Source organism: Spermophilus citellus (genome assembly GCF_964194105.1).
Source record: "Spermophilus citellus genome assembly, chromosome: 5".
Taxonomy (NCBI): Eukaryota; Metazoa; Chordata; class Mammalia; order Rodentia; family Sciuridae; genus Spermophilus; species Spermophilus citellus.
In genome coordinates this window covers 42,523,785-42,595,873 of record NC_138186.1, presented here as the reverse complement: position 1 = coordinate 42,595,873, position 72,089 = coordinate 42,523,785, and the positions used below count along the sequence as shown (strand labels likewise).

General features: G+C 34.7%; 1 protein-coding gene and 2 pseudogenes across 3 annotated transcripts; all 3 read right to left on the bottom strand.

Moving 5' to 3' along the window:
* Positions 1-15,628: 15,628 nt before the first annotated feature.
* Positions 15,629-16,567, bottom strand: LOC308649849 (olfactory receptor 2B11-like; the record flags this gene model as incomplete). Its single annotated transcript, XM_081295699.1, has 1 exon — positions 15,629-16,567. The coding sequence occupies one exon, from the start codon at positions 16,565-16,567 to the stop codon at positions 15,629-15,631; it is 939 nt and encodes a 312-aa protein (XP_081151825.1).
* Positions 16,568-31,296: 14,729 nt separating this feature from the next.
* LOC308649342 (olfactory receptor 2J3-like) lies at positions 31,297-32,015 on the bottom strand (annotated as a pseudogene). Its single transcript has one exon. The product of its transcript is annotated as an olfactory receptor 2J3-like (transcript).
* A 14,943-nt stretch (positions 32,016-46,958) lies between these two features.
* Positions 46,959-60,929, bottom strand: LOC308649341 (olfactory receptor 2B11-like; annotated as a pseudogene). Its single transcript has 2 exons — positions 60,185-60,929; positions 46,959-47,127 (listed from the first exon to the last, which is right to left on the bottom strand). The product of its transcript is annotated as an olfactory receptor 2B11-like (transcript).
* Positions 60,930-72,089: the final 11,160 nt, after the last annotated feature.

The window sequence follows — 72,089 nt, the reverse complement described above, 5'->3', positions numbered from 1 at the left end:
GGGTGGGAATACACAGAGATGTTATTGTGTCCTCATCTGCCTTCTATTAGAGGTATATGGTATTCATTTATTCCACTAGTGATACTAACTCCAATTTCTTTAAAATGTGTCTACTTTTTTACTATAAAGTTAACTTGTTTACCTTGGTATTTCATGAGTATCATGTGGCAAAATATGTTGATATGAGGTGGAGTTATTTTTCGGAGTAACCTCTAGCCACAAGTCTATTAACAAACATTCTTTATAATCATTCCCAGAAACAATGATTTCTGTGGTGGTTGCCAGATGGGAATTTATAAAATTATATCCATATTTATTTCTTGATGTGGTCAGATGAAAAATGTCCTCTGCTTTCTCCAAATATTCACATTCTGATCACTGAAACATTTAATTACATATAGACTTACATTACAAAGGGGTTAAATAAAGAATCTTGAAATGGAAATACTGCCCTAGATTCTTATGAGGGAAAGATGGAGAATGTAGAAAGAACAGGAGATACTATGTTGCTGACAGATAGAGGCAGAGGCCAGGAGGCAGGAACAAAGTGTCTTCTGGAAGTAGAAAAGTGAGGAAATAGATTCTGTCCTGAAGGTGGCAGAAAGAATTCAGTGCTGCAGTCTTAATTTAGTCTCTTCTAGAAATACAACATGATAAACTTTTATGTTTTAAATAATAAATTTTTGGCAATTTGGGAAAGCAGCAATAGAATACTAATATAGTTTTCATTATTTTCCTTTTTGAAATTTTCCCCCTTTTCCTGTGTGTATATGTGTGTGTAGGTTTATTTGTGTTCGTGTGTGCATAGGTTTATGTGTGTGTATATTGTATCATCTATTATCTAGCTATCTATGTTACATCATATTTTAATATAAACTTTGGATTTGTATTGTATCCTAAATTTGATCCTGGAATAATCACTGATTAGTCAATGAGAAAATTTTCTAGCTGGCTCATATATTTTTTGTTATGTCCCTGGGTTTCTTAGAACATTTCCTTATCTTATGGTAAAGTCAAATGATCTTGACCAAGTTGACTTTGGTTTTTGAGAGAGAATTGCTTTCTGTCTTAAGTCACTTTTCCTCTGAGCTGAGAAGTGGGGCTTCTCTCATGAACAATTTACCAGAAATACCTAGTTAGACAAAACCAAAAGATGGTAATATTGTTGATAAATATTTAATAGTTATAATATTACACTCCTTTGTCTCATCCAGAAAATAAATTATTTTGTATTGTGCTTGAAAATGATACAGAATTGTAGAACAATTACTGGCTGTTGGTTTGGGAGCTACCACTTGAGCCACATCCCCAGCCCAGAAAGTGTTGTTTTAATAGGAAAATTTAAGACTACAGAAAAAAAGTAATTGTGAATAAACACTGTACTCTAGCAAACTGTCTTTTCTTTTCTCATGATAAAACATGAGAAATATGAAAACATATGAAATTATTTTCCCCAAGTACTATAACCAAACAAAAAAGTTGAGGATAATGGATAGTAAGATACAGGTTTCTCACTGTTGATAAGGAAAAGTACAGATAAGCAAGAAAGGACAGCTGAAGTGATCTGTGACTTACAGAGTTAGAGTCAGATAATAGTGTGACCTCAGGTTTACACACACACACACACACACACACACACAGAGAGAGAGAGAGAGAGAGAGAGAGAGAGAGAGAGAGAGAGAGAAAGAGAGAAATAGAAATAATCACATACATATGTGTATACATGAGTGGGTGCATATAAATAGATTATATAGCTCTGTCTGCTGAAATAGCAAGGAATCAATGTCACTCCATACAATATGCATATAAAAATTGACCATCAATTTCTTTCTTTTTTCTTTTTTTGGCCTGGCCACAGTTTTTATTGGTTCTTTTTAGTTGTAAATAACAATAGATCATAGTACTGGCATAATATAAGAACATGAAATAGGATTTATTCTAATTTTATATTTATCACAAATTTAAAGTGTGACATACTAAACTGAAAGGAATGGAATATAAATAATACTGACCTAAATAATTTTAAAAAGTCTTGTTTTGATCAGAAAATTTAAGACTACAGACAAAAGTAATTTTGTGCATAGTATTTCTCTTTCCTGTCCCCACATTCTACCCTCTTACTTTCCCCTTATTTTATTAATCTTTCTGCTATTTACTTACACTTTTTAAAAAGTAATGTCTTGTGAATGCCCATGATGGTGAGATTCACTGTGGTACATTCATATATGTATATAGGAAAGATAGGTCAGATTCATTTCACAGACTTCCCCTATCCCATTCTTTCTCCTTCCTTTCATTTCTCTTTGTTTAATCCTGCGGTCTTACTTCTATTCTTTTTTAAAAATCCCTTGCTGTTTATTTGGCATTAGTTATGCATACTGAAGAAAACATTCAACCTTAGATTTGGGGGGACTGGCTTATTCATCCAGCATTATTTACCAGCAAATACTACAAAGTCATAGTTATTTATAGTTATAGTCATAGTTATTTATTACTAATACTCCATTGTGTATATATACCACATTTTCTATATCCATTTGTCTGTTCAGGAACACCTAGTTTATCTCCTTAGCTTAGACTTTGTGAATTGAGCTGTTATAAACATTGATATGACTGTGTCAATGTAATATGCTCATTTTAGATCTTTTGGATGTATACCAAGGACTGGGCTGCTGGGTCAAATGGTGGTTTCATTCCTAGTTTTTTGAGGAATCTCCATACTTCTTTCCAGAGTGGTTGCACTAATTTGCAGTCCTACCAGCCGTGTATGAGTGTACCCTTTCCACTACATTCTCACTAACATTTATTGTTATTTGTATTCTTTATAATTTCCATTCTGAATAAAGTGAGATGGAATCTCAATGTAGTTTTAATTTGCATTTCTTTAATTGCAATGGTGTTGAACATTTTTCATATATTTGTTGACCATTTGTATTTCTTCTTCTGTGAATTGCCTGTTCAGTTCATTTATAGATTGTACTACTGGGTTTATTTATTTATTTATTTATTTTTAATTTTACTTTTTACATGTTAAGAATCTTATTGAGGAAGGCAATTCCTGAGCTCATAGTTTGATACCATCCCATTCATTTGTTCTTGATTTTTGTTTTTGTGCTTTAAGAGTCTTGTTGAGGAAGTTGGTTCCTAGCTGACATGATGAAGAGTTAAACCTACATTTTCTTGTACTAGGCACACACAGAGTTTTTGGTCCAATGCCTTGGTCCTTTATCCACTTCTAGTGTGAGTTTTGTGCAGGATGAGACAAGGGTCCAATTTCATTCTCCTACATATGGATTTCCAGTTTTCCCAGAAACATTTGTTGAAGAGGCTCTTTTCTCCACTTTATGGTGACTTTAGTATGTGATACCTGTATTTATGTGGGTTTGTCTCTGTGTCTTTTATTCTTTTCCATTGATCTTCATATCTGTTTTTAGGCCAATATCATGCCATTTTCATGGATATCTAGATGATGATATTTTAATTCAACATGTGACCTCTGTTGATTCCAATATCACCTCCACTTTAAGAGATACAGCTGAGCCCTATTTACTATAATCACTTCATGTCGGAACCACCCTCCGACAGAGGTGGTGAAGCGGACTAGACCACCTAGTGTCTCCAGGGCTAAGTGAGATGATGAGTGTCACCACCCAGCCTGCCACCCAGCCTGGCCAAGAATCACACCAAATGGGGAGTTGAGTCAACCATAGAGGCGCAGCAATCTCAACTTTATTGTGTCAGGGACAAAGTTATATAGTGATAAGAGGGGGTAAGAAGAGACAGTAGCGAGAACCAGCTACGTCACTATCACTAAGGGGCCTAGGCAGATTTCAGATTAAACCATTAGCCTGGGCTAAAGTCAAAAAGGTCCGCACGTGCCAATCCAGCCGGTTCACATATACGGAAATGCTCTGGAAGAACCCATGAGGCCACTTCAGCCAACACCCAATAATGGCCTCGGTCCCAAAGGAGGTAAAAGGTTTCAACAACTTCTGTGCCAAGTCTCATGCTATTCAACCTTGTAAGGATAAAAATCCATTGCAATTGTTTTTTTTTTTTCAGTTCCTCAAATTCAAGCATAAACATAATAAAGTTCTGAAATACTTCAAAAATTAGTGGTTAAATTTAGTAAACTTACTGTAATCTTAAGGAGTGCTAAAAGAAGGGAGGAAGAAAGTTTGTGCAAATTGGGGAGAGGAACAAGGGAAAGAAAGAAAGCTATAAACAGGTAAAGTACACCAAGGTGGAAAGGCAGAAAAGATGAATTGGTGTTGTTTGAGATAATAGCAGGCAGTGCAAAAGAATGAGTTGGGTTTAAGAGAAGCTGGTATAAACTAGAGCCAGGAAAATAAAGATAGGAAGATAGATTTCAATTAATGCTGTTATTGGATTAACAATTATTAGTCAAGCTGAGAAGTTATTTATATTTTTAAAATTGACATCAGAGTTGTTTATAGTCTTGGAGGGTACTGTGTTGTGAGCTGGCTGATTATAATGTGGCAGAAGTTCAGGATACAGGCTCTGATATGCCCCCGTGTTTGCTGTGGGTCACTGGTGTACCTGTTCCCCTGTGCTAAAATTCCTTTTGTGGTAGTGAAGTTTCTGGTAGCTGTCTGTGTGAGCCAGCACACTGGTTGTGGGTTTTCTGAAGTTGTTCTGTGATGCAGTAGTTTTCCTCTTGGTGTCTGCACTCTCTGAAGTGCTGTACTGAAGGATTTCTGGCAATTCGCCTGGACTTTAGTTTCCACTGCTCCGGGTTATGAATAATGGGCATTGATTCTGCCTGCTTAAAAAGTCTGGCACAAGGTTCTGCAAGTATGGAAACATGCCCTATCACTTATTGGTTGCTATTGTAGTTCAGGCTGTGGTACACCTAGGCTGGTGTTCAGCCCTTTTTGCTTCTTAGCCTCTGGCAATTTCCTGCTAGGTCTACTTGTCATTGGATTCAGGCAGCTTCCTTCTCATATGGTACTGCCACTCTGGGCTTCCCATGGTGCTTTCCACAGTGTGAGAGGTCAGAGTCTGGTAAATCAAATTTCCTTTGGAAATAAAGCTGTTTCATTGTAGCCTCTGGGTCAAGTAAGCCTGCACAGAGGTTTTCACCCTTGCCTGGGTTGTAGAGGCTGCACAGGGTTAGACGTATACCTCTCTTGGCCTTCCGGCCTGCTATGTTCTCCTTGTTAGCAGTGAGGGTGGAGGGTTTCCAAGATGTGTGTTAGGAATGGTCCTTCTAGAATTTCTTTCTTGGCAGATTCTTAAGAGGGGCCATGGAAAGGGGGCTTAACTCTGGTTTAATTTGCAGCTGTCCTGCATGGGAAGTCACTGTGCTGATTTAAGAGGGTGACTGATGGGTTGCAGACTCCACAAGATGGTTGCAGGGACCTCCCTACTCAGCTTCCTTTTCATGATTTGGTTTTCAGCAGTCTGTGATATTGTAAGAAACATTTGTGTTTTATATTTTGTCTGTTTTTTAAACAGTTTTCAAACAGTTTTTAATTTGATGAGCTGGAAAAATGTCCACAACCATGCTCACTTTCTTTCTCTGATGCCCCTTCCACCTCATCCACGGGTTTTCCCTTAGGGCACTGAGTTTTGTTTTTTACTCTGGTAACCTATCTTCCAGTTTTTCTGGGTCTCAGACTATGTAATGTGAAGTCATAAAGCATATATTTTGCCACCTGCTTCTCAATTCTGCTTCTGTTTGCTGCTTCCTTACTGTGGTTTAAGGAGATAGGAACGAACCCCTTGCTTATTTAGCTTCTGCCATCTTCCCCTTTTGCCTCCACAGCTATCACTTCATAACATCATTATACAGTTTAAACAACAAAGGATCCTTGGAGAAATGCCTGATTCTGAGCCTGGGAAAAGAATATATAAAATAAGCCTAGAGAAGCAGTACCAGAAATTAAGAAGATACCGAAAATTAACAAAGAATAACAACAACAACAACAATAAAATGAAGACATGTCCTAGGGATAAAGCAGCCAACCCGAAATAGCTCCAGAGGGCAAAGCTGGGACAATTTGAGCAACAAAATCAGTAGCACACATTTAATTATAACCCAAATTATAACACAAATATCCCTAAGTACATTCTTATGTAAATAAATGATTGGATCAATAAATAAATGAAGTGAAGACCTTACTTACAGATAAAGTCTCCCATTCTGAGAATTAGAAGTTAATATCTCTTATTCTGTCTTAAGTGGAGCCCAGGGTCAAAAATCTTTGTTTCAAGTGAGATATATGTGAAAGTACAAAGGTATACACTACACAAAAATGACTACCCAGATGTCAGTCAACCTGCTGACAGCAGACCTCATGAAGCTAGACTCTACCCCCAGAAACCTGACTCCTTGCCTCATTTGAATAGCTTCTCCTCAATAAAAGGTGTCAGCATTCAGCAACTGTGGTCGGTCTCTCTCTCTCTCTCTCTCTCTCTCTCTCTCTCTCTCTCTCTCTCCTCTCCCCCCCCCCCACTTAAGGTCAGAGGAGCTGTCACAGCACCCCCAAAGAAAAAGGTATTTCTGACTCTTGTGTGGTTATTTCACGTGGCCCAGTCAGACCAGCTCCCCTGGAGTGACCCCTAAGTGTTTTAGTGGAGAGCAAAACCTGGCAATTGGCATCCCTGAGTTTGCAAAAAGGTCTAAGTGCTTAAGCCCCTGGGACAAAAGCTGCATATGTTACTTTGAACAAATCTGACTTTTGGCAATTCTCACAGTCCATAGCCTCAAAGATATGAAGCCAATACAAACTACTTAAATTTAAGGTCACAAAATGTAAGAAACTAGGCACATATGAGAAATACAATTTGAATAAATGACATCAATTGATTCCTTCAGACTTCTAATAAAATGAGTGCATGAGATGAATGTGAATTAGAGTAGAGAATATACAAATACAATGTATAATGGAGGCTCAATTGGTGTTCATCAGAGCAGTGATTTGAATTATGGTCCTTGAACTGTCCAGTGATAGAAGTGATGCCTCTTCTGGGAACTCTTGGGGCAAGGCACCAGTTGAGATTGACCAGTTGTTCTGGTGATGCCCTGTTCAAAGGGAGGTTCCCTTCCAGCCATGGAACTATCAGTTCTTGACCTGAAGTTCAGATGCCAGCTGCCCAGGGTTATAGAATTATGGGTACAAGCTGATAATTATAATTAGGCCATTAGGCTCCAAACTTGGTTCTATTTGCTTTGAAGAAATTTTCTCACACAAAATCTGTTTGATGTTAAAACCTATATAATAAACATGTTGTGCTGGCTGTTGATCATTATACCTCCACCAGAGTGAAATGCTCACCAGGGATGAGCTACCCACTTGGCATCAGTTACCCAGTTTTGTGAGTCTGCTTGTCTTTTATAATCCCCCATTACCCCTTGTCCGGTTTCTGAATTAACCACAGTGCAGCTCATGCAGGTGTTGACTTCAAGAAATTGCTGTACAGTTTTGCTTGATATGATTTCATTTCCCATTATTTTATTCTCATAAGCTTTCAGAAAAACTTTACATTCTAAGGGTAAAAACACAACCTAATGATGCAAACTACAATGTTACTACTGAGGTTTTTATAGGACAGGGTACATGAGTAAAATGCTACAAGCTGTTCATTCTCATCTTGTAAATATAAATGTCAGATATAATGCTAACAATAACAGAGTGAACTGAAAGGTTATATCAAAAATTTCCATCTTATGCCTAGGTATTGCCTATTGGTTCACATCGGGACAAGTTCCAGTAGATCAGGGTATCAAATTATGTATTTAAAATGAACATTAACATGATCTTGGTTCTTTTCTCTACATGTAAAATACAGAATGTTAATGACCCATAAGGAGGTATCATTTGGGTTTCATATTTATGAAAAAGTAAAAATTCCAATTTTACAATTATAAAAAGAAAATATATAAAATATTGATTTTTATTTTCCTAGAAGATATTCAGGTTTTGAAAGCATATTTTATATAACTGACAAAATGAAAGGAAGGCAAGTCCAATTTCTCATATGTCACAATCATTTAATAATATATGATGAAACTCCAAGTTAAAGTTTTGCTATCCTCATGGTTATCCCCATTTGGAGTTTTTAATTTTGTCCTTTTCGCAGACACACATCTTCTTTCCAAAGTTAAAGAAAGATTATAGGGAATGTAAAAGAACAGGAACATAGCTTTAAAAAGCTTCATTCTGGCAAATTCTATGAATATCCCTTGCTAGAAATGATTATTTTTGTGATTTTACTCACATTTTACTTGTTCTCTCTCCTCAGAAACATGAATATTTTCTTGCTTCCAGCTTAGATTTCCGGTTTCTTTTTCATAGGCAGTGATTGATTTTATTATTAGATTTGAGATTCACCACAGGCTCCCTCTTTTCAGTATTGTATGATTTTATCTGATACCCAGCTATGTTTGCCATCAGCACTTACCTGGCATGGGAAAGGGTAATGTGTATCATCCTAGATGTCAAGATATATTGTGTGGGCTCTTTCTCCTCCAGCGAGGAGATCCACACAACAGGGTAGAGAAGAGTGTGGCTGCAGAGTTGCTAATCAAAACCACTGGAAACCAAGCAGGAAGCAGGTCTGATTTTATTGTGCAGTTACCATGTATATATACTCAGGCAGTTCCTAAGCAGATTACAGGCAGCCACCAAATACAATTTCTGACCAACTGTTCTAGCAGTGACCAATAAAGAAGTGGGCCACGGAATAAGTACAGGGACTACAGCATGTGGCCTCAAGCCCAGGGCTGTGCCTACAAGATAAGTGGTTTGCTGCTCAAATGCCTAGCATGGGGGAGTGGTTTGCCCTTAATGTATGACATGTATGCAGTACTCCATGCACTTGTCCCCACAATATATGACAAATGTGTTGTACTCTGTAAAAGATGCCCTATAGTTGGCATCAGTTACCCATATATTTAGCAATGCTCCCATTTTGGTACTATAGATATAAATGCTGCTGAACTATGTGGGTACTAAGCCCAGTAAGGCCTTTGTCTTCATCACCCTTATTATTCCTGTAACCTTTAGTCTCATCCTATCTCTTACACATTCATTGGAAGTAGTGACTTGATCTTCTTCTACATAATCACCTGCTGGAGGAAAAAAATGTTCAATAGTTGTATTTCTCTGCCATGAGTTTCTACTATGCTATCACAAGATTGATTATGAATAGCTAATGGAGATAGAAAGAAAAATTAAACATAAATAGAAAGTAAAATAAATAAATGTAAATGTTTAAAGATACAGATATTAATTAGAGATATAATTAAGGAAACATGTATCTATCTAAAAAACAAAACATTTTGCCCTAATCAAGGTAAGTTGCTTACTCTCTTCATTATAAGTTACCAGACTTAGTATGTTAAAGACATGTTTAGGATGTGACAGATAAAAGATGCCCTTAATGGGACAGTTAATGAGGTGGTTTTCCATTACAAGAAAGTGAAGTTTTACTAAGTTGATTTCCCACATACCCATCTCCACTGATTCGACATCACTCATTGAACCAAGGGGACTCCAATTGAGGAGACTAGAATGACCTACATTTGTGAAACACTTGTCTTTTTTTGTAGACCCTAGATTTAGACACCAACTCTGGTCTGAAACCACATTTTTAAAACTTATGTGAGTTATATAGAGGAGATAGAAGTGATCTGATTATAACAATCAAATATTTTTATATCTACATGATGATATCAGCTCCACTGGAACCGTATACTTTCCACGTTTTTTTTTTTTTAGCCACTCTTATGCCTACTGTACTCTTTCATCAGTGAGGATATCACAAAGCAAATTGTAAAACATTGAATATTAGAAAAACAAAATGAAAATTTAAAAAGTCAAAATGTGTGAGATGAAGTAGAATTTGTACTTAGTGAGAAATATAAACATTTTAATATTTGTGGTAAAATGAAGAACTGATTTAAGTTTTCACCATATAAGTCTACAAATAAAGATAAAATTGAACTTAAAGTTAGGAGAAAAAATAGACAAAAAACACAAGAACCAAAATCTGTGAAACACAAAACAAAATAATTAAAAAATAATATATGAAAAAGTAACTTCATTCCTTGGAAATATCTTAAAACAGATAAACATCTCCCTGGTTTGATAAATAAAGTGGAGATAAATACAAACTAAAGTAGGGATCAGGTTGTAATTATAGCAGTATTGTTAATGATAATAGTATATTATGTATGTTATGAACAAATTGGAAAACAGGCGAAAATGATGAGTTCCTTGGAAAATATCAATACCTAAAATAGACTTAAAAAGAAATAGAAAATCCAAATGCCTCTATGCCAATGAAAATAATTAAACATTTATTTTAAAATTTCCCTTAAAGAGAACTACATATACATATGTCAATGTTGGTAAATTCTTTTGTACATTTAAGAAGAAATGGTACCACACCTAACCAGACTATCTGAAAATAGGGGATGGGAGCACTTCCTAAATCATTTAGTAAAACTAGCATCATATAGGCACACAAAGTATTAAGAGACATCACAAGAAAAACAAATACTTTTTACAAGCACCCATAATTTAAGACTCAATCATTCTTAACAAAACATTAACAAATCACATTGAGCAATAAAATATTCTGAAACAAGATCAAGTTGAGTATTTTTCTATATGAGGAAGTACAGTTTAATGTCTAAAAATCAGTCATTGCAACTCATTATGTTAACAGAATAAAGGAAGAAAGTCATAAGATCCTCCCAAGAGAGGCATTAAAAGCTTTGGACAAAATTGTAAAACTTTTTTTTTTTTTTTAAACTCAGCAAACCAAGAACAGAAAGGATCTTTTAAAACCAGGAGAAGCTGCAGTGCTATAGACATCCTGAGATCTGCATAGCATAATACCAGCAAGCAAGAAATGAACAGTACTCTAACAGGGATGGTGGAAACAAATACATGTCTGCCTGCCTGTCTGCCTGCTTCTCTCTCTCTCTCTCTCTCTCTCTCTCTCTCTCTCTCTCTCTCTGTCTCCCTCCCTCCCTGCCTCCCTCCTGTCCTTGTTTTGGATTAGCTTCTACATATCAGAGAAAACATTAGAACTTTGCATCTGAGTCTAACTTATTTCACTTAGCACGATAGCTTCCAGCACCATATATTTACCAGCAAATGCCATCTTCATTCTTCTTTATTATTGAGTAATATTCCATATACATATATGTGTGTGTGTATATGTATATATATATATATATATATATATATATAGAGAGAGAGAGAGAGAGAGAGAGAGAGAAAGAGAGAGAGAGAGAGAATGTGTGTGTATATATATGAGAGAGGGAGAGAGAGAGAGAGAGAGAGAGAGAGAGAGAGACAGAGAGAGAGAGAGACAGAGAGAGAGAGAACATTTTTTTAACCCATTCCTCTGTTGAAGGGTACTTACGTTGGTTCCATAGATTGACTATTGGCTATTGCAAATTATGCTGCTGAAAATATTGGTGTGGCTGTACTCCTATAGAATGTTGATTTTAGATCTATTAAATATACACCAAAGAGTGGAACATGTATTGATTCATCCCTAGTTCTTAGCAGAGTCTCCATACTGTTTTCCAGAACAGTTCCATGAATTTGCAGTCCAACCAACAATGCATAAGTGAATCTTTTCCTCAACATCTTTGCCAGTACTTACTATTTATATTCTTGATAATTGCCATTTCTACTGGAGTGAGATGAAATCTCAATGTAGTTTTAATTTGCATTTCCCTGAATGCTAGAAATGTTGAACATTTTTCCACATATTAGTGGCCATTTGTATGTCTTCTTTTGAGAAGTGTCTATTTAGTTCTTTTGCCCATATATTAATTGGGTTACTTGTGTTATTTTGGTGTTAATTTTTTTAAGTTCTTTATATATTTGGAATATTAATGCCCTGAATCTCACTGTCATGTATATTCACAAGACACTAAAACGAACAAACAAAATAACAAACCAAACAAACAAACAAACAAAAAACACCTCTAAGTAAATAGAGTAAAGGAAAGGGAATAGTGTAGGGGGAAGGAGAAACAGAGTGAAAGGGAAGTACTTGGGATTGAATTAGAGCAAAGTATATTCCATGTTTTAATAATTATTTTAGAATAAGTTCTAATGCTATGCAGAACTAAAATGAACCAATTCAAAATTTTAAAATGTAAGAGGCAATGATAAATAAGAATGTATATTTCCTTTGGTGATGAGAATGTAAAGGATTTTAATTTCTGAAATTTTATGAGACCCTTAATTTATGATTATATTTGAAATAATTAAAAGTAGTTTAGTTTATGAAACACTGGAAATTAAATGAGGCCCTTGTCTAAGATAAGAGTGCTAAAAATGTAAAAGATAGAAAACGTATGAAAGACTCATCAGGAGGTCAAAGAAATTGTATTAAATTTGGTCCTCTGTGAATGAGATGAGTCAAAGACAATGACGGTGTCTTAAGTAAAGAGAAATGAAGAAAAGGTAGGAGTTTTGTTAGGGAGTTTATTATGACGAGAATCAGTTTTAGAAGAAGAAGTTGAAAAAATTCTAATATGAATAGGGGGTATTATTTTACGTATTATTTCCAATATATTTCTTTTAACTCCTAGAAATACCCTTCTTTGATTAACAAATAACATGGTAATGTGCCTTAAAAGATCCAAGGCACATGAAGTATTTGTGAAAAAGAATAATTTTATTCAAAGCCTGTGGCAATCCCTAATGGCAGAATTACAGCTCACACTGACAGTAATTCACTACTTAAAAGAAACTTCTAGGTTGTTATTGGCCAGTAGTCAGACTGGAAGGTTGACCATGGGCCATTAAGTAAAAATCTGAGCTGCCTACAGTGAAATGAGTTATTAGTTCCACCAAAACTAGAAAGCTAAGCATGTAACAGAACATTCTATTGTTAAATATAAATGTCATACCTAAGGCCAGGCCTGAACAGAAAATGAGAAACCATGTAAATCATTGGGGTATGATGTTTCAACCAATTATTAGACACAGATAAATCAATGTACCACAAATTCATGTTCATATGGTATCTACTTTTAGGATTAATCACCTCTCACTAAAGTCAAACATAGAGCACATGGAGAGTTCTCTATGAAAAATTAACCCAAGAGGAAAAAGTTCAAATTTTTCTTAAGTTATACTGCTCAGAAGTGGACAGTTACTGAATCTGTGGTTTGGTTTTGCCATCATTTTATAAACGATAATGAAATACTTAATATTAACATTTATTATTAATTAATAATATTAATAATGTTATTGTTAAATAATTAACATATTAACTAATATAAAACCCACTCACAGCTTAGTAAATAAAGTGAAATCTTATCATGCAACACAACTCGTGTTTACTTCTTCCCAATAACATTCCCTTTTCACCAAGGTAATCATTATAGTAAATTTTGTTTTCTCTTTAATATCTTTACATTGTATTTAATACTAATATATATCTACATAACATAAAATAACAGTTTGAAAGTATTTAGACTTGAAGCAAATGGCATTATATGTATTCTTCTGTAGCTTGTCTTTTCAAAGCCCTGTAAAGCAGAATTATTATACATAAAGATCATTGTGTTTGTTAATAATTTATCAAATATATGAAAACAAAATGTCTCTTTTAACTCCCATATCTTTTAGAAGCTCCTACCAAATTCTACTGTTTATCATTCTGAAGAGGTTGAATGATAATACTGGTGCTACTGGAACAATTTGAGGATTGGAGTTGATATCAACATTGGGGTGCTGACCCAATGCTACATTGTAACTATAAGTGGTATCCACAAGGAAAGAGTTCATGGAGTAAGATATCTGCTCGCTTCAGCCTTTGATAATAAATAGTTACTAGTTGTTTTTTTCTCTTCACAAAGAGATAACCTAGAGATTAATTCGCTCTGTGAACTAAGAGGAAACATCAGGCATTTTTAAATAGCTGTAATTAAATATCCCCACTAGAGCAGGATGCACCTCTTGCTTGCTGGTGTTATAATATGCAGACCTGAAGACCACTGTAGTGTGGAGAAACCTCCTTGAATTCTCCCATAAACATTTTCAAAAATGAATCTTAGTGTATTTACAAAAAAGGTTAAAATATTTGGCTGTTTTTCATTTGTTCTGAAGGAAATTCTTGCTTGAGAAAATGAGAAAAATTTTAGGTCATCTTTATTAAAAAGGCAATATCAGGATTGTACATGTTCTATAAAGGCTAGGGCACATTTTCAGTTTCAAATATAGCATGTGTCTTTCCTTCAACTGATTTCTCAAAAGTTAGCTACCATGATTGTTATGCTAGAATGTACAGAACATATGAACCCTAGAATGTGAAACTGTTTAATACAAATAAATCATGTCTGCATGCTTTCCCATCACTTTCTCAATATATTTTATCCTGAGATTTTGTATACAGTTTTTACTAGTCGTCATTTATCACAGAATCTGAATGCCACACATGCTTCTGAAATGAATAGTCTCTATAGGCCTAAAAGATCATATAACACATTAACTATCCCAGGAAGGAAGACAATTGAAGAAATCACTCAGAAAAAATGTAACTAGTCTCTGTGGCTGTGCCTGAGGCACAGATATTACAGGGTTTTGATCCAGACCAAAATTAACTAAATTTCTCAATACATAATAAGTTAGACAAAGAATACTTCACCTAATAAATGTTGTTAAAGCTATCATATAACATTGTTAAATTCTGTGTGTGTGTGTGTGTGTGTGTGTGTGTGTATAAAATAATATTTTCTGGCAATTAGTCAGAAACCTATGAGTTTTTAAAGTTCTTTAGAATTTTTTAAAAAAATACATCAAAGACTTATTAATTAGTTTTAAGAACTGCATAAAAATTTTATGCTGTTATTTTTCAGAGTGTATTTGAGATTCAATCTACTCCTGTATGGAATAATATAAGTTGCTCTTCCAACTTATGCATAGACATATTTGCAGGTTATACTTTATTACTTATATCACTTCCTTTGTTCTTTTTCTGATTCAAAAGACTCTAACTTATGATATTTCTGAAGAATGGTGAGAGATTTATCCACATTTTTTCTTCCTTTATTTTACTCATTTCACTATTTTATTATACATTATTTAACCATACAAAATCATGAAAACATATTTCCTAAACAAAAGTAACAAGGAATTTTTTAAGACACAAAAGCATCTACATGAATGGAAGTGGATATAATTTTTTAAATAATGAATATTTGACAGTGTAGAGTGCTTTACACCAAATGCAGTGAAGCCAGGCTGCACACACAAACCTGGGGCAACTTGCAGTGATGACATAATATTTCTCAAGTGAAACTGATAGGAAGCCCATTGATGAATGATTGACAAGATTTTCATGGTAATTTGCTTGAACTAATGTAATTATAATTTCTATTATTAATATTTTTACTCCTTAACAAAGTTACTATCTCAGTATATACCAACCCAAACAGAATTCTTTTCAGAAAGAGTTCCCATACTGATCAGCCAAGTATAATCCTTGTCTACTTTATTACATGGAACATAAGAAATAAAATGGGTTATAAGAATATATATCACAAGATTTCATGACATGAATAAATGAATTATAAGAGAAAACTTTATAATCCTAGATCTAATTGCTAAATAATTTCAACTTTTTATTTGAAACTCAAAATACTTCTCACCAAGTTGCCTAATGCCCCCTTTACATCCTTATTCCTCAGGGTGTAGATGAAGGGGTTGACTGTAGGAGTCACCACCCCATAGAAGAGGGCCATGAACTTGGGCTGGTCCCTTGTGATAGAAGAAGGGGGCTGGAGGTACATACTAATGCCTGGGCCATAAAATAAGAAAACTACAATTAGATGAGAAGAACATGTCCCAAAGGCTTTTTTCCTTCCTTCAGAAGACTTCATCATCAGTACAGCATGTCCAATACTAGCATATGAGGCAAGAATTAGACACAGAGGAACAGCTAATAAAAAAATACATACTACAGAAAGTGTGAGCTCATTAACTTCCTTTTCACCACAAGCAGTCTTTATCAGAACTGGAATCTCACATATCAAGTGATCCAGTTTATTGACACCACACAGTGGCAATTGTAGTGTTACAGTGGCCTCTGAGACAGCATAAGTGATTCCACCCAGCCATACAATGGACACTAACAAGATACAGATGCGCTGATTCATGATAAGTGTGTAGTGCAGAGGTCTGCAAATGGCCACATAGCGATCAAAAGACATGATAGCTAAGAGAAGACATTCTGTGCCCCCCATTGTGTGGAAGAAATAGAGCTGAACTGCACACCCCATATAGCTGATGGTCTTCTTAGGGCTTCCCAGGTTAAACAGCATTTGAGGCACAATGCTTGTGGTGTAACACATGTCCAAAAAGGAGAGGTTGGTGAGAAAGAAATACATGGGACTGTGGAGATGGGGGTCTAACTTGGATACTAGAATGATGACAATGTTTCCCATCATGGCCATGGGGTATGTTATCAGAAGAATAATGAATATAGGAAGCTCTAGCCAAGGACGGTCAGCAAAGCCTAGTAGAATGAACTCTTCAGGGTGGCTTTGATTAATTAGTGTCATTGTCTTCAGTGTGTTTCACCTAGAGTGGGGAAGGTGCCAAGGAAGTTAGCATGATGAGGAATGACCAGACATGATGATCAATTGGTTGTGTACTCATAAAAGACAGAATACAGTAACTTGAAATAAAGAACTTGACACCAGGTTATCTAATTTCCATTTATGACATCAAAAATTATTGGCAATTATTGTTGAACAATTTCTTCTCCTGTATAATAAAACAGACAATAGTTATTTCCTTGTTTTCTGGTGAGCTACACTGTTTTGGAAAATCTGAAATAATGTTTTTCAAACTTATACTGCCTTAAAAATCAGCTAAATAAATTCTTAATGAGAAGTTCATTGCTTCCTATCTTCAGGTATTTGACAAAGTAAATGATTCTGGGGCTGAGGTTGTGGCTCAGTGGTAGGGTGCTTGCCTAGCATGTGAGAGGAACAAGGTTCAATTCTCAGCACCACATATAAATAAGGAAAGATCCATTGACAAGTAAAAAAATATATTTTTTTTTGTAAAGCAAATGATGCTTGATACTAAGTGATTGGACTGTTAATCTTAAGGATCACTGCTGCAAGGCATTACAGAAGTGAAAAGAATCATAAGTATTCAGTAGCAATAGTAGAAAAATGAGGAAGAGAATCTTGGAGGTACAATTATCATCAAGATGCAATAGTACAACCAGGCTGGTGTCATACTCCTGTAATACCAGCAGCTCAGATGCTGAGGCAGGAGGATTGCAAGTTCAAAGCCAGCCTCAGCAAAAGCAAAGACACTATCTCTAAATAAAATACAAAGTAGGGCTGGGGATGTGACTCACTGGTTGAGTGCCCCTAAGTTCAATCCCTGGTACTTCCCTATTACCCATCCTCCGAAAAAAAAATAATAATACCATAGTTCACGGCTAGGGATGTAGCTCAGTTGTAGAGAACTTGACTAGCATGTGCTTGGCCCTGGGTATGATCCACAGCAACAAGAACAGAAAGTATGGTCTCACCCCAGTTCCATCTATTAGTTGATTAATCATGTCTCGTCTGTGAGGTGTGTGAAGAATTTGGATTTAAACAAATCTATCTTAGGTATTTGAAATTGAGGCAAAATGATAAACACTTTTAACTTCAATGTTCTCTTTTTAGTATAGTTAACAGTGATCCAATTACTTCCTAAATTTGAAAAGCTAAACTGTGACAACAGAGGTTTATTTATGCTTTGGAATTTGTTTTCATATTTATGTGTTTTTTTTTTTGCATAGCTATTTAGTTCAGGATTTAGCCATTTAATATTTCATGCTAAATTTTACTTAATTTATGTTTTGTAGGAATTTTTCTTTATCAAATAAGCCTGTTTTTCTTTTTTAACATAAGAATTTGAACAGTGTTCAGTTACCCATTTGCCATATATAACTACATTTTACATATATAAACAGTTTTAAACTCTGCGTAAATTCTGTCAGAATATTTTTCAACTTAGGCAAAGAAACATTAAAATTTTAATGAAGTATTTCATTATTTTTCAGCTAAAAGGCACAATGAAAGAACAAAATCTGTAACTTGAATGAAATACTATTTTGAGAAAGAAATATTAATCATTTTTTAGTGATGAAGGATTTATATTTATGAAAACTATAATATTTTGTATGATAAGAAATATCCAGATGTGAGATTAAGGCAGCATCTCATTGAAAAACTTCTGAGTTACTATTCTAGCCGATTAATAGTTTCATGGTACCTGATTATATTCTTAGAATTACAATTTTTACGTTTTCATTTTATTGAATTTCAAGGTCACCTGTAGAGGTGCCTCACAAAGTCACTCAAAGCTAAGATATTAACATTGCTCTTTGACTATATGTGATCTATATGTATGTAATAACAGTAACAATAATAATTTTAAATGTTATGTAGTAATTAAAATTTCAACAAATTTTTAATGAGCCCTGTGTGCCAAATACAACAATAAGCTTTTTCCATGCATTAAATCATTTAATAACTCCCCAAACTCTATTGACCTAGGGCATTTTATATTCATATTCTGTGATATTTTTGATTACTTATTTTCATAGTCTACTTATAACTAGAGATAATCTAAAGATCAAAAAGTTATCAATGTCTAAATGAGGTAGTGAAATATTGGACCAAAATTCCAAAGAAAACATCCTTACTAAGGATGTCATCTGAATGAGTGCCCCCATGCATGCTTTGATCTGGAATTTATTCAAGATTTAAATGAGAACAGCAAATTTAGGACCATATCTTGCTCTAAATTCTTTTTCAAGGGAAATTCTATGTGGTAGATGATATATAAAGTAAAAGCATGGTATTAATTGATTCTATTGCAAAATAAATGTTCTAAAAATTCTACTCTACCCACAATGAATAATTGCATGAGAGGCCTACTATCTACTTATTTAAAACTATTATATTCACATTTTATAATTTTCTACCATGAATCACACCATCAATTTTTTCAAAAGAGTAATTTTAGATTTGAACCTCTGTGACTTATTTCACAATTAATTTTATTAAATTCTAATAACAATATTTACTCTAGTATCATTTTGGCAACTTTGTTAAATTTGTATTATAGGACTTTTTTCATATTATTCACTCGATTAAGTATGCTTTTCTTTGTAAGCAGTTATTACCCATGAGCCCTTTTATTTCTCTGGGCATTTCCCTAAAGATCATTGTGATTGACTAAGATCTTACAGTATATTAAAGCTTTATAACTCTATGTGAACATTTCTCTTGTTTTTCATGTTATTCTCATGATATTTCATTACTTTTACATATTAGATGCCTTGACTCTTGGATCTTCTACTTCCAGTGATTTTTCTATCCTTATTTCACTATCCTTGATCTCCATGAATATTTAAAATCACATTAATAAGTTGCCAGGCTATGTTTGTGTCTTTGTATCTCTGCTCACATTTTCATTCTAGCATACCTTTTTTTTCTATTTTTTATTGATTTTCTAGCATATCTTATCCACACTTTATCTTCATCTATCACACAGCATTGTATTTGTAATTATAATAATTTAGCTCTATAGAGAGTAAAAGATCATTTGAAAAAAAATTAAACCATATTATCTGAGACCAGGGTATTTGGATGAAATGTACAGGCAGTCCATCAAATTCTGACCATATATGTAGAAATTTCACAGAACTATTAAAGACTTCATACTTCATTCATTTAATATCTGTTTATTGAGGTTTATATGCCTTTAAGTTAGATCTAAGATAGAGACTAAGGCAGAGATTATTTACAAAGAAAATGTTAATTGTTTCTAGAGCCACTGCAGTAGGTGTTTCCAAACTTTAAAAAGGCTCTCTGAAATAAAATTCACTCTGCCTCTCATGTGTGTACTAGGCACTATGGCATACCTACACACAGTCCAAACATCCCTAAAATGCATGGCCTTTAAAAAATAAATATCTTTTTACTCACGTTATTTTGATAACTATCCTTCTTAAAAAAAAAAAGAATCTTCAAGGAGTGCACTTGAATGTTTTTCAAGCTTTCAGGAAAAGATGGAGAAACTGTACTACACAGATATATGACAATTAGGTTCAGAACATATATTTTCACCTAAGATACTGTATCAAAGAGAAAATAACCTAGGTTAAGAAGGCATCAGTAAAAAATAATCAACCATGCATTATGGGAGGGTATTTATATGCTATTCCTGGGACCTCCTGGGCATTGTTAGTCACAGGCTAGCCACGTATCCTCCTCTCAGGTGAATTAGGGAAAAAAGTGCCTTGAGACAGAACTCTTTATGGAAATGCTTCTCAGGAACAATTAATTTCTTACTGAACTGAGTTTGATAGCAACTTTCTTCTCTTGCTAGATATTTTGAAATAAACTAATTCAGTTTTCAACATACACCAGTTTAAGATAGTATACAATTGGAAATGAGCTTGTTTGAATAAATAGTCCCGAGGAATTTAAATTATAATTTCTTGAATATGTCACTAAGGATATCTCATAAGATTCAGTTTTTTAGTCACAACAATGAAGGAACATAAAAATAAGTTGGATAGAGAAGAAATAAAATATATTTTTCTTTAAAAAGGAATAGAGTAATAATAAAATAATTCCATATATTTAATATTTTATAAGAAAAATGAAATTATATTCTCTCTCTACACATACCCATGCACACACATACACATACACACTACATATTATTAGATACGTAGATAGTAAGATTTTAAATACCATACTTTATCACAAGTGCAATATTCCCAAAATAAATTCAAATACATTGAATAACAATTATGAATGAAAAGGTTTCCAATTTGACAAGTTTTTCCTATGATCCATAATCTTTTTCCTTTCTCTAAAGTTAACTAGTATCATGAATATGTATCTTTCTTCATTATACAGGCACAAATTATAAGTCTACTTTCCTTCTCTGCTCCAGATCTACTCCCTATCCCACAATATATATTTCTACTATGTGCTGTGCTTCTAGAAGCTGAATGAAGAGAAATCCTCTTCTGGGTTCTGGTTCATCTTGTTGATGAGAATAGTCAACTGAGGATTGCACTGACTGCACAGCTCATTTGGGACATGTTCCCCCAAGTTGGAATACATGTGGCTGCTGGAAATGCTCACAACATTTGGAAGTGACAATGTACATAAAAGATTCTATTTGATCTCCTATACAACTTCCTTTTGCTATTTCATGTCTTGGGTTGGTAACAGGATTTTCAATATTGCTAACTTCAGGTGGTTCACATGGAATAACTCACAGAAATCCCTTGTTGGCATTTTTTAAATCCTTTCCCTCTGTGTCCCAAATGAAGTGTGCCATGTATTTTTCATAAACATTGCCAACATAACTCTCCAGTACAAACAGACCAAAGTCATTTCCCATTTCAAGACTTTGGAATTAGCTTCTCTCCTCCTAAAATGCTCTTCTTATTTTATCATAGCTGGTTCCTGGTTGCCTTTCAGGTTTGAGCTTAATTGTCACCCGAGAAGGATATATAGAAATATACACTATCCAGTTTCTCAGTTTTCTCTGTGTTGACCTTTACTAACTGCAGAAGCACATCAAAATTAACTAAGAATAACTTTTCAACCTTATTTTGGACATGATTTCTCAAAATTCTAATTCAGGAACTCTGCAGTGGGTTCAAGTTTGTGATTTTTTAAAATCTCTGTTAGATTGTCAGATTTGCCTACCCCTGGAAAACATTTTAATATTCATTTCAGAAATGTCTTTCATTAGGTTTATGAAGAAGCAACTTAAACCAAAATTGAATGTTAATATTTTTATAAATCTCATCTAAAATTATGCATAGTCTATATTATTAATTACAAAATGTAACAAAGAATTATACTTTAGAAAAAATTATATTCAGTAAGAGATGCACAATATTCTCTTTATTTTAATGTTTAAAGTACAATAATGAAGTTGTCATATAACTGCTATCCTATTTATACTGTTAAAATGAAATAATTAGTCTAATGAATATTGATCTTGAAATGGCAAATGTAACAACTGACTACAAAAATTATATCTTAAAGTAATAAATGCTGTTGATATTTTAGATAGCTGGAAATGTATACTGACACTACTATAAACAGCTTTCTCTCAATATCCTATGATATTTTCATCGTAGTCTCTTCATACTTTCAACACAAAAGTGAATTTTTTTCCCACTTCTTTCAGTTCATCCATTTTCTCTCTTCAAATTTCAGGACTCAGTCTCCCCCAGTAAACTATTTTCCAAACTGTGCTGTTACTTCCTCCGATAAAGAAGCAATAAAATCAGGGGAAAATTGTTTGGTATGTGTTGTATTAAACATATTTTAATAGTTTACTCCAAAATTCTAAATCCTACATTATATTCACTATTCTTCTACAATTCCAAAAATAATATATGGATTTCCCCAAAATTTACATAAATATGCTTTATTTTATTTAGATAGCACTCATAATATATACCAGAGCATTATCTGGAGATAGTGTAAAAACACTTCCTTAAAGAAATCACTTCTTTTGGGGCTGGGATTGTGGCTCAGTGGTAGAGCATTTGCCTAGCATGTGTGAGGCACTGAGTTTGATTCTCAGCACTGTGTATAAATAAATGAATAAAATAGAGTCCATCAACATCTAAAAATATTTTTTAAAAAGATCTCCCTTCTTTTGTTAAACTCATTTTAGGTACATAACACAGATTTGCAAGAGCCTATGATACAGGTTTTTACAGTTGGTAATGAAGACAGTAGGAAAGACTTATCATTCAACCATTTATTTTAAAAAATTATTAAAAGGGTAGTATAAATCACACAAGCTATCAAAAGAGAAAAAAAAGAACTCCTGGTCATTTTTGTAGAGAGAAGTCATCATATATAGGAATGTGCAGTTTCTAGCATCATCCATACTAAAAAGTAGAAGTACTTGGTAAAACCAGATGACCGAGTTGTCATCAGAAGTGACTGCACCAGGGAATGAACTTGCTTCCAAAGGAGCAATGTTTCATTGTCTCTAACAGGAGCAAAACTGTAATATTCCTTCTTTAAAGGCTACAAAGGGAAGCTTATTATACTATATAAAGCAGAAATTAAAGAATTGAAATATCATAATTATTGATTAGAATCAATATACCTCTGTCAAAGTATTGCATGCTGTAAATCAATATATTTTGTTATTTGGAAGTTGATACTGAAGACAAACCAAGGATATGAAGACTTCATACTTACCAGGAGGAAGTCAACAAAATTATCTTTGATGTCAAGATCTGATTTTTTATTTACATTTATCTCAAAAAGTTATTTTGAGATTCTGCTATGGCTAAGATATAGGAATCCTAGTTCTACATAGAGATGGAAGAGGCAGTCCCCTCCTAATATGTTTAAGAAAACAAAAGGCTCTTGTCTTTGGTTTTATTTTTCCCACAGAAGCCTCACAGAGTATTGACTATTTACCTAACCTAATATTGATGATATTAAAGTTCCTCATTGACTTGAACAATAAACACCTTGTGTCATTCATATACATTAATATTTATTTTACTCATGTTTCATTTAGTAATGTTTCATTAACTCTTCAGTAAATATTATAGAATCCCTACTATGTGTCAAACACTCATCTAGATGCTTCAAACAAACATTGAGAATCAACATCCAAAAACTTGCTGTAATTAAATTATACTCTAATACAGGAAGAATAAATTTGTGTTTATTGTTGGTGTCTTGATGAATTTAGCTCCAAATTAGATTCAATTACTAAACAAATCACAATGGCACAAGCTGATAATATGGCACAAATAAGTTTTGCACCAATAGATTTTTGACAAAAAGACTAAAAATTAAAATATGAATCTAAAGTATTTCTAAACCTGAATTTCTTATTTAAGCAATTTTTTTTCTCTCAGGCCTCAACAGTAGTTAACAGTCTAGAATCCTTCTATAAAATTTTACATCAGTCTTCTGAGATTGTTCTCTTTGTTCATATTTATGCTCTTGTCATTCTCTGCATTATAGAATTTTATCACCTTCTAATTATTTTTAAAACTTATTTATTAGAGCTCTCTTTACTTCCTTGTTGCCATATCTTGACCTGCTTTCCTCCTCTACATCCTTGCACCATGATATTCTGCCTCACCCCAGGTCCAGAACAATGGAGTCAACCATTTATGGACAAAGTCCCCTTAAATTGGAAAGTAAAGTAATACTTTATATCTTGTCTGTAAAACAGAAGGTATGAGTGATAATCACTAACCTGATGCAATTTCCACTATTTTACTGATAAAGAAAAAATATTAGGACAAACTAAAGAGACAATAAAACACAATCCTATGGCTGTGAGTTCTACTGAGCCCTTTGGTGACATATCAGTGCAGGTGCAATAATAGACCAGCAAATACAGGTCAATAGAAGTTGGATAAGAGGCAAAGGATTTCAAAGTTGAATAATCACAAAATGTTGTCAAATAACAGACAACTCGGCTGGAAACACAACAGCACCTACTCGAACTGGCTTAGAAAATGCAAGCCAGATGGCTGCTCTAAGTGACATAAGCTAATCCCAAAAAGCTGAAGGATGAATGTTCTCCCTAAAATGTGGATGCTAACACACAACAAGGAGGGAGGGGAGAATAGAAGTTCAGTAGATTAGACAAAGGGGAATAAAGGGAAAGGAGAAGGAGCAGCAATAGGAAAGACAGTGGAATGAATCTGATTTAGCTTTCCTATGGACACATATGAATTCACAATTGTGAATTGCCACTTCATGTACAACAACAAGAAATTAGAATAAGATGTACACCATGTTTGTACAAATATGTCAAAATACACTCTAGTGTCTTGTATAACTAAAAAGAAAAAATGAACAAAACATAAAAGTAAAAGTCTTAGGGAAAAAAAGCTACCTTCATCTATTTCATAAATGGGAAATTGAATCTTCAGGCTTAACTGGCTCACATCTTACATTTTCCTGTTTTGTTTTGTTTTTTTTTTTTTGAACAATGCCTCCAGTTCAAGCTCAACATCATTTAAGAATCATCTCAACATCTCAGCATCATTTGAGAATCATTAGTAAATCATTAGTAAATACTGGAATAAATTCTCCAATCCACACAGTTGGGTGTACTGCAGGTGGGTCTAGGAAATAAGTCTAAGTTTCCCCAGAAAATAAAGCCAGCATAGCCACAAATATGATGGCTGGAGTTCCTCCTAACTGTTTGACTATCTGCTCAGCCTGATGTGTCAAGTTCTTCAGTTGTCCCCACATTAGCGTTTTGCATTCTGGGTTTACAGACTCTTCTTCACCTTCCACTTCATCCTTCTCAGCTTCTTGTTTCTGGTGGAGATCAGGATCAATGCCTCTGCTTCAAGCCTCAGATCCTCCTTGATGGTGATGAACGGCACGCTCAGATACTCAGATAGGATAAACTGCACTTTTGAATGACACAGACATGGCCTCTATGCCACATTATCCCTGGATCTTGTCCATTCCATGGTCCCATTTGTAAGTCTCTCCACCAAACTGGGCCTGACAGGCCCATTGCAGTGGTAGTTGGCTCAATAGCAGTGCGAACTTCAGCATCACAACTTATGAAATATAAAACAAAGAGAACATGAATTCAAACAATTTTGTGGGGTTCTATCTCCCCCTTTGTTTTTTGTAATGGTAATTTAAGGGACAAGCGAGATTTCTCTACAGTAACATGGCCTTGAGGATTATAATGAATACCTGTTCAGTGATCAATAAAACTGTTGAAAAGAACTAGATAAGTAGGAGCATTATCAGTTTTAATTTATAGAGAATGGCCCAGCACTCCAAAAGGAGCTAAATGGTAAGAAATGTTTGATGAGAAGTTTTCTTCTGTATGAGAAATGTCAAAAATGAAATGAGAACAAGTGTCAATAATAACATGAACATAACACTGACTGCCAATTGAGAGTGGTGGTTTGGCTGAAAACCACAGGGATTAACACTAATAGGTAAGACTGAAGTATGTATTACATTGATGAACAGTTGATGAAAAATTTGTTGAGTAAGCTGGAAACATTCTGATAATGAAAAATTTGAGAGGCTTGAGTACAGTCATAAGAACACAACTTCTGACAAGCTGCAAAAAGACAATCATCTATAGCATTACCTGTTGGTAAAGGAATTTCAGAGAAAGCTCTGATGTGTCCAGTAAAACAAGGATACTCATGCACTCAAATTGTGTTTTGTAAAGTATGAAATAACTCTTCTGAATGTGTATGTCCAATGGTAGCTGTTTCAATGTGCATAGCTACTCCAACTGTGTAGGCACTGTCACCAAAGATATTAACTGGCTTATTAGCAAAATGAAGCAAGGCACAAATGAGAGCTTGATGATCTGCTCATTGTGCGAGATGTAGGAGTCTGCGCCACTTTAGTGTGAGCAAGGCTATGGTAACCAGCCTCGCCTGGACTGGACCCATGTGTATACACTGTGACTGCCTCAGCTTTCTGCTAAGTGTGTACAATTAGGGGGAAAATAAACAAGGTTAAAGTAGCAAATTGAATAAGACTATCATGGGGATAATTATTTTATACTTGACAGGAAAATTAGCAAAAGCTACTTGCCAAGCACTTGAAGATTGACAAAGCCAATTTTGCTTTTGAACTGAAAAAGCCACCACAATAGAAGAAGGCTCAGCTCCCACAAATTCTATGACTGGATTTCTGCCTTTAATAACAAACTGAGCAACAAAATCATGAAAATGGAGTAAAAGATTTTGGAGGAGACTGAGCAAAATGAAGCCATTTGATAACTCCTGAAGACTGCTATATAGCCCCTATAGAGGCATGAGAAATATAAAATTTCGACACATGTATAGGCTCCTGTAAATTATTTATAGTAAGCTGTGCAGTCTTGAGAGCAGCTTCCAGCTTTACTAATGCAGCCTTTGCTTCTGCTGTGAGTTGTCAAAGAGAGGCCAGAGAGGAATCATCATATAAACATCAAATAAAGGACTTAAATCTGCACTGATGAGTGTAAACTATATTACAACCAATTAATATCTCCCAACAATATTTGAAAATTAAGAGTACGCAAAACATCATTTCTCATTTGTAAGTTCTGTGGATGAATAATGCATCTGTCAGTTATGCTGTCTGGATACTGAAAGCGAGAGCAGGTGCTATGCTCAAACCCACTGAGGTAAGTGAGGTTTACAAGTGAACAAAATTTTAAAAACATATCTGAATTAGAATGTGTCATAAGTATGTCATTCATGTAATGAATAATATATGCATCAGGATTGCTCTTGCATGGGAGCAATTGCTTGAGCTAGAAAAGTCTGACATAGGTAGGACTATTACCCATTACCTGTGGCAAAAGCTTCCAACAATACCTCTTAAACTGGTTTCTTAAAGTTAATAACTGGAACATTGAATGCAAAATGCTTAAAATCAGCTGGATATAAAGGTATAGTCAAAAAAGAGCTTTGTAATGTTGTGAACAACCAATAAAAAAAAGAAAAAAAATCAGTAATATAATTGTGAATGGCAAAAAAATCTTTTAAGTCTATTAGTTTTAAATGATAATCAATAGAAATAGCTATAGAAGAATGAAGTCCACTAACTCCCTTCCAAAGGATCCATTAACTCCATAGTCCAATTAATTGCTTAGAGATCTTGTAATAATCTCCTATTACAAGATTTTTCTTTATTACAAAAATAGGAGCATTCCATGAGATAAAAGTAGGTTCAATATGATCAGCTTATACATGTTCTTGGACAAACATATGAGCCACTTGAAGTTTCTCTCTTGTAAAGGGTGATTGTTTAACCCAGACAGGATTATCAAATACCCAGTTCATTTGTTCTGCTCTTCTTTGGGCTGGAGAAGAGATCAAGGCCCCTACTGAAAAGGCTGATTAAGTAAATATTCCAATCCATGCCATCCTTCTTGAGAAGATTGTGCCAAAGGTGAACACTTTCCTTGTTTTTTTCCCAACACCCTCCTGGGGATAAATTCTTGTTTAAAAATTTGGTATGTAACCACCATGCCAGGACTCATCATTAAAACTCCTCTGCTATTTAGAATATCAGGGCCCCACAAATTTACTGAAAAACTCTCAAGGACATAAGGCTTGAAAAGTTCCTTATTATCTTCAGAATCTTTCCATCAAAGATATCGAGCATTCTTCACAGGCTGAGAAATCTGAACTATATTTTCCACATTAGCAGAGGCCCTGTGTAAGGACCATCCTTTAGGCCAGTGAATTGTAGTTATAACAGACATATTTGTCCCAGTGCTTATGACACCTTTAAAAATTCTTACCATTTATTTTTAGATCTAGATGGGGTCAGTCTTGCTTGACTATCTGAGCCAAGTATGCCCCAAGAGATGACCTTTATCACCTCTGGGTTCTTTGACAAAATATTTTCCTCTTGAATGGTACGGTAAAAGAAGAATTTGAGCTATGATATTTTCTTTAACAATGAAAGCACCTTAACAATGGAAATATTGGCAAGCTATAACTTTTATTTCCCTAGTAAACTATCTGCCCTGGTAACACTGGAAACCCTTTCATAGCTAAAATACTTCATGCTAATGTAAGTCCCACTATGCCAGAGGGCAAAGGGCCATAAATACCTGTAGGTATGGCCTGGGGTCACATCTCTGGAGTTAATACATATTTGGCAGTGGGATGGAGGTCCAGTCCTACACTTCCTTCCATGGCCCTGTAAGGTCCCATTGGAGGGTCATAGGTTTGTCTGGAATGTATGGCTGCTCTGGAATGAGCAAAGGTGCCCCCAGTGTTTGGCAGTGTAGGGGCAGGCTTGCCTCCTGTTTTCCAACTGCAGGGTTAATTGCCTATCTGCATCTGTTCATTATTTACACTCATTAACCCAATATTTACTGTGAGTACAATGTGGACATAGCCCTGTTTTATTTTTTAGGCAAGCAGCTGCCAATAGTCTCTGGATAAATGTGTAGAAATAAACTAGAGCCAGGAAAATAAAGATACGAAGATAGATTTCAATTAATGCTGTTGTTGGATTAACAGTTATTAGTCAAGCTGAGAAGTTAATTATATTTTCAAAATTGACATCAGAGTTATAGTCTAGGAGGGTGCTGTGTTGTGAGCTGGCTGATTATAATGTGGCAGAAGTTCAGGATACAGGCTCTGATATGTCCCCGTGTTTGCTGTGGGTCACTGCTGTTACCTCTTCCCCTGTGTTAAGATTCCTTTTGTGGTAGTGAAGTTTCTGGTACCTGTCTGTGTGAGCCAGCACACTGGTTGTGGGTTTTCTGCAGTTATTCTGTGATGAAGTATTTTTCCTCTTGGTGTCTGCACTCTCTGAAGTGCTGTACTGAAGGATTTCTGGCAATTCGCCTGGACTCTAGTTTCCACTGCTCCGGGTTATGAATAATGGGCATTGATTCTGCCTACTTAATAAGTCTGGCACAAAGTTCTGCAAGTATGGAAACATGCCCTATCACTTATTGGTTGCTATTGGAGTTCAGGATGTGGTACACCTAGGCTGGTGTTCAGCCCTTTTTTGCTTCTTAGCCTCTGGCAATTTCCTGCTAGGTCTACTTGTCTTTGGATTTAGGCAGCTTCCTTCTCATATGGTACTGCCACTCTGGGCTTCCCATGGTGCTTTCCACAGTGTGAGAGGTCAGAGTCTGGTAAATCAAATTTCCTTTGGAAATAAAGCTGTTTCATTGTAGCCTCTGTGTCAAGTAAGCCTGCACAGAGGTTTTCTTCCTTGCCTGGGTTGTTGGAGAGGCTGCACAAGGTTAGACCTATACCTTGGTTGGCCCAGGTCCCCTCTGGCCTGCTATGTTCTCCTTGTTAGCTGTGAGGGTGGAGGGTTTCCAAGATGTGTTTTAGTAATGGTCCTTCTAGAATGTCTTTCTTGGCAGATTCTTAAGAGGGGCCATGGAAAGGGGGCTTAGCTCTGGTTTAATTTGCAGCTGTCATGGATGGGAATTCACTGTGCTGATTTAAGAGGGTGACTGATGGGTTGCAGACTCCACAAGATGGTTGCAAGGGCCTCCCTACTCAGGTTGTTTTTCATGATTTGGTTTTCAGCAGTCTGTGCTATTGTAAGAAACCTTTTGTGTTTTATGTTTTGTCTGTTTTTTTTAACAGTTTTCAAAGAGTTTTTAATTTGGTGAATTTAAAGAATGTCCACAACCACCCTCTCTTTAATTCTCTGATGCCCCTTCTACCTCATCCACGGGTTTTCCCTTAGGGCACTGTGTTTTGTTTTTTACTCTGGTAACCTATCTTCTAGTTTTTCTGGGTCTCATACTACATAATGTCAAGTCATAAAGCATATATTTTGTCACCTGATTCTCAATTCTGCTTTTGTTTGCTGCTTCCTTACTGTGGTTTAAGGAGATAGGGACCCCTTGCTTGTTTAGCTTCTGCCATCTTCCCCTTCTGCCTCCACAGCCATCAGTTCATAATATCATTATACAGTTTAAACAACAAAGGATCCTTAGAGAAATGCCTGATGCTGAACCTGGGAAAAGAATATATAAAATAAACCTAGAGAAGCAGTATCAGATGTACCAGAAATAAAGGAGATACCAAAAATTAAAAAAGAATAACAACAACAACAACAAAATGAAGACATGTCCTAGGAACATAGCAGCCAACCCAAAATTGCTTCAGAGGACAAAGCTGGGACAACTTGAGCAAAAAAATCAGTAGCACACATTTAATTATAACCCAAATTATAACATAAATATCCCTGAGTTCATTCTTATATAAGTAAATGATTGAATCAATAAATAAATGAAGATCATACTTACATATAAAGTCTCCCGTTCTGGGATTTAGAAGTTAATATCTCTTATTCTGCCTTTAATGGAGCCCAGGGTCAAAAATCTTTGTTTCAAGTGAGATATATGTGAAAGTTCAAAGGTATACACTACACAAAAATGTAGCGTGAGTTATTTAAAAATTTAATTGTTCTTTTCTGATACTTCTATCAACTAAATACATTACCAAATTACTGCAAATAATAAATTCTAAAATATAATCCTTTTAATAGTAAATGTTCATTTTAAAAATTATCCTTATGAAAATGTAATATATGATCCAGAAAATAATTAACATCTTCATAATTATTAATTTACAAACAAAATACACAAAAGATACATATTAATAAAACTAGTTATGCATACAGACACAAAGTAAAAATTATTTATTGGTACCTTATTAAAGTGATCTTTCAGATAGTCCTTTTTACCTAAGAATCATTTAGCACACTACAATTCAGTCATTAATTGGTACTGTCTCCTCCAAAACATGCATCTTCAGTGCAGTCCAAGCAATGTCACCATAAGATGTCAGAATGAGAATAAGAGGTATAAAAACAAAAATAAATATTGTGACTCTGAGGGTCAGCTCATTGGCATGAGTATCAACACATGATAATTTCATGAGTGCTGGAATTTCATAGAAGAAGTGATCTACTTGATGATTTTCACACAATGGTAACCAGAAGGCAAAGAGGAAATGGAATGTACACTTTACAAAACCACTTACCCAGCAAGCCACAGCTAATAATTGGCAAAATTGAGAGTGCATGAGGACAGTGTAATGCAAGCACACAGCTACATGACAATCATATGACATAACCACCAACAAGACACACTCAGTGCTTGGTAGTGCTAAGTAAAAGTAGAGTTAAACCATGCAACTGGCATAAGAAATGGACTTCTGTGGGCACCAGAGATTCACCAGCAATTGGGATATGGAACTGGTAGTGTAGCAGAGATCCAGAAAGGAGAAGTTTGAGAAAAAGAAGTACATGGAGGTGTGAAGGTGTGAGTCTACGTATGATATGATGGTGACAAGAGGTTGCCTATCAGTGTTATCAAGTAGAATAACCAGATAACCCCAAAGAGAGCTGCTTCCAGGTGAGAAGGCCACTTAGAAAACCCCAGTAGAATGAAGTAGTTTTCTGAAGTAACATTGAATTTTCCCACCATTTTTGATTTTCTGTTATCTTAGGGACAAAAATAATATAAACTCAAAAAGGTAAAAAAATGTTCCAAGAATCATAGAAATATGAGAAAAATAATAAACAGAAGTCAGTTATAAGGTCCTGACTCATCTTACGACAATTGAGCTTAAGTCAATCTATTGCAGCAAATGACTGAACAACAAAAGAAATATTGAACACACATGATGTTGCTTCAGTGATATCCATCCCAAAAGGCTCATTAAAAAAAAAAAACATGACATGACATATATTGAGAAAAAAAGGTGCTTGTACTCTTTAATAATGTCAACAAGGTCTAGGGAACTGATCGAAGTTAAAAGAGGTCTATGAGGCATGATATCTAAATGTGTGATCCTGTGCTTGGAAAAAAAAGTTGTTAACAAAATTTAATTTCTCCAAGGCAATTGGAGAAATCTGCACATACAATATTGATTAGATTATCATATTCCATCCTTACTGTGTTTGCTGATTGCTTTTTGTAACTGTATAGAGATTATACAAACTACTGTCATTTTTTCTTAGGAAATAAAGAGCCAGTGGGAAAGAAACACAGCATCTGCAACCTACTCTCAAAGCCACCATAAAAGTGATGGATAGCAGAAAGACATTAAGAGAGAGGGAGGGAAGGAGAGAAGGAGGGAGAGAGGAAGAAAAAAAAGGAACCATAGGAGGTAGATAAATAACTTTCAGAGGAAAGCTCATCAAGGAAAATATATACTAATACTCAACCTGGATAAAGGGAAAAGGGTGTTTTTTGGTTTTGTTTTGTTTTATTTTTTTGACCAGGGAATGAACTCAGGGGCACTAACCACTAAACCACATCCCCAGCCTTTTTATGTATTATATTTAGAGACAGGGTCACATTGACTTTCTTAGGGCCTTACCAAATTGTTGAAGCTGGCTCTGAATTCATGGTCTTTCTGTGTCAGCCTCCTGAGTCACTGGGATTATAGTGAGGATTACAGGTGTGCACCACTATGCCTGGCTAAATGTCAAATGTTTATTAATCCAAGGATGAATAGTACTTGGTAAAAAATGTAATTGAAGAAATGCTTAACATACCTAAGGTAGACAATTTCCACAAAGATCCATTTTTATTATCATATGAGTGACTTCAGATTTTTTTCCTAAACTTTTCGGTTATTTCCATTAATGTAATGACAGAAACCTTAATAATTGCAATCCCAATAATCATTCATATAGATGAAAATACAGGAGGAAGAATATCAGATTTACCAGTGATTTCAAATTGTTTTTGAAGGGTAAAAGATATTTGTATTCAATTAGATGTGCTTATCAACTGATTTATTTGAACAGAATGTTTTTTTCTACTGTAAAATAAAATAGTGACAGTTGCAAAAAGACATGCAAAAACATCCCCATGACTTCATGGATATTAATGATATAAAAAGCTACAAAATTCAAGATAAGTGTGCTACAATGATTCCTAAAAGATGTATACACCTAAATTTGGAAAGAAAGGGGACTGAGGGAAAGGAAGGAACAATGAGATAAGGAAAGAATTATGGAATGAATAGGGAAATTTTTAAAGCAAGAAAATCAAACTTCAGTGACTGCACAGAAAAAGGAAAACTTTGAAGAGCAGGACAGTGGAGAGGAACATGTTGAGAGCAGTTAGAGCACTTGAAGTTTCAGGTGTGAGCATTGCAGGGCTGAGAAATTGGAGTCATGGAGCCTGAGGAAGCAACATGATGTCTTGTTCTTATCATCTTTATCAGGATGATAACTGATACAGTATTTAAATTCTAAGCATAAGTTATGATTACTGCATATTTTAATTTCTAAGTTTCTAGTCTAGATAAGAACTATGAATTCTTAATGAAACCATTTGAAGAATTTGGTCATATAATAATTACACTTAGTCAAAATTAAATTTATCTTCCAAAAAAAACTATACAGTTATGATTCTTGGGTGATAATTTTTCTCCTACAGTTTTTCAACTCTTTATCAAAAGTTTACCACTTTCTTTGTACTTGTTGTGGCAATACCTAGCACACCATTTACATACCCTCTTCTGAATTTTCATCTCCTCCAATATTTTTATATCCTTTTCCTCTCCTCCTTTTGTGGCCAATGCAATTCTTTCATATGCTACACACTAACTTATTTGAGGAAAAGAAAGATGTCACATTAGAGCCACCTATGGTTTTCCCTTTGGGGGATCTCTCTGCTGCTTGTGTTCTACAAATGAAACTCTTGTGAAAGTTTTCAGAAGTAGCAGTTTGGTTATATTTCAGTAGGAAAATTAAGATCATTTTGTCTGGCTCCACACTTTAAGACTAAGTCCAACCTTGTAAGTCTTTGTGGTACTGGTGATGTAAATGATCATTAACCAGGTTTTACACTGGTTGACTATCTCCAAATCAGAAGTCATTTAGGATGATTAGTGAGCACATTTTAAAACAGCTTTCTTAAAAACATAGCTGAATAGAAAAATAGCAACAATCGAATAGTAAATAAGGAAAATTACTTTGCAATAAGTCGCTGCCAAGTGAGACATAATGATAATCTTCCAAGAGCTTTTTTGAATATTTGTACTAGTAAACACTACAACATGAGACGTATGAACCACAAAATTGCTATTACTTTGTCTCATAAAGATTCAGTTTTCTTTTTCATTATACATTTGCTTTCATGACTTAGTAGATTTAATAAAAACAAAGTGGCAGTTGTGACATATCTTTATCTGTTGTGTATACCATACATAATATTTTTACAAAGACAGCTTAGGAAGGAATTCAAAATATGGGGAAAAAAGATACAAGGAAAATAAGAAGGTAACTTTATGGTTTAATTTTTCTTATTGGAGGAGAGAGAAATAAAGACTTTCTCCAAACTTGCTTTTATATGCTGGGGATAAATTCTCTAGGTTTGAAAGTTAGCATTGCCAGCATTGCAGAGGAGAGTGGGAGACTTTTTCATCCCTTTAACACTGGCGAACATTTATTGATTCTGATTATACTCTTACCTAGTATTAAAAAAACTCCTTTTACTGCTATCCTTCTGGTGTCTGTCCACATTCCCTGTATGCCACCTTCCCTATTTCTCTCTCAATATGTGAAGATGACCTGATCCTTGGTGTTGGTCTCCCTAAAATCACCAGGTTAAATGCCTGATTTAAATTATAATCTAATACATCATGTTTGTAAAGCAAAATCTTAAAGCAACTGTGGTTATCATTGCTCCAAAAGAGGGAGACCTGATTCTACTAAAATTATTTGGAGACACAAAGAGAAAATCATTAGAGCAATCAGTATATCAGGGGATTGACCCTTATCTCAGAGTCTTCTGGGCCTTGGTAAAAACAAAAGAAGAGTCACTTGATTTCCTTGACTGGGTCATTGAGAGGGTAAATCCCAACATGTCAATTAATGCCTTCAAGGGCATTATCCTGGTTAGAAAATCTTTACAGGAATGCCATCATCATGATACCAGTCTATTGTATTAAGATGTTAATGAATCTATAGTTATACCATCAGTGAGAAAATATGCTTCAAGCTGTGATAACTGAAAGGATAGGTAGTACTGAGTTACCTGACATTTTTTACCCAACTCTTTGTCCTGCTTAGTACAAAAACTTGAGAAATAATTTGTCAAACCTAATTTCTGAATAGGAAAAGGCATGAAATAGTAAAAATTTATAATATAAACTGTGTATCTTTGCCTTACTAACTGCAGTTTTTAACTGTATCTTATATGTCTAAAATTCAAAGTTGGGCTTAACTATGGAAATCTGTTGAAAATATTCTTTGAAGACCATTCATAATATTACAAGTTTACTACCAAAACTCAGAAAACATTTTTTTTAAAACAAAGATAATACTTAAGATATATTATTCATAACTTTTCTGAATGTCTTGTCAAAAATATAAACAACTGCATGGCTCAATAATCAATAGATTATATCCTATAATTGTTTTGTTTTCTGTTGAGGGCCACAGCTGAGTCGGGATGACGCATGGCATTTTTGCCAGCAGTAGTGGTTGAGAGGTGATGCCAGCGAGCCATTAAGATGATGACGACTTTTGAGTTCTCGAGGAGTTCCCATTGAATTCCAGTTGAGATCTCTCAGGTTTTTCCTGAAGAGTTCACGTTGGTTGGTGAAGTTCAGGTAGTGGGAGTTCTGGTTGGTGTGTGGTGTGTTGCTGGAGGAGCCGCGTGGGTGGCGTTTGGGAGAGTTCCCAGGGAGCGTGTGTGGATTGTGCTGGTGGAGTTTGGAAATAAAGTTTGTTCCAGCTTGAGTGGCTCATGATTTGTGCCCAGCTAGACTGCAGCAGTTTTCAAAAGAAAGGATTTCATAAATGTATACATTAATGAACATTTAAAAATTGTTACATTGTCAGCTACATATTCCATTTTTACAAAAGAAAACCTTAGTGAAGAAGTCATGTCACATTACAATAAGATAACATTTATAAATAAGTAATTTTAAGATGCTCTGCTATCCTCTTTCCTATTTAGTAGAAGTAACAGATAAAATGGTCTTTGAGTTCAATTATCTGGGTTGTTGTGAAAACTAAATACATCAACATTTTTGAGATTCCACATATAATAAGAAGATGTGGTCCTTTCCAAAATGTAGAATAGTAATTAGAAGAGGTTGAGAAGGGGGTGCAGCACAGGTAAATGGAAGATACATTTGATCAATGCACACTGAATGCATATATGCATATGTGTAAATATCATACTGAACACCATTAATATGTACAGTTAATATATACCAATCAAAATGAAATAAAATGTTTTCAAACATGATATGGAAATACATAAACATTCTTAGTAGTAACTAAGGTAAAAACCATTCAATGTATATAAGTTATTATTAACATGATACTGATATTAGAATCTGTCAGTGCTAGTAAAATTCACTCATTTACTAAAAACTAAATGAATTATAATCACCTGGGCCATAGCAGATTGTACTAAGTTCTAAAATCATTCGTACTGTGCTCATTAGACTTGGGAAACAACTTTTAACATTTTTAAATCTATTGGAGGACAGCAAAAGTTAATTTTTTTCTTTTACTTAATGATATACATTTAATATCCTTCTATGCTTCTTTTGTGGCTTGATTAAAGCATTTCATTTTATAATTGAAGAATATTCCATTGTATGGATACATACAGAGAGACACTGTTTCCATTCACCTGGTAAAGAACAATTTGTTTATAATATTTATTTTTTTTATTGGTTGTTCACAACTTTACAAAGCTCTTGACATATCATACTTCATACATTAGATTGAAGTGGGTTATGAACCCCCAATTTTACCCCAAATGCAGATTGCAGAATCACGTCGGTTACACATCCACAATTTTACATACTGCCCTATTAGTAATTGTTGTATTCTGCTACCTTTCCTATCCCCTACTATCCCCCCTCCCCTCCCCTCCCTTCTTCTCTCTCTACCCCATCTACTGTAATTCATTTCTCTCCTTGTTTATTTTCCCATTCCCCTCCCAACCTCTTAAATGTAATTTTGTGTTTATAATATTTATTAAAATATTACCCTACTTTTTTTAGGAAAGAATATTAAAATGAGCAATCACATACATTACAACAACTTTGTAGTCCTTTTCTTAAGCATAGTATTCTGTTTCTCACTTTTCCCCTGATACACAACTGGCAATATGCAATTGAAAGTCATTGAATGAAAGAGAATTAAATCCAAGTTTAAAACCATATCAATAAAATGCAATGAGCTTGTTTTAATGAGGTGTCATTGAAACATTGTATTTAGTAATATTGATTTTTAGCAGTTTAGCCCATGCAACTATTTATTCACAGCAACATAAGTATCACAAATTGACCTTCTTCCAGATGAAATTGTTTTCACATAATTTAATATGTAGTTAAAAATGACAAAAATATCTTTCAGTTGCCTGTGCATCATTTCTTTTTTTATTAGTTTTTCAAGACAATACAATGATCTTGACATATCATACTTTGATTCAAATATGGTATGAATTCTCATTTTTCCACGTGTACAGATTGCAGGATCACATTGGTTATACATCCTTGTGTACACATACAGCAATCCTATTCTCAGTTGTATTCTGCTGCCCTCCCTATTCTCCCTCCCCTCCACTCCCCTCCCTTCACATCCCTATTGTCTACCATACTACTGTGACACTTAAAATTTTATGTGAAATAGTGTGATTTAGTGTTGGCAAAACATCTGTATATTATAAGCTTTAATTATTGATGCACTTTGCAAGTTTTCTGGCCAACACACTTGAGATATAAGATATAATGAAAGTATGTTCATCATACAGAAATCAATAAAAATGATTCATCACATCAGTGGACTTAAAGACAACAATTACATGATTGTCTTAACAGATGCAGAAAAAGCATTTGAAAAAATTCAGCATACATTCATTTTCAAAACACTAGAAAAACTAGGGATAGTAGAAATATACCTCAATGTTGTAAAACCCCAAGGCCAACATCATCCTAAATGGAGAAAAATTGAAGCATTCTCCACTTTTATTCAACCTAATTCTAAAAACTAGCCATAGAAATTAGACAAAATAAAGAAATTAAAAGGATATGAATAGGAAAAGAATGAACAGTGAAACTCCACATCATGTATAACCACAAAAATGGGATCCTATTTAGAATAAGGTATACTTTATGTACATGTAATATGTCAAAATACATTCTACTGTCAGGATATATCAAAAATTTCCATCTTATGCTTAGGTATTGCCTATTGGTTCACATCGGGACTAGTTTCAGTAGATCAGGGTATCAAATTATTTATTTAAAATGAACATTAACATAATCTTGGTTCTTTTCTCTACATATAAAATACAGAATGTTAATGACCCATAAGAGGCATCATATGGGTTTCATATGTATGAAAAAATAAAAATTCCAATTTTCCAATTATAAAAAGAAAATGTATAAAATATTGATTTTTGTTTTCCTAGAAGATATTCAGATTTTGAAAGCATATTTTATATAACTGACAAAACGAAAGGAAAGCAAGTCCAATTTCTCATATGTCACAATCATTTAACATCATATGATGAAACTTCAGGTTGAAGTTTTGCTATCTTCATGGTTATCCCAATTTGGAGTTTTTAATGTTGTCCTCTTCACAGACACACATCTTCTTTCCAAAGTTAAAAAAGATTATAGGGAATGTAAAAGAATAGGAACATAGCTTTAAGAAACTTCATTCTGACAAATTCTATGAATATCCTTTGCTAGAAATCATTATTTTTGTGATTTTACTCACATTTTACTTGTTCTCTCTCCTCGGAAACATGAATATTTTCTTGCTTCCAGCTTAGATTTCTGGTTTCTCTGCCAATGTTTCATATGGAGTGATTGATTTCATTATTAGATATGTGATTCACCACAGGCTCCTTCTCTTCAGTATTGTATGATTTTATCTGGTACCCAGCTATGTTTGCCATCAGCACTTTCCTGGCATTGGAAAGGGTAATGTGTATCCTCCTAGATATCAAGATATATTGTATGGGCTCTCTCTCCTCCAGCGAGGAGGTCCACAGAACAGGGTAGAGAAGAGTATGGCTTCAGAGACACTTGGAGACCAAGCAGGAAGCAGGTCTGGTTTTATTGTGCAGTTACCATGTATATATACTCAGGCAGTACCTAAGCAGATTACAGGTAGCCACCAAATACGATTTCTGGCCAACTGTACTTGCAGTGACCAATGGAGGAGTGGTCCACAGAGCAAGTATAGGGACAGCAACTCGTGGCCTCAAGCCCAGGGTTGTGCCTACAATGTAAGTGGTTTGCCACTCACACGCCTAGCACGGGGGAGTGGTTTGCTGTTAACATATGCCATGTATGCAGTACTCCGTGCACTTGTTCCACAATATATGACAAATGTGTTGTACTCTGTAAAGAGCTGCCCTAGCTGGCATCATTTACCCATATATTTAGCAATGCTACCATTTTGGTACTCTAGATATAAATGTTGCTGAACTATGTGGGTACTAAACCCAGTAAGGCCTTTGTATTCATCAACCTTATTATTCCTGTAACCTTTAGTCTCATCCTATCTCTTACACATTCACTAGAAGTAGTGACTTGATCTTCTTCTACATAATCACGTGCTGGAGGAAAAAAAATGTTCAATATTTATATTTCTCTGTCATGAGTTTCTACTATGCTATCACAAGATTGATGATGGATAGCTAATAGAGATAGATAGAAATAAAAATGGAACAGAAATAGAAAGTAAAAGAACTAAATGTAAATGTTTACAGATACAGATATCAATTACAGATACAATTAAGGGTACATATATCTATCCAAAAACAAAACGTTTTGCCCTAATCAAGGTAAGTTTTTTACTCTCTTCTATATAAGTTATCAGACTTAGTATGATAAAGACATTTTTAGGATGTGACAGATAAATGATGCCCTTAATGGGACAGTTAATAAGGTGCTTTTCCATTACAAGAAAGTGAAGTTTTACTAAGTTGGTTTTCCCACATACCCATCTCCACTGATTCTACATCATTCATTGATCCAAAGAGACTCCAATTGAGGAGACTAGAATGACCTACATTTGTGAAACACTTGCCTTTATTGTAGACTCTAGATTTTTGCATCAACTCTGGTCTGAAACCATATTTTTAAAATTTGTATGAGCTTTATAGAGGAGATAGCAGTGATCTGATTATAACAATCAAATATTTTTAGATCTACATAATGATATCATCTCCACTAGAACCCTATACTTTCCACACTTTTTTTAGCCACTCTTATGCCTATTGTACTCTTTTATCAATGAGGAAATCACAAAGTAATTGTAAAACATTGATTATTAAAAAACAAAATTAAATTCTAAAAAGGTCAAAATATGTGAGGTGAAGCTGAATTAGTACTTAGTGAGAAATATATACATTTATAATGTATACATTTTAAATATTTGTGGTAAAATAAAGAACTAATTTAAGTTTTCACCATATAAGTCTACAAATAAAGATCAAATTGAACTCAAAGTTAGGAGAAAAATAGACAAAAAAAAAACATGAGCAAAAATATGTGAAAAACAAAACACAATAATTAAAAACAGTATGTGAAAAAAATAACTTCATTCCTTGGAAATAACTTAAAACTGAAAAACATTTCCCTGGTTTGATAAATTAAGGGGAGATAAATACAAAAAAGTAGGGGTCAGTTTGTATCATAGCAGTGTTCTAATTGATAAAGGTATATTATGGATGTTATCAACAAATTGGAAAACAGGTGAAATTAATGAGTTCCTTGGAAGATATCAATACCTAAAATAGACTTAAAAAGAAATAGAAAATCCAAATACCTCTATGTCAATGAAAATAATTAAACATTTATTTTAAGATTTCCCTTAAAGAGAACTACATATACATATGTCAATGTTGGTCAATTCTTTTGTACATTTAAGAAGAAATGATACCACACCTAAACAGACTATCTGAAAATAGGGGATGGGAGCACTTCCTAAATCATTTATCGAAACTAGCATCATATGGGCACACAAAGTATTTAGAGACATCACAAGAAAAACAAATACTTCTTACAAACACCCATAATTTGAGACTCATTCATTTTTAACAAACATTAAAAAATCACATTGAGCAGCAAAAGGTTCTGAAACAAAATCAAGTTGAGTTCTTTTCTATATGAGGAAGTACAGTTTAATGTCTAAAAATCAGTCATTGTAACTCATTATGTTAACAGAATAAAGGAAGAAAGTCATAAGATCCTCCCAAGAGAGGCATTAAAAGCTTTGGACAAAATTGCAAAACTTTTTTATTATTAACACTCAGCAAACCAAGAACACAAAGGATCTTTCAAAACCCAGAGAGGCTGCAGTGCTATAGACGTCCTCAGATCTGCATAGCATAATACCAACAATCAAGAAATGAACAGTACTCTAATAGGAATGGTGGAAACAAATCCATCTGTTTTCCTGTCAGCCTGCCCCTCTCCCTCTCTCTCTCTCTCTCTCTCTCTCTCTCTCTCTCCCCTTATTTTTGATTAGCTTCTGCATATCAAAGAAAACATTAGAACTTTGCATCTGAGTCTAGCTTATTTCATTTATCATGATAGCTTCCAGCACCATATATTTAGCAGCAAATGCCATCTTTGTTCTTCTTTATTATTGAGTAATATTATATATATATATATATATATATATATATATATATATATATACACACACACACACACATACACACACAGACATATATATTGAGAGAGAGAGAGAGAGAGAGAGAGAGAGACTTTTTTTTATCCATTCCTCTGTTGACAGGTACTTAAGTTAGTTCCATAGCTTGGCTATTGGCTATTGCAAATTATGCTGCTGAAAATATTGATGTGGCTGTACTCCTATAGAATGTTGATTTTAGACCTTTTAAATATACACCAAAGAGTGGAACATGTGTTGATACCATCCCTAGTTCTTATCAGAGTCTCCATACTGTTTTCTAGAACAGTTCCATGAATTTGCAGTCCCACCAACAATGTATGAGTGAATCTTTTTCTCCACATCCTTGCCAATACTAACTATATATATTCTTGATAATTGCCATTTCTACTGGAGTGAGATGAAATCTCAATATAGTTTTGATTTTCATTTCCCTGATTGCTAGAGATGTTGAACATTTTTCCACATATTTGTGGCCATTTGTATTGCTTCTTTTGAGAAGTGTCTATTTAGTTCTTTTGCCCATTTATTAATTGGGTTACTTGTATTATTTTGGTGTTATTTTTTAAAAATATTTATATATTTGGAATCTCACCATCATGTATATACACAAGACACTGAAACAAACAAACAAACAAACAAACAAAAAACCCAACCAAATAAACAAACCAAAAAACACCTCTAAGTAATTAGAGTAAAGGGAAGGGAATAGTGTAGTGGGAAGGAGGAACAAAATGAAAGTGAAGTACTGGGGATTCAATTAGAGCAAATTATATTCCATATTTTCATAATTATTTTAGAATAAGTTCTAATGCTATGCAGAACTAAAATGAACCAATTCTAAATTTTAAAATGTAAGAGGCAATGATAAATAAGAATGTATATTTCCTTTGGTGATGAGAACTTAAAGGATTTTAATTTCTGAAATTATATGAGACATTTAATTTATTATTATATTTGGACTAATAAAAAGTAGTTTAGTTTATGAAAACACTGGAAATTAAATGAGGCCCTTGTCTAAGATAAGAGTGCTAAAAATGTAAAAGATAGAAAAAAATATGAGAGACTCATCAGGAGGTCAAAGAAATTTTATTAAACTTGGTCTTCTGTAAATGAGATGAGTCAAAGACAATATTGGTGTCTTAAGTAAAGAGAAATGAAGAAAAAGTAGGAGTGTTGTTAGGGAGATTTTTATGATGAGAAGCAGTTTTGGAAGAAGAAGTTGAAAAAGATTCTAATATGAATAAGGGGTATTATTTTGGGTATTATTTTCAATATATTTCTTTTTACTCCTAGAAATACCCTTATTTCATTAACAAATAACATGGTCATGTGCCTTAAAAGATCCAAAGCACATGAAGTATTTGTGGAAAAGAAGAATTTTATTCAAAGCCTGTGGCAATCTCTAATGGAAGAATCACAGCTCACACTGACACCCATTCACTAATTAAAAGGCATTTCTAGGTTGTTATTGGCCAGAGTCAGACTAGAAGGTTGACCACGGGCCATTAAGTAAAAATCTGAGCTGCCTGGAATGAAATGAGTTATCAGTTCCACGAAAACCAGAAAGCTGGGCATGTAACCCAACATTCTATTATTAAATATAAATGTCATACCTAAGACCATGCCTGAACAGGAAATGAGAACCATGTAAATAATTGGGGTATTATGTTTCAACCAATTATTAGACAGAGGTAAATCAAGGTAAACAAATTCAATCTCCTATGGTATCTACTTTTAAGATTAATCACCTCTCACTAAAGTCAAACATAGAGCACATGGAGAGTTCTCTATGAAAAATTAACCCAAGAGGAAAAAGTTCAAATTTTGCTTAAGTTTATTCTGCTCAGAAGTGGACAGTTACTGAATCTGTGGATTGATTTTGCCATCATTTTAAAAACTATCATTAAATACTTAATATTAACATTTATTTTTAATTAATAATATTACTAATGTTATTGTTAAATAATTAACATATTAACTAAAATAAACCCACTCACTACTTAGCTTAGTAAATAAAGTGAAATATTATCATGCAACAAAACTCGTGTTTACTTCTTCCCAATAACATTTCCTTTTCACTACGGTAATCATTATAGTGAATTTTGTTTTCTCCTTAATATCTCTACATTGTATTTATTACTAATATATATCTACATAACATAAAATAACAGTTTGAATGTATTTAAACTTGAAGCAAATTACATTATTTGCATTCTTCTGCAGCTTGTCTTTTCAAACTCCTGTAAAGCACAATGATTACACATAAAGATCACTGTGTTTATTTATACTTTCTGGAATATACAAAAAGAAAATTTCTCTATTAAGTCCCAAATCTTATAGAAGCTCCTACCAAATCCTTCTGTTTATCATTCTGAAGGGGTGGAATGATAATACTGGTGCTACTGGAACAATTTGAGGATTGGAGGTGACAACAACTTTGGGGTGCTGGCCTAGTGCTGCATTGTAACTGTAAGTGGTATCCACAAGGAAAGAGTTCATGGAGTAAGATATCTGCTCACTTTAGACTTTGATAATAGTTACTAGTTGTTTTTTTTTTCTCTTCACAAAGACATAACCTAGAGATTAATTCACTCTGTGAACTAAAATGAAACATCAGGCATTTTTAAATAGCTGTAATTAAATATCCCCACCAGAGCAGGATACACTTCTTGCCTTGCTAGTGTTATGCTACACAGACCTGAAGACCACTGTAGTATGGAGCAAACCACCTTGAATTCTCCCATAAAGATTTTAAAAAATGAATCTTAGTGTATTTACAACAAAGGTTAAATTGTTTGGCTGTTTTCCATTTGTTCTGCAGGAAACTCTTGCTTGAGAAAATGAGAAAAATTTTAGGTAATCTTTATTAAGAAGACAGTATCAGGATTGCACATGCTCTACATAGAGGCTAGGGCACATTTTCAGCTTCAAATATAGCATGTGCCTTTCCTTCAACTGATTTCTCAAAAGTTAGCTACCATGATTATTATGCTAGAATATGCAGAACATATGAACCATAGAAATGTGAAACCTTTTAATACAAATAAAACATGTCTGCATGCTTTCCCATCACTTTCTCAATATCTTTTATATTGAGATTGTGTATACAGTTTTTAGTAGTCTTAATTTATCACAGAGTCTGGATGCCACTCATGCTTCTGAAATGAATAGTCTCTATAGGCCTAAAAGTTCATATACACATTAACAATCCCAGGAAGGAAGACAATTGAAGAAATCACTCAGAAATACTGTAACTAGTCTCTCTGGCTGTGTTTGAGGCACAGATATTACAGGGTTTTGCTCCAGACCAAAAATTCACTAAATTTCTCAATACATAATAAGTTAGACAAAGAATACTTTACCCAATAAATGTTGTTAAACCTATCATATAACATTGTTAAATTGTGTGTGTGTGTGTGTGTGTGTGTGTGTGTGTGTGTAAAATAATATTTTCTGGCAATTAGTCAGAAACGTGATTTTTTAAAGTTCCTTAGAAGTTTAAAAAATATGTCAAAGATAATTAGTTTTAAGAACATCATAAACACTACATGCTGTTATTTTTCAGAGTGTATTTGAGATTCAATCTATTCCTGTATGGAATAATTTGAGATTTATTTTTCATTTTTTTTACCATGATCTTACTCATATCAAAACACGTGGAAGAAAGTCCCAAATTATCTCTTAATTTTCACATGAGGGTTTAATTCTTCAATACAGATCTTGTTGAATTCTTAATATTTGAATTCAATACTACATAATTGTACAAGTGATTGATTACTCTCATAATTTATTACTGGTTTTATGATAAAATTTTAAATTTCTGGTGTGAGCCCTACTGTTTTAGTATTTTCAACTTTTAATTACATTGGCTTTGAACATCCTTATGCCCCAAAATATACATTAATAAAAAGACACTCATATTGTTTTTTGAAGTAACAAACTTGATTTCCAATGAAGAATACAGTTTATTACTTTCTCATAGTAATTCTTTCACAACATTAGAAGACAGTTCTTGCTCTTCCAATTTATGCATAGACGTATTTCCAGGTTCAACTTTATTACTTATATCACTTCCTTTGTTCTTTTTCTGATTCGAAAGTCTCTAACTTATGATATTTCTAAAGAATGGTGAGAGATTTATCCACATTTTTTCTTCCTTTATTTTACTCATTTCACTATTTAATGATACATTATTTAATCATACAAAATCATGCAAACATATTTCCTATACAAAAATTACAGTACACTTTTTAAGACACAAAAGCATCTATATGAATGGAAGTGGATATAATTTTTTAAATCATGAATCTTTGACAGTATAGAGTGTTTTACACCAAATTAAGTTCAGCCAGGCTGCACACTCAGATGTGGGGCAGGCTGCAGCGATGACATAATATTTCTCAAGTGACACTGATAGGAAGCCCATTGATGAATGATTGACAAGATTTTCATGGTAATTTGCTTGAACTAATATAATTATAATTTCTATTATTAATATTTTTACTTCTTAACAAAGTTACTATCTCAGTATATACCAACCCAAACAGAATTCTTTTCAGAAAGAGTTCCCATACTAATCAGCCAAGTATAATCCTTATGTACTTTATTACATGGAACATAAGAAATAAGATGGGTTGTAAGAATATATATCATGAGATTTCATGACTTGAATGAATTATAAGAGAAAACTTTATAATTCTAACTCTAATTGCTAAATAATTTCAAATTGTTATTTGAAACTCAAAATGTTCCTCACCAGGTTGCCTAATGCCCCCTTTACATCCTTATTCCTCAGGGTGTAGATGAAGGGGTTGGCTGTAGGAGTCACCACTCCATAGAAGAGGGCCATGAACTTGGGCTGGTCCCTTGTGATGGAAGAAGGGGGCTGAAGATACATACTAATGGCTGGGCCATAAAATAAGAAAACTACAATTAGATGAGAAGAACATGTCCCAAAGGCCTTTTTCCTTCCTTCAGAAGATTTCATCTTCAGTACAGCATGTCCAATACTAGCATATGAGGCAAGAATTAGACACAGAGGAACAGCTAATAAAAAAATACATACTACAGAAAGTGTGAGCTCATTAACTTCCTTTTCACCACAAGCAGTCTTTATCAGAACTGGAATCTCACACACCAAGTGTTCCAGTTTATTGACACCACACAGTGGCAATTGTAGTGTTACAGTGGCCTCTGAGACAGCATAAGTGATTCCACCCAGCCATACAATGGACACTAACAAGATACAGATGTGCTGATTCATGATAAGTGTGTAGTGCAGAGGTCTGCAAATGGCCACATAGCGATCAAAAGACATGATAGCTAAGAGAAGACATTCTGTGCCCCCCATTATGTGGAAGAAATAGAGCTGAACTGCACATCCCATATAGCTGATGGTCTTCTTAGGGCTTCCCAGGTTAAACAGCATCTGAGGCACAATGCTTGTAGTGTAACACATGTCCAAAAAGGAGAGGTTGGTGAGAAAGAAATACATGGGACTGTGGAGATGGGGGTCTAACTTGGATACTAGAATGATGGCAATGTTTCCCATCAAGGCCATGGGGTATGTTATTAGAAGAACAATGAATATAGGAAGCTCTAGCCAAGGACGGTCAGCAAAGCCTAGTAGAATGAACTCTTCAGGGTGGCTTTGATTAATTAGTGCCATTGTCTTCAGTGTGTTTCACCTAGAGTGGGGAAGTTGTCAAGGAAGTTAGCATTATGAAGAATGACCAGACATGATGATCAATTGGTTGTGTACTCATAAAAGACAGAATACAGTAATTTGAAATAAAGAACTTGACGCCAGGTTATCTAATTTCCCTTTATGACACCAAAAGTTATTGGTAGTTATTGTGAATAATCTCTTCTCCTGTATTATAAAACTGACAATAGTTATCTCCTTTTTTTCTGGTGAGTGATTGTGTTTTGGAAAATCTGAAATAATGGTTCTCAAACTTATACTGCCTTAAAAATCATCTAGATATCTTCTTAATGAGAAGTTCATTGCTCCCTATCTTCAGGTATTTGACAAAGTAAATGATTCTGGGGCTGAGGTTATGGCTCAGTGGTAGAGTGCTTGCCAGCATGTGAGAGGTACAGGGTTCAATTCTCAGCCCCACATATAAATAAAATCGATTGACAACATATATATATATATATATATATATATATATATATATATATATATATATTTTTTTTTTTTTTAAAGTAAATGATGCTTGAGACCAAGTGATTGGATTGGTTATTTTAAGGATCACTGCTGCAAGGCATTACAGAAGTGAAAATAATCATAAAAGTATTCAGTAGCAATAGTAGAAAAATGAGTAAGAGAATCCTAGAGGTACAAGTATCATCAAGATATAATAGAAAGCCAGGTGTGGTGGCATACTCCTGTAATCCCAGCAGCTCAGATGCTGACACAGGAGGTTTGCAAGTTCAAAGCCAGCCTCAGCAAAACAAAGACACTGTCTCTAAATAAAATACAAAGTAGGGCTGGAGATGTGACTCAGTGGTTGAGTGTCCCTAAATTCAATCCCTGGTACTTCTCCCTCACCCCCCTCAAAAAAAATGATACAGTAGTCCAGGGCTGGGGATGTAGCTCAGTGGTAGAGCACTTGCCTAGCATGTGCTTGGCCCTGGGTGTGATCTACAGCAACAAGAACATAAAGTATGGTCTTATTCCAGTTGCATCTAGCTAGTTGATCAATCATGTCTTCTCTGTGGGGTGTGTGAAGATTTTGGATTTAAACAAATCTATCTTAGGTGTTTGAAATTGAGGCAAAACTATAAACACTTTTAACATTGATGTTCTCTTTTTAGTACAGTTAACAGTGATCCACTTACTTCATAAATTTGAAAGGCTAAACTATAATGACAGAGGTTTTTTTATGCTTTGAATTTGTTTTCACATTTATGTGTTTTTTTGCATAGCTATTTAGTTCAGAATTTAGCCATTTAATATTTAATGCTTAATTTTACTTAATTTATATTTTGTAGGAATTTTTCTTTATTAAGTAAGCCAGTTTCTTTGTTTAACATAATAATTTGAATAGTTTTAAGTGATCCATTTGCCATATATAACTACATTTTACATGCATAAGTACAGTTTTCAACTCTGGGTAACTTCTGTCAGGAGACTTTTCAACTTAGGTCCAGAAACATTCAAATTTTCATGAAGTATTTCTTTATTTTTCTGCTAAAAGGCACATTGAAAGAACAAAATCTGTAACTTGAATGAAATACTATTCTGAGAAAGAAAAAGTAAACATTTTTTTTACTAGTAAAGTATTTATATTTATGAAAATTATAATATTTTGTAGGATAAGGAATATCCATATATGAGATTAAGATAACATCCCATTGACAAATTTCTGAGTTATTATTCTAGCCCATTAATAGTTTCATGGTACCAGATTATATTCTTAGAATTACAAAGCACAGTTTTTACATCCTCTATTTCATTGAATTTCAAGGCCACCTGTAGGGGTGCCACGCAAAGTCACTCAAAGCTAAGATATTAACATTGCCCTTTGAGTATATGTGATCTATATGTATGTAATAACAATTACAGTAATAATTTTAAAATTTATGTATTAATTAAAATTTCAAGAAATTCTTAATGAGCCCTGTGTGCCAAACACAACAATAAGCTCTTTCCATGCATTAGGTTATTTAATAACTACCCAAACACTATTGACCTAGGGCATTCTATATCCATATTCTGTGATATTGTTAATTATTTATTTTCATAGTCTACTTATAACTAGAGCTTATCTAAAGATCAAAAGGTTATCAATGTCTAAATGAGGTATTAAAATATTGGACCAAAATTCCAAAGAAAGCATCCTTACTAAGGATGTCATCTGAATGAGTGCCCCCATGCATGTTTTGATCTGGAATTTATTCAATGTGTAAATAAGAGCAGCAAATTTAGGACCATACCTTGCTGTAAATTCTTTTTCAAGGGAAATTCTATGTTGTAGATGAGATATAATGTAAAAGCATGGTATTAATTGATTTGATTGCAAAATAAATATTCTAAAAATTCTACTCTACCCACGATGAATAATTGCATGAGATGCCTACTATCTACTTATTTAAAACAATTATATTCACATTTCATAATTTTATACCATGGATCCCACCATCAATTTTTTTAAAAGTGTAATCTTAGATTTGATCCTCCTCTGTGACTTATTTCACAATTAATTTTATCAAATTCTAATAATAATATTTACTCTAGTATGTTTTTGGCAACTTTGTTAAGTTTGTAGTATAAAATATTTTTTCCATATTATTCACTTTATTAAGTGTGATTTTCTTTGTAAGCAGTGATTGCCCAAGAGCCCTTTTATTTCTCTGGGTATTTCCCTAGAGATCAATGTTGTTGACTTTTACAGTATATTGAAGCTTTATAATTTTATGTGTACATTTCTCTTGTTTTTCATGTTATTCTCATTATATTTCATTACTTTTACCTATTAGATGCCTTGACTCTTGGATCTTCTACTTCCAGTGATTTTTCTGTCCTTATTTCATTACCCAGGGCTCTGTATCTCCATGAATGTTTAAAATGACATTAATAAGTTGCCAGGCTGTGTTTGTGCCTTTGTATCTCTGTTCACATTTTCATTCTAGCATATCTTTGTTTTCTATTTTTTCATTGATTTTTCTAGCATATTTTATCCACAATTCATCTTCATCTAATACACAGCATTTAACTTTTAACTCTATAGACAGTAGAAAAAATTAAAACCATGTTATCTGAGACCAGGGGCATTTGGATGAAATGTACAGACAGTCCATCAAATTCTGACAATATATGTAGAAATTTCACACAACTGATTAAAGACTTCATACTTCATTCATTTAATATCTATTTATTGAGGTTTAAGTTTGATCTAAGAGAGAGACTAAGGCAGAAATTACTTACAAAGAAAATGTTAATTGTTTCTAGAGCCACTGAAGTAGGTGTTTCCAAAGTTTAAAAAGACTCTTGAAATAAAATTTACTCTGCCTCTCATGTGTATACTAGGCACTATGGCATACCTACACACAGTCCAAACATCCCTAAAATGCATGGCCTTTAAAAACAAGTATCTTTTTACTCACCTTATTTTGATAACTATCCTTCTCAAAAAAAAAAAAAAAAAAAAAAAGAATCTTCAAAGAGTGCACTTGGATGTTTTTTAAGCTTTCAGGAAAAGATGGAGAAACTGTAGTATACATAACAATTAGGTTCAGAACATATATTTTCACCTAAGATAGTGTATCCAAGAGAAAATAACCTAGGTTAAGAAGGCATCAGTAGAAAATAATCAACCATGCATTGTGGGAGGGTATATATATATGCTATTCCTGGGCCCTCCTGGGCATTGTTAGCCACAGGCTATCCATGTATCCTTCTCTCAGGTGAGTTAGGGAAGAAAGTGCCTTGGGACAGAACTCTTTATGGAAATGCTTCTCATGAACAATTAATTTTCTACTGAACTAAGTTTGGTAGCAATTTTCTTCTCTTGCTAGATATTTTGAAATAAACTAATTCAGTTTTCAACATACACCAGTTTAAGATAGTATACAATTGGAAATGAGCGTGCTTCAATAAATAATCCCGAGGAATTTAAATTACAACTTCTTAAATATGTGACTAAGAATATCTCATAATGAAGCCAGATTTAAAGTTAGTGTAGTCTAGGTAAATCGGGTCTAATACTGAGTGAAATCTAAAATGGAGGCCATGCTGGGAATGACTCAGGGAAAACACACGACAATTCATGGAATGTTGATGAAGTCCCGAAAAGGCCCTAGGCCAAAGTCCACCTCAAAGAAGTATTGATGAACAGCCCCCAACAGATTTGGAGATAGCCCATCCCAGAGGAGTGATAAGCCCATCCCAAAAGTCCTCCCTGCCCTTTTGGTCCACCTGTGTCCCACCCCTCGGGCCCTCCAACCTACATTTCATCACCAAACCTATAAAAAGGGGAACACATTTGCCTGCCAACTGGATTCCACCTCTTGGGTCCCCTTCTTCCTCCGGGAGAAGTCTTTTCTGCTGTCCTTTAATAAACTTGTACTTTCTACTCTGACCTTGCCTTGGCGTGCTTCTTTGGTGTTATTCTTCAACATCGGGGAAGCAAGGACTCGTCACCGGTCAACAGCGGTAACAATAAGATTCAATTATTTAGTCATAACAAAGAAGGAACATTAAAAAAAAGTTGGATAGAGAAGAAATAGAATATATTTTCCTTCAAAAAGGAATACAGTAATAATAAAATAATTCTATATATTTAATACTTCATAAGAAAAATTAAATTATATTCTCTCTCTACACATACCCATATGCACACATGCACATACACACTAAATACTATTAGATATGTAAATAGTAAGATTTTAAATACCATACATTATCACAAGTGCAATATTCCCAAAATAAATTCAAATACATTGAATAACAATTATGAATTGCTGAGAGTCATAGCCAAGTAGGAATGACACATGGCATTTTGGGTTGAAAGGTGACCCTGCTCAGGGATTAGTGTGGCTCTGGATTTAGGGTGGATCCTGCTGGGAATAGGGTGGCTCCAGGATTAGGGTGGATCCTGCTGGGATTAGGGCGAATCCTGCTGCCTCCGGTGCCCGCTCCTTTGGAGTTCCCCTTGAGTTCTCACGGGGTTCTGAGAGAATTGGCGTGCAGACTCCAGTGGAGGGAGAGTGTTCCCAGGAAGTGTGGGTAGAGTGTTGGTGAGAGTTCGGGAATAAAGAGTTGCTGTTTGAATCTACAAGGTTTTGTGGTGGCTCGGTTATTTTGTGCCCAGCCAGACTGCGGCAGGCTCCTCTGAGGTGATGCTCATTGGGCTGTTTCCCGCCCTTTCAGACCACAGCGCTGCTCACTGGGGGACTTTTTTTGGCTCCACCCACACAACCCAGCCAATCGGCCTCATGAGCAGGAGGAGTGGGGGAGGTGTGGAGGCTTGTGGGAAGCCGGTGGTGGCAGTTGGGCTCTGAAGGTTTTTCCTAAAGAGCTGTGTGGTGCGGTATGTGTGTTCTAAAAATAAAGTTGGTTTCTTTTGACAAGTGGCTCCTCAATTGTGCCCAGCCAGACTGCGGCATAGAACCATCTTGAATATATTATTATAATTCCATTTGCACACACATTTTTTTGTTTCAGAGAAATGTACATCAATAAGGGAAGTTTGTTTGCTTGTTTTAAATACTTCTTTATCTAATCTAATTTTCTGATTTTTTAAATTTTTTTTTTCTGTTTCATTTCCTCAATTTCTTTGCTAATTATCTGTGAGTTCTATTGAGTCATTTGTTACTTGGAAATATGTTTTTTAATTTTCATGTACATAAAGTATTTCATATTTCATAATGTTTCTTTTATTGATTTATAATTACATCAAATCATGAATAAAGGACATACTTTTATAAATGAAATCATTTTAAATTTATTGTGACTTGTTTTTGTGACTTTTGTATGGTCTATCTTATAGAATGTTTCATGTGCCTTAAAAGTATGTTCATTATGCTCTTATTGGGTAGAATGCTGCATAGTTGTCTGTTAGATCTGTCTTGTTTATATTGCTGTTCATATTTTTTTTAATTTCCTTGCTGATGCTCTAATTGTTCTATTGTGAAGGTGCGTTATTAAAGTCAAACCATTATTATTGAATTAAATATAATCTAATCGGTTCTCTTATTTTTTGTTTCATTTTGGGGAACCATTTCTAAGTTAACACATATTTATAGTTGTCATGTTTTCTAGGTGGATTTATCAATTTATTCTTATAAGTTCTTTTTTGTTTATAGTAACAGTTATTATCTTTTTTCTAATATTATCTGATATCAATATATTTATTAGCACTCTCACTTGGTTAGAGCTTGAGTGGATTAATTATTTTTCATTTTTTATTCTTTCAACCAGAAAGTAGGTTTTTAAAAATGTCTTTGTTAGTGTATTGTAGTTATACATAAGAGTAGGTTTCATTTTCTCACAATGATAATGCATAGAATATAATTTGCTCCATTTCTCCATAGTACTTCCTCTTTCTCTCCTCTCTTCACTCCCCCTGTTCTCCTTTCTCTGCTCTACTGGTCTCCCTTCTATTCATATATATTTTTTTAATTGTTGCTTCATAAATATACATACTGTTATGGTTCACTGAGATATATTTACATAGTACATAGAATAATTTTGTCAATTTCATTGTACTAGTTCTCCCTTTGACTTTCCTTCCTCCTTCCTCCTCAATCCCCTTCCTCTCTTCCATTGATCTCCCATCTATTTTCCAATCCCTCCTATCCTGTTTTTCCTTATTTTGATCTAGCTTCAATGTTTTGTTTTAATCTGAAGTATTTATTATAGACAGTGTATGGGTAAATTTTTTATACTCTCTATAATTTTCTTCTTTTTAAAATTAATAGGCTTCTTCTTAGAAGTTATAGGTTTCAAAAATTTGAGTAGTAAATATAGAGAGCTCCCACAGGCCCCTCTTTTCCTGTACATAGTTTCTCTCATTATTAACTGCTTTCATTAATGTGATACATTTGTTAAAACTGATGAACCAATAGTAATATATTATTAACTAAAATTCATAGTTAACATTAGAGTTCACTCATTGTACATTCTATGACTTTTAACAAAGGTATAATAACTTATGTTCTCCACTGAAATATCATACCAGTAGTTTCACTGTCCTAAAAATTCCCTGTAATCCACTTAATTCCCTTTGCACTGCTTTGAGCTCAGCACAACCACTGATTTTACATTGTCTCCATATTTGTGCCCTTTTCAGACTATCAAATAGTTAAAATCCTATATAATATAGACTTTTCAGATTGGCTTCTTTCACTTGCTAATATACATTTAAGGTTCTTTATGTCTTTTTCTTAGCTTATTATTACAACTGAATAACCACAGTTTGTTCATTCACTAATTGAAATACACTTTCTTTTAATTCTAAGCTTTGACATTTATAGCCACTATATACATTAGTGTGAAGGTTTTTGTGTGAACATAAGTTTTACAGTAGTTTGGTTCAATACCAAAAGAATGCTTTCTGGATTGTGTGGTATATTTGTCTACTTTTTGCAAGAATATGTGAAATTGACTTCCATAGTGGCTAACAATCTTGCATCCCCACAAGCAATGAATGAGAGTTCCTGTTGCTTCACATACTTGCCAACATGTTGTTAGTGTTTTCGGGTGCTTGATAATGCCTCATACCAGCTTACTTTTCTTTATTTTATTTTTCTTTGTATTACTCAGACTACATAATCTCAATTGACATATCATTAAGTTTGTTGATCCTTTCTTCTGCTTATTCAAATATGATCTTGAAGTCAGTGATCTGTGGATTTTTGTTTTTAACAAAGTTTTTTAAATTTATAATTTCTATTTGGTTCATTTTTAAAAAAAATAATTTATATTTCTTTATTTATATTACCTGTTTAGTGAGACATAGTTCTCATTCATTCTTTCAGTTCTTCAGACATTATTTCCTTTAAATCTTAGCCTCACATTTTAAAAGCAGCCAGTTAGCATTTATCTGGTAATTTCACTCTTGATTTCCTCCTATGGATTGCTTTGTTCCCCTTACCTATAGGTCTCATACTTTCTTGTTTCTTTATTTGTATCTTAATTTTATTTTGAAAACTAGACATTTAAAATTTTATTGGAGCTGGGCATGGTGATGTGAATTTGTAATCTAAGCTACTCAAGAAGATGAAGCAGGAGACTCACTTGGTCCCAGGAGTTCAAAGACAGCTAAGGCAACACAGTAAAAAAAATAAATAAATAAAAAAGAAAGACTATATGTATACTCCCCACACACACATATAGCAACTATAGAAATAGAAATCAGCCACATCAGAACTTGCTGTTATTGCTTATTATTGTAGTCATTGCTCATTTTTTGTAATGACTTCTCTGAACTAATTCTATAGTCTGTATATTTGTGGAGTATAAACAATGAAGTCTGTACTCAGATGATTTGGTAATCAGCTAAAAATTAAACTGTTTTCCTTCAATGCCTGGAACTAAGAAATCTTTCAGTTTTTGTCAAAGGGCATGTGTGCACTTGCACTTAGACAATTTACATCTTTGCATTAGCCTCCATTTGCTTCCTATATGAAGATTTGAGATTAGCCCAGGTTGAAAGTTGAGGATCTACATAGGTCTTTCCTGAGCATGCATAGAGTCCTGGACCTACACACAGCCCTGTGCATGTATGCAAACTTATTAATTCCCAGCATATAGCTAATATTTCAAAGTCCTTATGAAAATCTCATTCATTAGATATTTTAAAACTCTTTGATTAATTTGTGGTTTGACTTGTGATCCACTGCCTTAGAAGTGAAGTTAAAACAGTCACTTTCCATGATTTTCAAGAAAAATCTCTAGGGAAAATATTTTCTGTATTTTTCAGGCTTCTGAGTCAGGTTCAAGTGCAGACAGCAGTATAAATGGAACTTTCCAAAGAACGCCCTCTCAGATAAAATAATGATATAAATTCTAAGTTTATAAATATATATTCATATTCATAAAGTTCTATAAAATCCTTTATCTCTCTTAACTCTCTTTTTTTTGGTATTTAGAAAGATTTGATTTTTGTTTTTGTACAGTTATGTTCATATCATTTTGTTTTTATAGGCATTATCAGTTTTCTAGATTGGGAACTATTGAAATTAATTAATAACCCATTTTTCCCTCTACTTTGCCCATTTCAAAATAGAAATTTATTCTTTATAGTTCTATTTATTGTTATTCTCTTCCAGAGATAATTTACCTTTGCTTTTGGTAGGAAATTAGAGTAGAAAGACTACTTTAACGCTGATAGAGATGGATGGAGTTGTCTCATATTTCTGGTAGAAGTGTAAAATAATACGACTACACTAGAACACTGTTTCTTGGTTACTTTTTTTAATGATTTTTAGTTGCAGATGAACAAAATACCTTTATTTTATTTACTTATGTGGTGCTGAAGCTCAAATCCATTGCCTCATACTTGCAAAGCAAGTGCTCTGCCACTGAGCCACAAACACAGCCCTGTTTCATGGTTACTTAAAGAGTTACACTTACACTCACCTTATGCCCCATTCATTCTGCTCTTATATATATATATATTCTCAAGGGAAATAAAAACATTTGCTGAAGTGTGGACTTGTCCCTGAATATATTAACAACTTCATTCAAAATAGTCAATAACCTGGAAACACTAAAAAAAACTGTCAACAAAAGTAATGCATAAACTATAATGTTCAACAGAACAATATTATCCATGCAGTAGAACTTTACTAGTAATGGAAACAAGTAAAGTATTGACATTAGTCCATTCTGGATAAGTCTCAAAATTAAGCTCGCTGAAAAATGCCAGACTTGCAATAATACACACTGCATGGATTTATCTACAGAAAAATTCAAGAAAATAAACATTAATTTATAAAAAAATAAAGTAGATTATCATTTGACTAAATCCCCAGTAAAGAGACAAAAACAGTTTTGGAGAAATGACAGAAATTTTCTCTTTTGGGATATTGGTTGCATGGGTATGTGGAACTGGAAAACACTGAACTGTATATTTAAGTTATGTTTTATTCTCCACATATTATACCTCACTAAAGCTGATTATATAAATAGTTTCAATCTTTTGGGGCTGTTCTATAACCAGTCTAAGCTTACTCCTGAATCGCTGTACTTCAGTCCTGGGTGTTTAATAGAGCCATGAATTCCATGATTTCCCCAGTGCTGTGAGACTATGAAGACCCTGCTTCACAGCATCTTTGCTACCTCTTTGCCTCATGACTGACAAAAAATAAATATGACAAATAATCAGTTACACATACTGTAAAGAAGTCAAATGGAGAGAGAAGCAAGGTGCAAAAGCAAAATGGTAGAATGGCCAAGTTGCCAGCTTTATTTTTATCAATAGGTTACATTAGGTCAGTGGCATCAGTAGTACATTATTGTTCATTGTATCATTATCAGATTATAGAGTTAGCAATGTTATGCAGCTTATTCCTCAGTTACAAACTATAGTTAGAATGTGCAATGTTAGGAGATTTGTGTAGCTGTCAAGAAAGTCCATTGTTTAAAGTTACTGTTATGTGGACAGGTTCAGGTAAAATGGAGCTTGGTGAAACATTGTGGTTGTCTAATGAGATTGTTTCTTTATTCCCAGGAGCTATGTGGGTGAGATCAATGTCTGGACTGATAAGACTCTAGCACAGAGCCTCCTCATGCAGGGCATTGGCTACAGCAGCTAGGCAGCCCATGTCTTTGCACAGAAGTTTCCTAGTAGCCAGGCATTCTATGTCTTTGAACACAAACTTCCTAGAAGCCAGTGCCTTTGCACAGAAACTTCCTGGCCACAAGAAAGCCACAGGCATGAAGCCTGCAGAGATGCTAATCCCAAACACAGAACCCTTAAAACTTACTAAGTCCAGTTTTCTGTGCTTCACTTTTATTTGGAATTTTAATTCCTTGACCCTGGATTCCTTGGCATCCCTGGATTTCAGCTTTTATCTCTTGAACTGTTTGTAGTTGCCCAAATTCCTGTTTTAAGAGACATCTAGAATTCTTCATATCTTTGGCAAGAGTTACCTCCTATTTCTTCTTAGGATCATACTTTTTTTCCTCTTTAGTCAGATCCTATCTTACTTCTATTTCTTACAGTTATATCAAAAAGTTTTCTCTGTGTTGGCCTTTGTTAACTGCAGAAGCACCTCAAAAATAACTGAAAATAACTTTTCCAACCTTATTTTGGGCATGATTTCTCAAAATTCTAATTCAGGAACTCTGGAGTAATGTTTGCTTGTCTCTAAGAGGAGCAAAACTGTAATATACTTTCTTTTGAGGCTACAAAGGGAAGCTTATTATACTCTATAAAGCAGAAATTGAAGACTGAAAATCTTATAATTAATTATTGATTAGAACCAATATATCTCTGTCAAAGCATTGTATGCTGTGAATCAGTATATTTTGTTATTGCCATTTGGAAGTTGATACTGAAGACAAACCAAGGATATGAAGACTTCACACAAATGTACTTAGTTTTATGAAAACGAATTAAATATATGCCTTAAATACAAGTCAAAAAACTGAGGGTATTATAAGCTTAGAGAGTATAAAAGTGTGAGATAATTATTTATAATGATAAAAGTTGATTTTACTGATAAAATGAAGGTATTACCCCCTTGCATATCATCAATGACCTCTCTCCTTCACATCTATGTCATATGTGATGGTCTGATACCCAATTTATATATATATAATTTTCTCTTTTTTCTTTGCTAACCACATAATATTCTGATTCTTAAATGATTGAACTATTTAAACCTTTTGTTTATGTATTAAATACACCTAATATTCTTGTCATTCTGGATACATTTAGCTCCCCGAAGAAATATAAGTGATTATTAATATTATGGAAATATTACACAGAAGTTTCCTGGGGACTTTATTCATCACATTTTCCCCTTGGAAACATAAAAATAGCTATTTCAATCAAGTATCTCAGAAGAAGCAATTTCATTGAGAGGAAAGAGGCATATACAATTTTTTTTCAATTCTCTTTTTCATAAAAGATTAGCAGGTGCATGGTCAAGAATTTCAATTACAAAATATGAGATATTAACCCATTTGATCTTACTGTTATTTTATAAAGAGTTGATTTGCATTTTTCAACATTGATTCTCAAATATTATCTACAATAGCAAGGAGGTAAAATGCAGTGTAAATTACTTATTTTTTCCCAAAATAGCAGAAAAAAAGATAAGATTTTTATTTTCTTTTTTGTCTAAAAAAATGTTTCCTTCTATAAGCTTTTATTTATTGCCTACTTCTTAGGTTCTACAATATAATCTTTAGAAGGTTAGAAAGCAACTTCGTGACAGTCTTCACTCCCATTCAAATTGTAGACAAACTGAGGATTAGAAGAGGGTTGTACATACATGATAATTACTGGTCCATAAAAAAGAGATACAACAATAACATGAGAACCACATGTATTAAAAGCTTTCTTATTTCCCTCCGAAGATCGAATCCTAAGCACAGTAGCTACTATAAACCCAAAGGAGATAAGGATAAGTGACAAAGGAACCAGGGAATAGAAAGTCCTCACAATGGAGAGCATAGCTATATTGAATGTAGTGTCAGCACAAGACATCTTGATCATCACTGGAACCTCATAGAGAAAATTATCTGTCCAGTGAGAGATGACTGAAGCAAGGAATTAGCCAATCCACTTATCCAGGCTATGGCCATGAGGAGGAATGCAGAATTGCTGATGCATGATAGCTGGGTACCTCAAAGGCTTGCAGAAGGCAACATATTGATTCAAGGACATCACAGCTAACAGGATGCACTCAGTGGCTCCCAGGAAGTGAAACATATAAAACTGGGTAACACATCCCCCATAGTTGATAGACTTATCTGGCCCCAAAGGTTAAGCAGCAGCTGAGGGATGGTAATTGTGGTAAAGCACAGGTCCAAGAAGGAGAGGTTGGAAAGGAAGAAGTACATAGGGCTGTCAAGATGAGGATCTACTCGGGATACCACAATAATTGAAATGTTGCCCACCAGTGTGCAGATATAAGCAACAAGCACCATAACGAACAGGGGCATTTCCAACCATTGGTGGTTGGAGAAACCCAAGAGAATAAAGACCTCTGGAGCACTTGCATTGTCCAGATTCATGTTTGCTATTGCTTTTGTTTTTTGGTAGATTCAAGTTAAAGCAAATATTCCACTGAAGTGAGTTGATGTTTGCAAGCATAAAAATTAATAAAAAATATTACTTTTGTGGTACTTCTAAAAGAAAAACAAACAAAGACCTTTATTTAAACCAAGAAATGCAGAATAGCAAAATTTTTATAAAATATGAGATAAAGGAAAACTTATAATTCACCTTGTGTTAGAGAGAGAGAGAGAGAGAGAGAGAGAGAGAGAGAGAGAGAGAGAATATAAAATGGATTCATGAATGAAACTAATCTACCCAAGAACCAGTCATGATATGATAACTTACCACTTGTGTTCGTTTCTTTCATCCATGATCTTCTGGCCCTTGCCATGTTATGGTTAGATTTATGAGTTGATTTAGGAGTTCCAAATTCTGGTTTGCATAGAAACAGCACATATTGTTTTCCATAAGTCTATTCTCCAAACTCTGGACTGACTTTTTTATAAAAGGAACCATGCAATTAAAAGGAAATGAACCCTTGAAACATACTCAGAACTTGCAAAACAAGACAAACAATAATTGATTGCAAAGATAAATGATTAGAGACACCAAGCACTTATCAACATAGTCTGATGATACAAGTGATTTTCACAATGTGAGTTGTAATCTATCCCACATATGTTATTCTATCAAGTTTTTTTTCTATTACAAGTGGGAATATCTAACTTGTGTAATATGAGTTATAATGCAAAATGTAGTTCTTACTATAGGTAATGACAAAAGGTTTGAAAAACATTGATTTTGCAGAAAAGAAAAAAGCATATGAAATTTTAAAACCTGAATATAATCCACTGCTAATAGTTAACAAACATATCTTTTAGGTATTGTTTCTCAGAACCCCCCTTACTGTGAGGTCCAACATGTCTGACCATACTTTCTTAAGTGCAATATTTCATGTTGAGCTGGATATTTTCATGAAATACAGTGTTTTGTTTGGTTAGGTGTCTGCTAAATAATTTTTCTTCAGGTTTTACCTAAATATCAACAATGTACAATTTTCTTCCCTTCCATTTCCTTTATTACTCAGATCAGCTAACTTGAATCTGATGTTAATGCTTTCAAGATTTTTAAACAACCCCACACTTATTTTAATTAGTGTAATGCCCACTAATGCAAATAATATTACTATGCTATTTTTAAAAACATGCCTCAGTGTTTTAAATTATAATGTTGGTTTTTAGTTTTAAAATGTGAAAATTTATTTCCATGCTTTCTCACATGCAACTTTGCATTAAAAAGGTCAAAATATGCATGGAGTTGTGCAAATATTAAATCAAAACAGCTGAATAGATTATTCCCTCTCACATAAAACATTTACTTTCAATCAAATGATCTTCTGTACTGGTGTCCTTCTTCTAAGAAAAAAATTGCTATTTTCATCAGAATTTAATATTAATTGGAGATAGAATTAAATATCTTCTCTATATTCAGTAGCCTTATTTCACATCATAAGTCAATACTTATTTGAAGGATCCCAAATCTTTTTAGATGCAGAAACCTATTTTACCCTAAAATAATTGTATGAGGGATTGGGGATATAGCTCAGCTATTGAGTGCCTAATCGGTATGTGGCTCTGGATTCAATCTCCAGTACTCCCTAAAATATAACAAAAATAAATTAAGGATTTTGTGCCCAGCCAGACTGCGGCAGGGCTACACAGTGTCCTGGGAAAAATGTCAGTCAGAGCCTAAATATCTTAACTTTGGAAGGAACTAATGAGAAAACAAATTGGAAGACATCTGCTGGGGACTGCGGTACTTGCTGGAGACGGGCCGTCGCCTCCCCGGCCCCAGGCGCCACTGGAGCCGCGAGCCATAAAGACATGGACTGGGCAGCGGTGCGGCTAGAAGCCGGGAACGCCCGGGGCGGAGAGAGCAACCAGGGCAGCGCTGGCTGTAGAAACTGCGGCGGAGAGAGGCGTGGGAGCTCGAGGCAGAGACACACCGGAGAGAGCGAGCCAGCACCCCGCCATCATCCCGAAATAGCGAGAAGAGGAAGATGGCGGCGGGAAGTAAGTAAGCCCCTCCGGGTTCCGCACCCCGCACCGCCGCGTCTGAAAAGCTGAGACAGACAGCTGCAACTCAACATTAAGCTATCCGGCTGAGGCAGCTGGTCAGCCCTTCTCATCCTACGGAGGTGGATGCCTGCCGGGCCTTCGTGGGTAGTGGCCGCAGGGTCCAGGCGGGGCTTGGGAGACAGTGGGGACCCGCCCGTGGCGTTGGTCGCCCGGCAGGGTGAGGCAAACTGTAGCCGTTTGCGGAGGACACCACTGTGGCGGAGGGCTGGCGTGGCAGGACTGCGGCGGAGGAGATAACTTCTTTGAAGCCTGCTGCAGCAGGTGTGTGGTCTCCTGGCTTTCCCTCTCCACGCATCAGGGAAACCTTAAGAGCCCCTCCCAGCTCTCCCGAGAGTGCTACAGCCAGCCCGAGGGAGTCAGAGGTGGTGCGGGACTGCTGCTCCCACCAAGGCTGACTGCTGAGGTCTCTTGCACCAGCTACGGGGGTGTGGCTACCGGAGGGCAAGCAAAATTCGCTGAGGATTCTCAGCACCAAGCTCTACAAGCTTAGGGTCTGAGGGAATGGCAATCTGGAGGAGTGAGCCCAGTCGTTCATGAAAACAGGGCTCCCGGGAGCAGCAGACCTGGCCTGTAGCCAGTATTGTGGTGAGAGGGGCCTGGCTAGAGGAAAAGTGGAAGTGATTGGACACAAGAGGAGGCCCTAGGCACTCAGGATTGGAGACTCACCCAGTCTGGGAGGAGCTGCTGCACAGTGATTGGTTCCCGCGTACTGACGGGAAAGACTTGACCTGGTGGGCACAGCGCCACCTAGTGGAAGAGAAGTTAATCAAACTCTAAGACGGCATTTATTAGTCTTTTTTATTGTTGTTTTTTTTTTTTTTTGATTGGGATTTTTCTTTCATCTTCATTTTTCTATCTTGTTTTTTCTTTCTTTTCTCTGTTTTTCTTCTTTCTCTTCTAATCTTAATTTTAATTTTTTTAAAATTATTATTAATATTTTTTTAAATTTTTGTTCTTTTTTAGTTCCTATTTCTTTCTTCTTTTGTCTTTTCATTTTTTTATCCCCCCTTCCTTGAATTCTACCTGCCTACTCTCATTCTCCTTAGTGACTTCTTCCCTTCCCTTCTAATACCTTTCCTCCCTAGCATCAAATAAATATATACGCATAAACAGTAACCCAGCAGTCAATCAGAACAAGAAGCAACATGAGCAGCTTCAAGAAACAAGGAAGAAAAGGAGTACAAACAATGCAGGACAGCCTAAATATTCAGGAGGACCTAGAGTCATCAGAAAAATGGTCATATAAAGACCTCAAGGAACACCTTAGACAGATGGAATGGAACCTCAAAGAGGATACAAGATAGCAAATTCAAGCAGCGAAAGAACACATTGAGAATGAGTTACATAAACAGCTAAAAGAAGAAGTTAAGCATCTTTATAAGGAGATAGAGATTATAAAAAATAATCAAACAATAATTCTAGAAATGAAGGAAACGATAAACCAAATTAAAAACTCAATTGAGAGTATCACTAACAGAGTGGAACAAGTAGAAACCAGAACGTCAGATAATGAAGACAAAACATACCATCTTGAAAAGAGTCTAGCCAACTCAGAAAGGCTGGTAAAAAATCACAAGAAAAACATCCAAGAGTTATGCGATAATATGAAGAAACCAAACTTACGAGTAATCGGGATAGAAGAAGGTACAGAGATTCAAACCAAGGGAATGAGAAACCTGCTGAATGAAATAATTACAGAAAACTTTCCAGAAATAAAAAAGGAAACAGATATACAAATTGAAGATGCATACAGGACACCGAGCACACAAAATCACAGTAGACCAACGCCAAGACACATTGTTATGAAGATATCCAATATACAGAACAAAGAGAAAATATTAAAAGCTACAAGAGAAAGGAGACAGATTACATTTAGGGGTAAACCAATACGGTTAACAACGGATTTTTCATCACAGACACTGAAAGCAAGAAGGTCATGGAACAATGTATTTCAAACACTGAAAGACAATGGATGCCAACCAAGAATTCTGTATCCAGCAAAATTAAGCTTCAGGTATGACAACGAAATAAAGATCTTTCATGATAAACAAAATTTAAAAGAATTTGCAGCCAGAAAACCTGCTTTGCAAAGCATTTTGAGCAAAACACTACACGAGGAAGAAATGAAAAACAATAACCAAAACCATCAGTGGGAAGTGCCTCAGTAAAGACAGAACGCGAGGGGAAAGATAATCACGGACAAACAAACTAAATTTTTTTTCTTAAAAAAAAGGATAAACAATCAAAAATGGATGGAAGTTCAAACCATATATCAATAGCAACTCTGAATGTTAATGGCCTAAACTCTCCAATAAAGTGACATAGGCTGGTATCATGGATTAAAAAAACAAATCCAACAATATGCTGCCTCCAGGAGACACATCTGATTGGAAAAGACATACACAGGCTGAAGGTGAAAGGATGGGAAAAAATATACCACGCACACTGTTCTCATAAGCAAGCAGGAGTGGCCATCCTCATATCGAATAAAATCGACTTCAAGACTAAGTTAATCAAAAGGGATAAAGAAGGTCATTATATACTGTAAAAAGGAACCATTCACCAAAAAGACATAACAATTATCAATATTTATGCACCAAACAATGGTGCTGCGACATTCATAAAACAAACTCTCCTCAAGTTCAAGAATCAAATAGACCACAACACAATAATTATGGGTGACTTCAACACACCTCTCTCACCATTGGACAGTTCCTCCAAACAAAAGTTGAATAAAGAAACTATAGAACACAATATCACAATCAATAACCTAGACTTAACTGACATATATAGAATATATCAACCATCATCAAATGGATATGCTTTTTTCTCAGCAGCACATGGATCCTTCTCAAAAATAGACCATATATTATGCCATAGGGCAAACCTCAGTAAATATAAAGGGGTGGAGATAATACCATGCATTTTATCTGATCATAATGGAATGAAACTGGAAATCAATGATAAAAGAAGGAAGGAAAAATCCTACATCACATGGAAAATGAACAATATGTTACTGAATGATCAATGGGTTACAGAAGACATAAAGGAGGAAATCAAAAAATTCTTAGAGATAAATGAAAATACAGACACAACATATCGGAATCTATGGGACACAATGAAAGCAGTTTTAAGAGGAAAATTCATCGCCTGGGGGTCATTCCTCAAAAAAAGAAAAAAAACAACAAATAAATGAGCTCACACTTCATCTCAAAGCCCTGGAAAAGGAAGAGCAAAACAACAGTAAATGTAGCAGAAGGCTAGAAATAATTAAAATCAGAGCGGAAATCAATGAAATTGAAACAAAAGAAACTATTGAAAAAATTAACAAAACTAAAAGTTGGTTCTTCGAAAAAATAAATAAGATCGACAGACCTTTAGCCATGCTAACAAAGAGAAGAAGAGAGAGAACTCAAATTACTAACATACAGGATGAAAAAGGCAATATCACAACAGATGCTACAGAAATACAGAAGACAATTAGAAATTATTTTGAAAACCTATATTGCAACAAAATAGAAGATAGTGAAGACATCGATAAGTCATATGATTTACACAGACTGAGTCAGGAGGATACACACAATTTGAACAGACCAATATCAATGGATGAAATTGAAGAAGCCATCAAAAGACTACCAACCAAGAAAAGCCCAGGACCGGATGGGTATACAACGGAGTTTTACAAAACCTTTAAAGAAGAATTAATACCAATACTTTTCAAGTTATTTCAGGAAATAGAAAAAGAGGGAGCTCTTCCAAATTCATTCTATGAGGCCAACATCACCCTGATTCTGAAACCAGACAAAGACACCTCAAAGAAAGAAAACTACAGACCAATATCTCTAATGAACCTAGATGCAAAAATCCTCAATAAAATTCTGGCGAATCGAATACAAAAACACATCAAAAAAATTGTGCACCATGACCAAGTAGGATTCATCCCTGGGATGCAAGGATGGTTCAACATACGGAAATCAATAAATGTTATTCACCACATCAATAGACTTAAAGATAAGAACCATATGATCATCTCGATAGATGCAGAGAAAGCATTTGACAAAGTACAGCATCCCTTTATGTTCAAAACATTAGAAAAATTAGGGATAACAGGAACTTACCTTGACATTGTAAAAGCTATCTATGCTAAGCCTCAGGCTAGCATCATTCTGAATGGACAAAAGTTGAAGGCATTCCCCCTAAAATCCGGAACAAGACAGGGATGCCCTCTATCTCCACTCCTATTCAATATAGTTCTCGAAACACTGGCTAGAGCAATTAGACAGACGAAAGAAATTAAAGGCATAAAAATTGGAAAAGAAGAACTTAAATTATCACTATTTGCAGATGACATGATTCTATACCTAGAAGACCCAAAAGGGTCTACAAAGAAACTACTAGAACTAATAAATGAATTCAGCAAAGTGGCAGGATATAAAATCAACACGCATAAATCAAAGGCATTTCTGTATATCAGCGACAAAACTTCTGAAACGGAAATGAGGAAAAACACTCCATTCACGATATCCTCAAAAAAAATAAAATACTTGGGAATTAACCTAACAAAAGAGGTGAAAGATTTATATAATGAAAACTACAGAACCCTAAAGAGAGAAGTTGATGAAGATCTTAGAAGATGGAAAAACATACCCTGTTCATGGATAGGCAGAACTAACATCATCAGAATGGCGATATTACCAAAAGTTCTGTATAGGTTTAATGCAATGCCAATCAAAATCCCAACGGCATATCTTGTAGAAATTGACAAAGCAATCATGAAATTCATATGGAAAAACAAAAGACCCAGAATACCAAAAGCAATTCTAAACAGGAAGTGTGAATCAGGCGGTATAGTGATACCAGATTTCAAACTATATTACAAAGCAATAGTGACAAAAACAGCATGGTACTGGTACCAAAACAGGCGGGTGGACCAATGGTTTAGAATAGAGGACACAGAGACTGATCCACAAAGTTACAACTATCTTATATTTGATAAAGGGGCTAAAAGCATGCAATGGAGGAAGGATAGCATCTTCAACAAATGGTGTTGGGAAAACTGGAAATCCATATGCAACAAAATGAAACTGAACCCCTTTCTCTTGCCATGCACAAAAGTTAACTCAAAATGGAACAAGGAACTTGATATCAAACCAGAGACTCTGCGTCTGATAGAAGAAAAAGTTGGATCCAATCTACAGATTGTGGGGTCGGGCCCCAAATTCCTTAATAGGACACCCATAGCACAAGAGTTAACAACAAGAATCAACAAATGGGACTTAATTAAACTTAAAAGTTTTTTTCTCAGCAAGAGAAACAATAAGAGAGGTAAACATGGAGCCTACATCCTGGGAACAAATCTTTACTCCTCACACTTCAGATAGAGCCCTAATATCCAGAGTATACAAAGAACTCAAAAAATTAGACAATAAGATAACAAATAACCCAATCAACAAATGGGCCAAGGACCTGAACAGACACTTCTCAGAGGAGGATATACAATCAATCAATAAGTACATGAAAAAATGCTCACCATCTCTAGCAGTCAGAGAAATGCAAATCAAAACCACCCTAAGATATCATTTCACTCCAGTAAGATTGGCAGCCACTATGAAGTCAAACAATAACAAGTGCTGGAGAGGTTGTGGAGAAAAGGGTACACTTGTACATTGCTGGTGGGACTGCAAATTGGTGCGGCCAATTTGGAAAGCAGTTTAGAGATTCCTGGGAAAGATGGGAATGGAACCACCATTTGACCCTGCTATTGCCCTTCTTGGACTATTCCCTGAAGACCTTAAAAGAGCATGCTACAGGGATACTGCCACATCGATGTTCATAGCAGCACAATTCACAATTGCTAGACTGTGGAACCAACCCACATGCCCCTCAGTAGATGAATGGATAAAAAAAATGTGGCATCTATACACAATGGAGTACTATGCAGCAATAAAAAATGACAAAATCATAGAATTTGCAGGGAAATGGATGGCACTAGAGCAGATTATGCTTAGTGAAGCTAGCCAATCCCTAAAAAACAAATACCAAATGTCTTCTTTGATATAATGAGAGCAACTATGAACAGAGCAGGGAGGAAGATCAGGAAGAAAAGATTAACATTAAACAGAGACATGAGATGGGAGGGAAAGGGTTAGAAAAGGGAAATTGCATGGAAATGAAGGGAGACCCTCATTGCTATACAAAATTACATACAAGAGGTTGTGAGGGGAATGGGAAAATAAACAAGGAGAGAAATGAATTACAGTAAATGGGGTAGAGAGAGAAGTTGGGAGGGGAGGGGAGGGGGGATAGTAGGGGATAGGAAAGGTAGCAGAATACAACAATTACCAATAGGGCATTATGTAAAATTGTGGATGTGTAACCGATGTGACTCTGCAATCTGCATTTGGGGTAAAATTGGGGGTTCATAACCCACTTCAGTCTAATGTATGAAGTATGATATGTCAAGAGCTTTGTAATGTTGTGAACAACCAATAAAAAAAATTAAAACATAATAGTTAAGGAGGAGTCTCACTCTCCTTATAAAGCTGTGAGACTTTGTTCTCCAAACAGATAATGAACCTCAGTGGAATTTTCTTGCCAAGAGACACTATAGCAATTCCCTTGTGGGTATTCTTCCCTCTCAAATACTTATCCCAAAAAAATGAAATCATAAAAGTGACATCTGTTGTGGAAAATGGACTTGAGACTGAAAGACACCTGGAAAACTCAATTTAGCTCCAAAATTTCATAGAAATTTTCCTAGATTAACAGGAGAAAGTCAAGAAAATTATTTTTGATGTCAAGATCTGATTTTTTATTTACATTTATCTCAAAATGTTATTTTGTGATTCCGCTATGCTAAGATATAGCAATCTTAGTCCTACATACAGATGGAAGAGACAGTCACCTCCTAATATGTTTAAGAAAAAAAAAGGCTCTTGTCTTTGGTTTTATTTTTCCCACAGTAGCCTCACACAGTATTGACTATTTACCTAACCTAATATTAATGATATTAAAGTTCTTCATTGACTTGAACAATAATCCCCTTGTGTCATTCATATACATTAATATTTCTTTTACTCATGTTTCATTTAGTAATATTTCATTGATTCATCAGTAAATATTATAGAATCCCTACTATGTGTCAATCACTCATCTAGATGATTCAAATAAACATTGAGAATCAACATCCAAAAACTTGCTGTAATGAAATTACACTCTAATATGGGAAGAATAGATTTGTGTTTATTGTTGGTGTCTTGATGAATTTATCTCCAAAATAGATTCAATTACTAAACAAATCACAATGGCACAAGTTGATAATATGGCACAAATAAGTTTTGCACCAATTGATTTTTGTCAAAAAGACTAAAAATTAAAAATATAAATCTAAAGGATTTTTAAACCTAAATTTCTTATTTAATCAAATTTTTTTTCTTTCACTCAGGCCTCACCAGTATTTAACAGTCTGGAATCCTTCTATAAAAGTTTACATCAGTCTTCTGAGGTTGTTCTCTTTGTTTATATTTATGCTCTTGTCATTCTCTGCATTCTAGAATTTTATCACCTTCTAATATTTTTAAAAAAAATATTTAATAGAGCTCTCTTTACTTCCTTGTTGCTATATCTTGATCTTCTTTCCTCCTCTACACACTTACACCATGATATTCTGCCTCACCCTAGATTCAGAACAATGGAGTCAACCATTTATGGACAAAGACCTCTGAAGCTAGAAAGTAAAGTAATATTTTACATCTTGTCTTTAGAACAGAAGGTGTGAGCGATAATCACTAAGCTGATGCAACTGCCACTATTCTATTGATAAAGAAAAAATATTATGACAAACTGAAGAGACAATAAAACACAGTTCTATGGATGTGAGTTTTACTTAAGCCCTTTGGTGACATATAAATGTAGTGAAATAATAGATGAGCAAATACAGGTCACTAGCAGTTGGGTAAGAGGCAAAGGTTTTCAAAGTTGAATATTCACAAAATGTTGCCAAGTTACAGACAACTCAGCTGGAAACACAACAGCACCTACTAGAACTCGGTTGGAAAATAAGTGACATAAACCAATCCCCAAAAGCTGAAGGGTGAATGTTCTCACTTAAATGTGGATGCTAACACACAACAAGGAGGGAGAGGAAGAATAGAAGTTCAGTAGATTAGACAAAGGAGAATAAAGGGAAAGAAGAATTCACCACTGTGAATTGCCACTTCATGTACAATAACAAAACTGGGGTCCTAATTAGAATAAGATGTAAACCATGTTTGTATTAATATGTTAAAATACACTCTAGTGCTCTAGTGTCTTGTATAACTAAAAAGGAAAAAATGGACAAAAAATAAAATTAAAAGTCTTAGAGAAAGAAAGCTGCCTTTATCTATTTCATAAATAGAAAATTGAATCTTCAGGCTTAACTGGCTCATATTTTCCTGGGTTGTTGTTGTTGTTGTTGTTGTTGTTGTTTTTGAACAATTCCTCCAGTTCAAGCTCAACATCATTTGAGAATCATCTCAACATCTCAACATCATTTGAGAATCATTATTAAATATTGGAAAAAATTGTCCAGTCCACACATTTGGGTGTACTGCAGGTGGGTCTGGGAAATAAGTCTAATAAGAGTCCCCATGAAATAAAGCCAGTATAGACACAAATATGATGGCTGGAGACAGTCAAACAGCCTCCCGACTGTTTGACTATCTGCTCAACCTGATGTGTCAAGTTCTTCAGTTGTCCCCACATTGGTGGCTTTGCATTCTGGGTCTACAGAGTCTTCTTCACCTTCTACTTCATCGTCTCAGCTTTTTGTTCCTAGTGGAGATCAGGATCAATGCCTCTGGTTCAAGCTTCAGATTCTCCTTGATGGTGATGAATGTGCAGCACGCTGTGATACCCAGATAGGATAAACTGCACCTTTGAGTGACACAGACATGGCTTCTATGTCACATTATTCCTGTGTCTTGTTTATTCCATGGTCCTGTTTGTAAGTCTCTCCACCAAACTAGGCCTGACAGGCCCATTGCAGTGGTAGTTGGT